The 72,089-nt window shown below is 38.2% G+C and overlaps 1 protein-coding gene, 1 long non-coding RNA gene and 3 pseudogenes across 2 annotated transcripts; all 5 read left to right on the forward strand.

Annotated features, from left to right (window-relative positions):
* The window catches only part of LOC133799960 (probable zinc metalloprotease EGY1, chloroplastic), a 3,451-nt pseudogene extending 378 nt beyond the window's left edge, over window positions 1–3,073 (forward strand).
* Window positions 3,074–3,153: 80 nt separating this feature from the next.
* Window positions 3,154–4,704, forward strand: LOC133801805 (uncharacterized). The gene is made up of 3 exons (XR_009876988.1): window positions 3,154–3,221; window positions 3,505–3,568; window positions 4,396–4,704. It is a non-coding gene; the product is annotated as an uncharacterized LOC133801805 (long non-coding RNA).
* A 6,476-nt stretch (window positions 4,705–11,180) lies between these two features.
* Window positions 11,181–12,583, forward strand: LOC133800786 (flavonol synthase/flavanone 3-hydroxylase-like; annotated as a pseudogene).
* A 4,690-nt stretch (window positions 12,584–17,273) lies between these two features.
* Window positions 17,274–22,108, forward strand: LOC133799961 (probable UDP-N-acetylglucosamine--peptide N-acetylglucosaminyltransferase SEC; annotated as a pseudogene).
* Window positions 22,109–25,991: 3,883 nt separating this feature from the next.
* Window positions 25,992–41,352, forward strand: LOC133799962 (uncharacterized). The gene is made up of 4 exons (XM_062237945.1): window positions 25,992–26,115; window positions 26,345–26,450; window positions 27,020–27,086; window positions 41,163–41,352. The coding sequence occupies exons 1-4, from the start codon at window positions 26,038–26,040 to the stop codon at window positions 41,350–41,352; spliced, it is 441 nt and encodes a 146-aa protein (XP_062093929.1). The 5' UTR covers window positions 25,992–26,037.
* The last annotated feature ends 30,737 nt before the right edge of the window (window positions 41,353–72,089 follow it).

Here is a 72,089-nt window from a genome sequence, read left to right on the forward strand (position 1 = left end):
TGTTTTTTTTTTGGGAATTTAAGGGGGAACAGAGAAGAAGTGTTTGCCAAACTCCAAAGTCAGCTGGTTGAGGTCACTGGGGACAAGTACAACCTTTTTATGGTGGAAGAACCTAACTCAGAAGGTCCAGACCCACATGGAGTGCCACGTGTTAGCTTTGGCCTACTGCAGAAAGAAGTCTCAGAACCAGGGCCAACAACACTTTGGCAATATGTAATAGCTCTCTTGTTATTCCTTATTACAATTGGCGCTTCTGTGGAATTAGGAATTGCATCTCAGGTATAACGATATTTTATAGACTTTCTGATATTTCTACATATTACCATTGGTATCTTTCCTTATCATATAAATGGTTCATTGAAATGGATATCATTTTACTAATTATTCTCAATAACATACCTTTTTGTTAAACAGATCAATAGTCTTCCACCAGAGGTGGTGAAATATTTCACAGATCCAAATGCAGTTGAGGCACCAGATATGGAGCTGTTATTCCCATTTGTTGATTCTGCTTTGCCCTTAGCATATGGTGTGTTGGGGGTTCTACTATTCCATGTGAGTAGGATTTCATTTTCTTAAAAATAACTATAGAAAGGAAAAACACAAGTCTCATTCAATCTAGCTGACCATGGGCATAATAATATGTAAATTATTTTCATCTCTCTGATTCTGTTCTACATGCTATTCTAAAAAAAATGTGTTCAGTTGTATATGAGTAAGGGGTCTAGGGTTCAAACCCAAGTTGAAACTATGGATAATTACTTCTTATCTAGAAAATTAACCAGCCCACGAACCCTACATTAATAGCAACTGAGGTGATGAAACTAAATAAACTGACTGCTATTTTAGTAAAATTTGACTTTATTTCTTTAGAGTTTAATACCCTATAATTAATAATTTGTTTAATTATTAATTCTTTTGTACTAATTAAATTCATACAGGTCATCTAAAAGAGTCACATAGTCAACATTGGTATTCTCTAAATTCACCATTTTGATATATTACCAACATTATTTGTAAACTTGAGATAACAAACAAGATTTGTATCTCTACAACACAGAAATAAGACAAAAACACTGCTGGAATTTTGATACAATAACTTTACAAGTTTAGAAAATAATGCATATCAGTTTATGCTCCACCTGTCTAATATTTCAATCAAATATCTTATATTTTCAAGTAATAGAGAATATCATAGAAAGGTTACTCTACAAAAATCATGAGTAACTTGGTGACTAACCTTTTGCTTAATATTGTTCATGTGCGAACCTTTTTGGGTTATGACTTAGTCCTATATTTCAATTGTTTGACATATTATCAATTGAGTGCAGGAAGTTGGGCAGTTTCTGGCTGTATTTCCCAAAAAAGTAACACTTAGCATTCCTTACTTCATTCCTAATATCACCCTCGGAAGTTTTGGTGCTATCACTCAGGTGCGTAAATGATGTAATTGTTTCTTCATTTCCTTTGTGTCTTGTTCTTCAAATAGTTTTAAATATATGTGTTTACTTTCTTTACTTCAGTAGGTAGGATCATTTATAATTTTTTTAATGTTCTTTTTGTTCCTTTTTTGAGGATATGCTCTTGCTGCTCTTCTCTTATTACTTTGTGTGTGTTTCAATCATAAAAGTATTGTTTTGTCTTTGAAAAAACTAGTATAAATGAAAGGAGACAAAAACGAAGTTGTTTGAAATTTCTTTTTGTTTGAGAATTTTTTTATCAACTGTAAAAGTGTTCTAATTTGAATCATGTCTCATTAAATTTTCATTATGTATCCTTATTATTCAGTTTATGGTTTTTACTTAATCAGAAGCCTATTCATTTAGGTTCAATTGCATTCAAACTACTAGCTTAGTCATATCAAAGCAAAGATCTAAATTAATTAGGATAATAATATTATAAGAACGATATATGATTAAGAATCATGTCTTTACTACATTGGCACATGAGAGGCGTGCAATAACATCTTCACTCATGTTTTACCTTCTGATTTTTGACATTGTCCCTGTTGTAAGTATAACTTTACTTCTTTGGTACATAGTGACATTGTAAAGGGACTTGACCTCCAATGCTTTATATTGTTGAGCTGGCGTATTATTTTTTAAAGTTCAAACGGCTACCTCCGTGAGCAAACTGGACTATTAATATGTTATTTATCATCAGTGAAGAAGCTTTAAATATCTGGGTCTGTCTTCTGTTCTGGTACTTCTGTTTCACAAGCTCAAGAAATTTTCTTGCTCCTTTTAGTAAAATTTGTGTGTTTCATGGTTCCATTTTATGCCTGAATTCTTATTTATAGTAAATGATTTAGGTTGGGGTGCCATGGGTTCAATTTTGTTGTTGTTTTTTTATTTTATTTTTCTGTTGTTTAGTTGTTTAATGGTGGCTTCACCAAACCCTGGTTATGCTATCTATCAAAGCTAGAATAATTAATTCACAGTTTGATGTTGGGACAGCCTAACACTCTATTTTTTAATTTTATTTTTAATCTTTATTGCAGGTATATATCATAGACTATGGTCTTGCAAAAAAAAGTATAGCGATCTTCAGACGCACAAGCACATTCTGTACAGGTAACATATATTTGAGAAATATTATGGTCTTAAGTAAAGTGGAAGGTGTTTATATCATGTGTAATGATTATCACTGTGCTGAGTTTTAACTTATAAATGTTAATATTAAATAACAAGTTTTTAGATTGGTTTGGGCAAACATTAGGGTGATACTTATGTGTTTCTCATTATCAATTTTGTGTTCTTGGATCCAAATTTGCTTGAACCTTCAAATTTCTGATCATTATGTTAATTTATTGCTTCAGGGAAAACAAGAATCTCACAGGAACAACTTGTTATGCAAGTGTTAACACTCACCTTGGAGTTGGCGAGCCATTAATAATTCCTAATTAGAGAATATGTTATTTGTTTCTCCCTGTAATGCTTGAGACTTTTGGGCTTTATCTAATTGTGAATGTAATCTTTATGCAGAGCAAAGCAGAAGAGATGATTTGGAGTCTCTTGGTTATGTGCTTATGTATTTTTTGAGGGGAAGGTTGGATACTTATGTGATATTCTGAAATCCATTTTCCTTTGTTTCATTGCTCTGTTTCACCATATTATTTAATTATTTTCTTTACTAGTCTTCCTTGACAGGGATTAAAAGCAGGTACGAAAAAATAGAAATACAACAAGAACAGTGAAAAGAAGATGCTTACTCCCATAGAGGTATGATCTTAAGCTCTTGCAAGTAGTGTAGGGTGAAGTTAGCATTTATAACTCTCATATGAGTATGGTATTATTAGCTCATTACAGATGGTTGGTGGTGAATTTTTCAGCTCACTTCCATTGATACCATGTACTGTTATTTTTTAAAGTAAAGGCATGGGAGATACTGATATGCCTACTACTTTGACAGGTTCTTTGTTTAATCTGTATACTCTCTCTTATTCATGTTTATTCTGTATACTCTCTCTTATTCATGTTTATTCTGTTTTTCCCCCTTTTGTAGCAACCAAGTGGGAAACTGGTTCTAAATCCTGGGCCATCTGCAGAGAGAATAGAGAGACCTTCAGGTTTGTTCTTTTTTTTTCTTGGAAACATCCACCCTCGCTGCCCTAATGGACATTGTTTGCACATGTTTAGAAACTCTATTATGTGGTCAGGGAATTTTTGAGCCTTTTTCTCCTTATTTAATGTTGAAGTTAAACTAATTGCTCATTGTTTTATGTTGGAAGTTAAACTATGCTGAGCCTTTTACATATTTTATTTATGCATATTCTATAGTATGATTTTATCAGGCTTTTATTCATGTGAAAATATATAATATTGATTGTATGGGTTTTGATCATTAATAATGAGATTGTTGTTTGGTGCTGTCATATTGCAATCACATGATAATTAATCTTAAAGAAATTTTATTTGCTTAATTGGTTGACCATTAGACTTGTTCAACACAGCTGTAGGCCATCTTTTTCATGATTTTTGTTGAAGTATCTAATTTGCTATATGGTTTGAGCAATTCTTATAAAAATAAGCATAAACATATCTGGAGACAAATCGAACATTACAAGAAGCACAACATCAGTAGTTTTAGGTCATGTTTGGAATGTGAAATTGGATTGGATTAAAAAATATAAGGTAAAAAAAATTACTGACTAGTTCAGAAGAGAATTTGGGTTTAGTTTTACACTAATGAACATGACTATTTCATATATATTTCATATCTTGCAAAGCTGCTTTGTTATGGTTTATACTGTACATATTTTTGTTTAATCTAACATTACTTACTTAAGTAATGTTGGGTTTCATTGCTTTTTGCTTTTCATATATGTTTCATTGCAGAGTTAAATTGTTTAACAATAAGAAGAGATTAACAGTTGTAGGCTTTAAAAAATTTCAGAGCAACATCATGAGGAGGTTTGCCTTGGAAACCTGAGGAGATTTCAATTTAGAGAGCTTCAGATGGCAACAAACAACTTCAGCAGCAAGTACTTGGTTGGATGATGAATTGAAGGATGGAGCAAGTTTCATGCATGATTTACTTTTGTGTATCTTGTAATGTTTCTGTTTTTCATTTTTAAAGTAAAAAATGTTCAAGATTATAAAACTTTATTATGTTATGCTTTCAAATTTAAGTTAGAACTAAGATCTCATGAAGTAGACATATTCATGGTTTGAATTAGTTATTGTTTAATGTAATACTTGTGGTTTATCAATCAATTGAGAATTACATTTTATGATTAATTTTGATTTTTTTTTATCAAAATACAATAATGAAAATCTTTTAATTAAAAAAAAACCTTATAAGTATACTTATCAAAATAAAATTTAAAATATATTATCCACACTAAAGTAACAAAATTTTATTACTAGACTTTTAATATGTTATGATTTAGAGATATATTATAAGCATAACAAATCGTTATGATTTATATAATATAACAAACTAAAATTGCTATCAAAATAATCAAATGTAACAGTGGAAAAGTATTATGCATAAAGTATAAGATTAAACTCTAAATTTATAATCAAATACTCTAACTAAATGTTATTATTTGAATATTATAGCAACTAAAAAGGTGTTGTTGAATAATTTAAGATAACATCGAACATAACATTCGAATACTGTTATAGAAAAGACAGGACTTTTAATAATAGGGGCTATGTTAGCATTTTCAGAAGCGTTATCAATACTCCCGGTTAGCAGTTTTTAAGTGTTATGAATACTGTTTTTTCTTGTAGTGTGGATCTCCCTATGCGGCGACATTCCTGGTAAATCCTCTAAAAACACATCCAAAATCTCGCGTACCAATCTGGTCTCTCTCGGCCCCACTGGCATAACTCTGGTGGTACCCACCACACTAGCTAGAAAACCTATACAACCTCCCTGTAATAGGTCCCTAGCCCTCAATGCTGATATCATGGGTATGCGGGGTCCATGCACAAGACCCACGAAAATAAAGGGATCCTCACCCTCAGGCTTAGAGGTCTCCATCTTCTTCTTGCAATCTATAGTAGCTCCATATCTAACCAGCCAACCCATCCCTAGAATCATATCAAAATCATACATACTTAACTTGAACAAATCTACAGATAATTCCCTACTATCTACCATCACTGGCAGTACTCTAACCCATCTCCTAGATACTACCAGTTTCCCTGTAGGAAGTATAGTCCCAAACCCTGCAGTACAATACTCACTAGGTCTACACTATCTATCAAATATCTTACTAGAAACAAATGAATGTGTAGCACCAGATTCAATCAATACAGTATATGAAGAGCCAGTGCTCAAAAGCTGACCTGTCACTACCGAGGGATTAGCCTCGGCCTCTGCATGCGTCAAGGTGAACACTCGAGCTGGAGTCAAGCTATCCACCTTCCCTGGTTCCTCCTTCTTTGGTGTTGGGCAATCCTTCTTGAGGTGTCCCACCACCCCGCACAGATAACATAGCATTTGCCTGACATTCGCCCAAATGGCGTTTTTTGCATCTCGTGTATTCTGGATAACTTCTCCATGTCTCACCTCCTCTCTGGTGGCCACCCTGAGCACCCCGACCCCTCCTATCAGAACCAGCAATGGTCAAAGTGTCAGGGGTCTTCCTCTTCAAATCACTGGGGCCTCTGCCCCTACCAGACCCTATAAATGGAGGCACCGCCCTACGAACATCCCACCTCGTAGTGTTCTCTCTCTAGATCTTATTCTCTGCCTCTTCAGCGCTAAGAGCATTCTCAACAGCCTCGGCATAAGTTTTCTGCCCATCCCGGGCTATCATAGCATTAAGCCCTCGAACGAACCTGTTCTGCCTGGTCGCATCTGTAGGCACTAAGTCTGATACAAACTTCACCAACCTATTGAACTTCAGGGCATACTCTGTAACTGTCATGCTGCCCTGTACCAGCCTTGTGAATTCGTTCACCTTCGCTACCCTGATGGCAATGTTGTAATACTTCTGGTTAAACAAATCTCTGAACCCATCCCAACTCAAAGTGGAAATATCTCGAGTATGTGATGCCACCTCCCACCAAATACGGGCATCCTCTCTAAGCATATAGGTGGCACAGGCCACCATGTCATTATCTCCCACCCTCATAAAGTCTAGGATGGAGGTGATCATACTCGTCCACTATTTAGCCTTAAGTGGATCTAGTCCTCCCTCAAAGATTCGAGGATGCTGTCTCCTGAATCGCTGATAAAGTGGCTCCCACCTGTTCCCAACCTCAGGTGACTGTACAACTGGTGTCACAATAGGTGGCACAATAGGTGCAGCACTCCCTGACGGAGCCTGTTGTCTTAAGAGACGGATCTGCTCTTCTTGACTCTGTAATCGAGCTTGCATATCAGCAAGTATCTACTGCCAGTTCTTAGGGACTGGCAGAGGGTTTTGTCCCTGTTCATTATCTAGCCTCGACCCCTATGTGGACTAATCGTATTGATCGCCTTGCATGCATAGCTATCCAAGTTTATCTGCAATCAACGACTCGGGAGTCAGACAATGATGACAGGTTAACAGTCTTTCCGTAGTTCATCATTGAAACTCTACCAACAACATGCAATCAAGATGCAAGCAAGCATTTAAACATTCATTCACATGCAGTAGCAATGCTAATAAGCATGCCTCATTATAATCACACAGAAGTCAAGGGCTAGGCTCTATCAGTATCTCATGCTCCCTATTAATTATACAAATTAAACATTTACATTTCATTTAGACATTGAAGCATATAATCACATATATACAGTAACCAAACCCTGAGTCGAGCTTGTCTTTAGCGGCAACTGTACATGCCCAGCTAGTCTTTAGGAACCCTTAAACCTAGACCGCTCTGATACCAAGTTGTAACGCCCTGGATAACCAAGACCATTACACTGTGTATTTTAAAATAGTGTAAGACTTGCTGATCAAGTCGTTTGGACAATAATGTGTTCCTAAAGTAACCTATCAGGTTAGAGTTAAATGTTTTTTTTTACCATAAACGGTTAATTTTCATTAAACTCGATGTTTGGTACATGGGATCCCCCCCCCCCCCCCCCCAAATAGGGTATAAGAGATAATTTACAACCCTCGAAAGTTTAAACAATGAAAAACCACTTTAATTGGAAAATACAAGCTTTAGGGCTCTGTCCTTGTACTTTCCCTCGACCGTGGCGGACGAGCAGCTGACTATGTACACTTCGCCCCCAAATCTCTCCAACTCATGGTTGGTCCATCTTCCTTTTGCCTTTACCTGCACCACGTAGCACCCATGAGCCATGGCCCAGCAAGAAAACCATAAATAACAAGCACATATAGCAACAAACCTACTCAATCAATCTTAACTCAATCAGTTCAATTAAATAACATAATACAAGCATCAAACTAACCAATGGTAAACATATAATCTCAAGTTCATATTCTAGCCAGTTACACAAATTTTTAGGGTTGGTACGCTTAGACCGAGCCCTCTGTTTATCTACTGACCCCGGCTCGCTTTGGCCGAGCTGCGTTTAGTATGCATATCATCAGCCCCGGCACCCTTCGGCTGTTCATTCTCATATATCATAACAATCGTACAATCACATAGTACACGTATTTAGTTATTGGGAACCTCAGCCCCATTCACAACCATAAGGGTGCACTTTTCTTACCTCGAATCCCGAGCGAAGAATATAAAACTGTCCCAAGCACGGTCCTCAGTTTTGAGCCTTGGCGATAACCCTAGTCATAGTGTCAATGGGTAACCATCAATTTATAATCCAAATAAATACTTAGGGAACAAATATTAGTCTTCGGGAGCTCGAATTCTACTTAACCGGGTAGTAGAATTCATCCCGAGCGCCTAGGATTGAATTCCCGAGCCTCCTTGAGCCTTAAACCTTATTTTCCCATAATTCCCCATTTATGGCCGTGACTTTCCCTTGAGGTCGCGACTCGCCCTTTGGACAGAGGCTCAATCCTCCCTGATAGAGGGCACAGGCTGCTACTTGCACTCCTCCGAGTCGCAGCTCGCCAGGCGAACAGAGGCTCCCAGCCTCCAAAACTCACGCGGGGCGCGATGCCTGAAAAACATGGCCACGACCCGAGCCCCTAAACCCAGAAAAACCACCATTTCTCAGTGTTTCTTCACAAGCCTAACCTCAAATTCACACCCTAAACCAACAGCCAAACCTGGATTTAAGCCTAGAATACCCATCCTTTTGGTCTAAACATTATATATAGCTCATAATAAATTTTTACTCTTATTAAATACTCAAATTCAACCAAAAACATCTAACAAACTAAGACTCATGCAAAACCAAAACCAGCTAACAAACTAAGACTCATGCAAACTCAAACCTTTAACATGGTTTCAATAGAGTTTTAGAGAAACTAACTTAACTTCTTACCTCAGATTGCAGCCTAATTCCTCAGCAAGGGCTTTGGATGATCCCAGCTTGATCCCCTAGATTCCTAGCTTGCTCCCTTGAGTTTCTCCTTGAAAATTCTATGATTTCCCCTTAGTTCTAGAGTGAAGAAAGATTTTTTTTTTTTTTTAAAGATTGAGGGATTTCTAGTGTTTTCTATTACACTCCCAAGATCCTTCTGTGTATATCCTAACCCAACAAATGATCATTTTTCCGTTTAAGCTTATTTAGCCCTCAAAGGGTTCTAAGGGTAAAATGATCATTTTCTCCTGGTTCCTAGTAGTTCCTCAAGTGTTTCTACCATTTACCGATTAACCTCGTCACGTCCTACAAATTGCCAAATATTTATTTGTTACCCAATAAACCACAAAATATTATCTAAATTCCCAAAATACCCCCAATCTTCCCCCGAGTCGGGTATTTAAACCCCGCTATGACTATTTCGCTAATCTGCTCGCCAGGACCGTCTCGAGCCATATACTGCGAATATATCCACATAATAATTTGGTCCCAACCATTTATCACATGTAACCACATTTATGCCCTTAATGGGCCAAAATTATATATATGCCCTTATGAACAGTAAAGGGCGCACATGCATATTTAACACTCATAAGCATGCATATAATATATTCATATAATCATATTAACTATGCATGCCACATAGTCACGCATTTAACCAACTAAACATACATATATCCAATTATTCCATCTTGCATGCTAATCAAGGCACTAAGCCATATTAGCAATTTGGATCGTTACAGATTGAATACCTTGAAACTTGAATTATTGATTATTACTCACTTGAGTAATTGAGAGCCAAGTTCTGATGCCAAATAAATTCTTAATCAAATTAATATTATGTGTATAGATATTGATATTTTTAATTGTTAAGATATTTTGGTTTAGAATTTTAAATTTTTTATGATTTAATAGTTCTTTAAATAATTTTTTAATCAAATAAATATTTTGTGTACATATATTAATGTGTAGATATATTGATATTTTTAATTGCTAAGATATTTTGGTTTGGAATTGAATTTTTTTTTTACCTTTTTGTTTTCTAATTTTTTAAAAAGTTAGATATTTAATTATTAATTAATAGCTCTTTACGTTTATTTATCTATAGATAAATGTTATTTTTAAACTACATTTTTAAAACACATATATTTAAAATAAAACAACATTTTCGTAAAAGTCATTACTACATTAATTTATACTATATATTTTTTGAATGTCTTAATTTATATATAGGTGTAGTTAGTAGTTAAGTTTATTTTTTTATTTTTTATTATTACTATATTTTTTTAACGTGTAAAATAGATAGAGTAAATAATAATATCTTGTAAATATCTTATTTAAATTTAAAAAACATGTAACTACATATTTTTCCTTACGTGTATGGTATATTTTTTTAAATTACTACATTATTATAATCTATAAAATGAATAAAAAAAATTAGATTAAATGTGAAAATAAATAAAGTGCTTTGGAGTAATTTTAGTTTTTTAAACGTATAAAATAGATAGAGTAAATAATAATATTTTATTAAAATTTAAAAAACATGTAACTACTTATATTTTTTTTAAATTACTATATTATTATAATCCATAAAATGAATGAAAAATTAGATTAAAGGAGAAAATAGATAAAGTGCTTTGAAGCAATTTTAGTTTTTTTAAATATCTTATTGTAATTTAAAAAATATGTAATTACTTACATTTATTTTAAACTACTATATTATTATAATTCATAAAATGAATAAAAAAAATTAGATTAAAGAAAAAAATAAATAAAGTGCTTTAGATAATGAAAGATTAGGAGTATATTGTATAACACGTGTTCTCTCTTTAAAAATGTTCTATTTTCTAAATTTTTGTTTTTTTAATAAATATAACCGGTTTTTGAAGTTTCCTATCCATTTTTTATCATCATATACACTTACGAGCAGCCTGCATGCATCACTAAAAAGTAAAGACTCATGTAGTTACACAATTCACAATGCTGAAAAAAGAATCATGGCCGCACAACCTTTAATTTAATATAAACGGTCACAATAAATGGCTTACGATTTATCTGCGATACTTGTTCCGCCTCGTATACTGGGCGGGACATCATCCAAGTCCATAATATCAAAAAAAAAATCTCCTGAATCCTCTTCATGTCCCACGTCCCACCAATTAGTTTAAACACTTTATTTATTTATTTAATATATATTGATCGAAGCCATTAATATATATATCAAAGTTGTCATGAGGTGCATTTATAACTTAGATTATTGAATCAACTTTATATAAATGAATATATATATATATATATATGATCACTTTGATAGTTTCATTATAGGGACAAAAATTCTTGTTGATCACTTTGTTTTTTCTTTAATACAGAAAAATTAATAAGAGACCAGAATAATGGAGGTAGAGAGAGTCCAAGCTTTATCATCCTTTGGGCTAATGGAGCTACCGGAGAAGTTCATTCGGCCGGTGAACGAACGGCCGGAGAGTAGCAAGGCGGTGGAGGGTGTGACAGTGCCCGTTGTGTCTCTCTCTCAGCCGCATGAGGTGGTCGTTAAGGAGGTTGCCGTAGCTGCTGCTGAGTGGGGCTTCTTTCTGATCACCGATCATGGGATACTGGCGGCGTTGATCCAACGGCTGAAAGAGGTTGGTGAGATGTTTTTCATGCTGCCTCAGGAGGAGAAGGAGTCCTACGCTAATGATCCAACGGTTGGGAAGTTTGAAGGTTATGGAACTAAGATGACTAAGAACAATGAAGAAAAGTTAGAGTGGATTGAATACGTTTTTCATGTCATGGCTCCTTTGTCTAAAGTTCATCATGAGTTTTGGCCATAAAACCCACCTTCTTATAGGTAAATATTCATTTATTTAATTTTTTTTTTAAATATGGTATTTCTCTCATGCCTTAATCGTGAATATATAGGGAAGTGACTGAAGAATACAACAAAGAAATGTTGAGGATAACAGATGTGGTTCTTCAACTACTGTCAGAAGGTCTTGGATTAGAAGAAGGAAAGGGTTTAAAGAGCAGTTTGGGAGAAGAGGAAATAGAGTTAGAAATGAAGATAAACATGTATCCACCATGCCCACAACCAGAGCTGGCCCTTGGAGTTGAAGCTCACACAGACATGTCTGCCATCACCATACTTGTGCCCAATGAAGTTGCTGGTCTTCAAGTCTGGAAAGACAACCAATGGGTCGCCGTTGATTACTTGCCAAATGCACTCTTCATTCACATTGGTGATCAAATTGAGGTACATATACGTACTTAATTACTTATATCACATTTTCTTCTTCATTAACATTATTATATTAATTTTTCTATTTGTGGAACTTGTATAAAGGTACTAAGTAATGGGAAGTACAAGAGTGTTCTTCATAGGAGCTTGGTGAACAAGGAAAAGACTCGAATGTCATGGGCGGTGTTTTGCGTGCCTCTCCATGAAACAATGATCGGACCTATTCCAAAGCTGGTTGGCGACCACAACTTGCCCAAGTTTTCCACCAAAACATATGCAGAGTATCGCCATCGCAAGTTCAACAAGCTTCCACAGTAAAAAAAATAAGAATGAATGTTAAAGGCACACATATCATGGCATGTTGGTCCTGCCTTTCAAGTTTCAGAATAAATTAAAATAGCTTTATTTACTTTGTAAAATAAATAATTAAATCTCATGTGTAAGACACTTAATCATCTCTAGCTTTAGCTCTAGATGATATTCTATTTAAATTTATATAATCTTCCCATTTTGAATTAAAATGTATTCAGTTGCACTCTTCATGTTGGTGATCAAATTAAGGTACTTACATACTTGCATATCATTTCTTCTTCATTAGCATAATTTATTATTAGTTTAATACTAACAATATATCCTTGTCTCTATATATATTTATATATGGGCACAACGGTGGACCCAAGATTTTGTTTCAGTAAGGAGAAAAATTAAACAATTGTATTAATAGTACAAATCTAAATATCGGAGTTAATGTCACATTCTTAAATGTTTTCCAAACTATTTTATTAACTTTCTCATTTTTTTAGTTTTTTTATTCTACATTTTCTAATATATGGTAATTAATAAATAATAATAATTATAATTGATATCTGAAATTTCGTTTTTTATGATTACCACTTCATTATTCAAATTAAATAATTAATTGTTGAACTGTTACAGAAATGTTTAAACAGACACAAAGACTGTTTGAACAGAAACTAGATATGTTTAAACAGTTTGTGACCAGAAGATAAAAAACGAATATAAAGTAAAGAACACACGAATTTTTACGTGGTATCAACAATCTTTGCAGATTGCTACTAGTCCACGAGGCCACGCCCAGAGAATGAAATTTATTAGAAGAATATCTAAACGATTACAAAACCAAATTGACTTATACAAATAAAGACTCCCTCTTGAATTTGTCGCAACTGTTGTAATCTAAACTCCTAATCAAATTTCTGAAGTGCTAAGATCTTGAACTCCCTTCAAATCATAACACTTGCACTTTTCCTCCCGAAAAGTGACTCACGAACAAGACTTCTCCCGAAGCTTGATGACCAATGTCCAAGTGTGTTCAACCTGCACAATTAACACAAAGAAAACAATATAGAAGTACACTGTAATAAACCACTAAGAACTTGTTGGACTCAAGTTCTTCACATAATAAAAAGTCTCTCTAAAACTTGAAAAATATTTGGAAAATAATACACCAAGAGAGATGATCAAAAACCAGCGACCTAAGGATGATTATATACTTTTTAGAATCCCTTTAGGTCGTGGAAAACAAATGAGAAACCAATCAGCCAATAAATGAAAAATCATCAAAAACAGGAAAGTCAGAATCTGTTCAAACAGACTGGCAATCCGTTCAAACAGATTCATTGAACCTGGACAGATTTTAAACCCAGTTTCCCTAAATAAATAAGGAAACAATATTTTATTTATCTCTGCAAGCTGTACACGATTTATGGACAAATAAATCAGATCAAAAAATAAAATAAATACCAAAAATTTCCATTTCAAGAAAAGATATTCTTTTATAGGAAATTATATATTTATTTTATTAACATATAAAGAATAATCTGATTATAGAAAGACGCATTTCAACAAAACAGGAAACTACCCATTTTCGAAATTTACCACTCAATATTACAAAACAGGAAACTACCCATTTCGAAAATACTCATTTAATTAATTTTGTCAATATTGTCAAATATGCCAATAAATGATTTTACAATATCAATTTACAATATCTATAATAATAATCAATAAATTAATTAAAATCTATAATCATAATTACAGCAAGATTCTTCTAGAATAATTTATATAATATTGGGAAATATGTGGCAAACACTACTATAAAAACATGCTTTTATTAGGATACTTTTTTAGGGTACTCAACTAAATACAAGCTCTGAAAATAGCTCCTGAACTTTTTAAATTAGAAAAGAAAAAGAAACACTCAGGCCATCTCTCTCTCTCTCTCTCTCTCTCTCTCTTCCTTGGATTCCCTCTCTCTTCCCCAATTTCTCTCTCTCTCAACTTGCTGCCAGCCACGAACGGGGGCTCTCCGGCCACCCCCCGCCTACACGAGCCTTCCTCGCCCCCCGAAACCCTCAGCCTCGTGAGCCTCTATCTGGACGCGCCCCTATACCTCTCGACGGAGCTTCCAAAGTTCGGCGACTATGTGAGTTTCCAAAACTTTTTGGGCATTTTTCAACAACCTCAAGCCACCCTGAGTCAAATAACCATCACCACTGCATTCCTTGTGCTTTGGGCTTCAAAACCCACTAAATGATTGGACCGAACCACCATTGTGGGGTGGTGGCGCCACCGTCATCGTCGAAGCTTCGACGGGAGCTTTGGCTACCAATTAATTTTTTAAAAAATAATTAAAAATAAAACTTTAACAAGACTCACAATGTGAGCCCTAAAAACATTCTTTTAAGGCTCTCAAATAGAGGGCTCACTTCTTTTTTGCAGCAGTGAAAAATCAGTAAATAGTCTAAAATGATGCACTTAAGTCACTAAGTAGTTTTTTTTTTTTTTGCGGCAAAAATCAATATAAGTAGTCTAAGAGGTTCCACTTAAGTCACTAAAAAAATTTTTTGGCAGTAAAAATCAGTAAGTAATCTGACATGTTACACTTAAATCACTAATTAGTTTTTTGATTTACGCCAATTTTGTCTTAATTTTAATTAATTAATAAAAACAAAGAACAAGTAATTCTAATATTGAAAAATTATTTAAAAGCTATTTTAAAAATAAAAATAATTTAAAAGTTTTAACATGAAAATATAATTTTAATTAAACTAAGTTTAAATAATTCTTTCATGTTACAAATTTTAAATTATTTTATATTTTTATCGAAATAATCTATTTTTATATAATTTTTAAAAAATTTACACAATCCACCTCATTAGGCTAAAAAATTTAAAATATATTTCTCCTAAAAATATTTACAAAAATACGTACATCATCTTCCTCCCCCTTCTATCTCTTCATCTTCTACAAAAATCACTACAACAAAATATGCATTTAATGGCTATATGGGGGAGACATTGTAGACATTTAATGTCTCCCTCTATGAGGGACATTGTTGAAGGAGCCATCTTAAGTGGCCCTACGATGACTCCCATGGGGAGACTTTGTAGACATTCAACGTCTCCCCCTGGGAGTCATCATAGGAACCTACGATGACTCTGATAAATACCGAATTTGTCTATTTTTAATTCATTATTCTTCTATTATTATGCACTTGATTATTTATTTATATATGTTTAATTAGTTTATTTTGTGTTTTTAGGATTTTCAAAACATTTGGGTGAAAGTGAATGAATTTGAGATGTTTTACAAGCAATGGTTAAGCTCGAAATTACAAGTTTGAAACTTCACACTTGATTTTGATAATTTTCCAATACTCTTTTGGAAATATACCTATAAATACAAGTTTTAGATCGTTTTCTTAGCTTTCTATATCTTTTCGAATCGTCCAATTCTGAGTTATATCGAGGAAGTTATGCTTAAAACACTTTCGGTCACTTTAGTAGAAGAAAACCAAAAAAACGGGAAAACTTGCTATGGCTGCGGCCAGCCTTATTCCAGGCCGCGGCCTAGGGGACAGAACATAGTGGCCGCGGCCAGCAATGTCCCAGGCTGCGGCCAGAGCCCAATTTTTTGAAAAATATGTTTTTCTAGAGGCCGCGGCCACCAAAAATCACTGGTCGCGACCGTGCAACAAAACTTTCCTTAAAATTCAAATTTTAAATGTAATTTTTCATGGGCTATAAAAAGGATTAGGGTTAACTTTTATTATAACTTTGGGATTGCGATTTTTAGAGGCTAGAGCAGCAGAGGAGGAGGAAAAAACATCATCATCTATATTCTTCAATCTAGTTTTTCTTTCTTCTCTAAACTCTTTTATTTTCATTGAATATTTATGTTTATGAATATGAATATGATTATGGAGTAGTTTTCTTTATAGTTAAGGGTTATTTCAAAACCCTAGACATGAGATCTTGAATGCATTGATGAATTTTATTCATTTTATTCCCTTATATTAAATTGCTTCTATTTTTCTATTTGAATGTCATGGATCTTGTAAAATCTTGTTTAGATAGCCACTAATTAAGGTTTTGCATTGTTATACTATCATCTTAGGATTTCTCTTCACCTAATAGCTTAGGATTCTAAGTAAAGTGATAAATTGCAATTAAGGTATTGTGACGGGTATTTTAATTGTGATGAGAAATAGAACCTAGGTTAAATGAATTGCATGCTTAATGAATTTGTTGCCTAGATTAACCTGTTTCCACAAAGTGTAATGCTTTTACTAGGTTAAATATATTGCATGCTCAATGGATTTATTGCTGGGTAAAAATGGTTAATTAAGAGCGCTTAACTTTAATTAATTATATTAGGAAAATTGGGATAATTGACTGCTTAAGTGTTATCTGCGGGGTTAATAGTTTAATTGGGAATAGGGAATATTATTCATCATTGTTAATAGATTGATTGTTGAAGGTGGAGAGTAATTCTTGACTATTTCTTTAATATTGTTATATCCTTAGTTATTCAATAGTTGAAATTTATTTCATTTTATGTTTTTAGATATTAACACTAAAACCCCTTTCTAATTTTAGTTTAGTTAGTATTTTGAATAATAATTTGATCATAGTCCTCGTGGGTTCGACCCTTATATACCGCTATACTGAAGTAGTTGGTGTAAGTGAATACAAAAAATATATTTAAATTTGTTACGCATACGACACGCATCAAATTTTTGGCGCCGTTTCCAGGGACTATTGTAAGTCATTTTTATTATTCAGTTTAATTAACTACATACTCACTAGTTTAAATTTATTGATTGTAGGTGTATATGTCTGATGACGATACTCAAGAAAGACTACAAGCCATAAAGCAATATGTTGAACCATCGTCGTCCCGCTCTTCAAGGACTATCACTGACAATCCACTCTTTCAACCTTCAAAGAGAGTCAATCCAGTACAAATACCATTACCATCTGACGACGATTCTGACTCTGAAACATCAGTTAAGTCTCAGATGGCACAAGAAAGGACGTTGAAAGAGTTGGCAGCGCTGAATCTAGACCATCAACCTCTGTGTATTCAATATCCGGCGTTGGATGTTAACTTTGAACTCAAATCGGGCCTCATACATTTATTACCATCTTTCCATGGGCTACCAGGAGAGGACCCAAATAAGCATCTGACTGAATTTGACATAGTCTGCTCTAGTACGAAACCAGCTTTAGTAACGGAATAGCAGATTAAATTAAGAGCATTTCCATTTTCTTTGAAGGATGGTGCAAAGGAATGGCTCTATTACCTTCCTCCTGGAACTGTTAATACCTGGAATGAAATGAAGACATTGTTCTTGGAGCGTTACTTCCCATCATCTAAGGTTGGTAGTATAAGGAAGGAAATCTGTGGCATTCGCCAACAGACTGGGGAGTCATTATACACTACACCAAATACCCCTTTCCATAACACATGAATATAATACTAATAAAAAAGTATTATGCTAGAGTACTATGTTGGGGCCACTTTATGAAAAAAGGGCGGTAATAATTACACCATCTCGCCACTTAGCATTTTCTTTCATTTGTGAGACCTGAAAATTTGTGAGACCCATGAGACCCAATTCCTTTCCTTCAATTCCTTCTCCTTTTTCCTCATCATTCTCTATCCTCTCTCTCGGATCTCTTTCTCCCACCATACCTCTCTCCTTCACTCTTTCTCTCTCACCTTTGTCTTTGTGGAGACCGACTGCTACCTTCCCCTACATGCGCCGGCTAGGGATCTTCAGAGGCCGTCGAAGCTTCGACCACGCGGGCCCAAGCCCTCACACGACACCAGAGGCGAACGACGACACCGGAGGCCAGCTCTTCTTCTCCTCTTCCCTGTGTGCGGCCAAGCCTTCTTCTTCCCTGCATGAGACCAGCTAGCTTTGTCCGGTTCAGCAACGACCAATTTATCCGTAATTTTGTTGGGGAATATCTGTATATTGCATTAGTTTGTACAATATCCATAAATTTTGCCCAATTTGATGGGAAGGTTTTGGTTGTTATATCAGCTAATATCACTCCTAGACCTAGTACTAGGAATATTACACCCAGTTGCGGAGCCAAATTTGTTTTTTCGCGGGGGAATGATCATCAAGAGAAAAAATATATATTCTTTCTTTGAATTATTTTTTCCATATTATACTGATTATTTTATTTTGCAGCTCCGACCAAATTTTGCTGATGCATGGTCAAATTTAGCAAGTGTATATATGCGTAAAGGGCAGTTTAACGAGGCAGCTCAATGTTGTCGCCAGGCTCTTGCACTGAATCCACGTTTGGTAGAATTTTTTTCTGACTCTTGACACTTGTATATTCAATGATTTAACAAAATATTTGAATAGAATGTAATATTTCTTCTTAATGTTACAGGTTGATGCACACAGTAATCTTGGGAATTTGATGAAAGCTCAAGGATTAGTTCAAGAGGTGAGGAATCTATGGTCCTTTTTTTCTTTCTTAATATACCTGATATTAGGTGTACATGGTTAAATCTACAAGATGCCAAAATTAGTATTACAAAGTGTTCTGATGCCAATAGAGATAGATAATTCACAATATGTGTAGTTGGTTAAATTTATTGACTCACATAAGTTTGAAAAGACTTTGAGTTATGATTTTCTTTGTAGTTCTTGCATGTTGGTTTGTTCTCACGCTCATTATTGTTCAATTTTGTATGGAACATCTTAAGATGCTTTCCTGAATGGTCAAGGTTGTAATGTATGTTTTCAGGTCTTTCACTTCTCTAATGTTTTTTTTTTGTAGGCTTACAGTTGCTATGTTGAGGCTCTTCATATACAGCCAAATTTTGCAATTGCATGGTCCAATCTTGCTGGCCTTTTTATGGAGGCTAGTGATCTTAACAGAGCTCTTCAATATTACAAGGTCTTTACCTGGATACTTTGCTTGTACATGTCTTAATGAGCGAAGGGGTGTAGGTGTTTACAGTTGAATATTCTTGTTACAAAATTGCATTGACTTGCATGACTAAGTTATAAAGGTGGAGCCCTTTATAATATATATAATATATATTTTCGAATAGAAATGAAACTTTGTATTAATCAATGGAATACAAAAGTAAAGTGAACATGCTAATCTTATAGAAATGAGAACATGAACCTGAAATCAGCCGAAAGACATACATTAATACAATAAAAAGAAAACAGTAACATTATGAAAAAAAATTGGCCCACTCTTAAATCTAGAATAGAGAGTCACTCAAAACCTTTAGCTTTGTAGATCCAAGTTGCCGCCTAGAACTTTATCTGAAGTATGCTGTAGTTTTCTGTAAAAGTAATTTTGTATGCTGTAATTTTCTTAAGTATCTTGTGATGGATTACAAAATCTAATTTTGTGAATCTTTAATGGATGTTTTCTATAATCTAATTTTGACTAACTGCCTTTTTCAGGAAGCTGTAAAGCTTAAACCAACATTTTTCGATGCCTATCTAAACCTTGGAAATGTTTACAAGGTGAGCTGTTGTAGATTATGTGAAGATGGGGTATATAAAAGTGCCGGGCATTATATCTGAAGAAGAAATTTAGTACTTCTTTCTGCTTTTTTCAGGCTCTAGAAATGCGTCAAGAGGCAATAGTATGCTTCCAGCATGCTCTTCAAGTGCGACCAGATTTTTCCATGGCCTATGGTGAGACTATCCATTTGTATGTAGTACACTTAGTGACTACCTTTCAATTGTGTTGGCTTTCCTTTTCATTTGATGTGGCTGAAGGATCTTAAAATGTGGAGATTTTCAAGTATGGCGTCCAATTTGTTCTAGGGGAAAGATGCATATATATATTTTACTTGTGGCTGATTTCTTTTTCCCTTGTTGGAGAAGTAGTCTGCATGTACATAAAAGGATCAATTAGTTTCTGAAGAGCTTGTTGAAATTTACTCTAGTATGTCTTGCAAAAACAAAAATTAAAAATCCCTCTAGTATATCTAGCTGTTCATTTCCAACTTGACTGATCTATGGATCTTAATTTCTTCAGTGGCATACAGATGGTACAATGACAATCTTCTATGTAAGATACCTTCAACTTTAGTCTGATTATAAATACAAATCAATTTTTTTTGCAGGCAATTTGGCAAGTACTTATTATGAGCAAGGCAACCTAGAAATGGCAATTTTCAATTATAAGCGAGCAATTGCATTTGATTCTAGATTCTTGGAGGCATTTAACAATTTGGTTGGTTCTCTTTCGTATCTTAGTTGTGCTAGATTGTTTGTTAATCAATTGATGATATGAATAAGTTATATAAGTCTTTTATGTTACCTAGCATAATAAGTTATTAGTGCTCTAAAAGTCGGGAATGCAACTGAAGTTTCATTGCATCTTTTGTTTCATATAGAATATGTATATGGCACATGGGTAGGGGCCTTGTAGATTATTGTTTTTCTAGGTCTTCTAGTTTAGCCTCATATACAGTATTAGTGTGCAGAGTATGATCTAATCATTATGTTTTTTGCGAAATTAAAGGCCTCATTTGTGGTGAAACGGCCATTCCTTTTTGCTGTTTGGAAAAGGCACTTTTAATTCAATGGTGTACATTTTTACACATTATTGACTTAGCCTATAGTTTCTATGCTGTACTCTTATGTTGCTATGTGAAACTTTGTCTGGATTTTATAACTATTCACTGTTGGTTTATCTAATCTGATATTTGCATTTGTGCTACTCTCCAGTGTGTTTGTGACTGGGATGATCGTGAAAATAAGTTTATTGAAGTTGAACGAATTCTGAGAAGACAGATAAAGGTAAAGTGTTGTTTAGTTTGATGCTAATTACCACTTTACTAGTCAGGTTCCACTCTAAATCACTCAATCTTTGCTATTAGATGTCTCTTATTCCTAGTGTGCAACCTTTCCATGCAATAACCTATCCAATTGATCCAATGCTTGCACTGGAGATAAGGCAAGTATTCTATTGCCTATATATTGCATTAGTCTGTTCTCTTTATTTACTATCTTTTTGGTCTTGTAGTAGTCTGTTCACTTTATTTACTGTCTTTTTGGTCTTGTAGTCGTAAATACGATGCACACTGCTCTGTCATTGCATCTCGTTTTTCTCTTCCTTCCTTCAATTATCCAGCAGCCTTTCCCATAAAGAGCGAAGGTGGCAGTAAAAGGCTAAGGGTCGGGTAAGTTTGAGATATATATTCTCTCTTCCTTTGTATGTACATACTGCCTATGCCTGTTTTCATTCGCTGTTACTGGTTTTGAATTCAGATATGTTAGCAGCGACTTTGGTAACCATCCTTTGTCTCATCTAATGGGTTCTGTCTTTGGCTGCATATCCAATCAGAAGTGGAGCATTTTATAGATGTCTCATCCATGTCATCTGATATGATTGCCAGGATGATTAACGAGGATAAAATACAGATCCTTGTCAATCTTAATGGTTATACTAAGGTATAGTATAGCTTCAGTTAGCTAGTGAGTGACATTGGGTCAAAGAACCTTGAAACATAATTATTAAGATTTAGTATGAATTTGCTCTTTTTTTTCTTGATGCGTCAATTTAGTTTGTTTCAGAATTGATGTTCTGTGTTGTGCAGGGGGCAAAAAATGAAATATTTGCCATGCAGCCGACCCCTATACAAATTTCTTATATTTTCATCACATAAAATAACTTCGCGAAATAAATAAATTATTATTACGTTGTTTTTTTAAAAAAGATCTTAAGACATATTTGTCTTAAGAATAATAACTAATAAATTTGAAAATATTTGGATAATAATCTTCACGTAAATCTTATAAAAAAACAATTTATTTTGAAATAGAATAATAAAACTTTGTTATTTTATACATTTTTAGTTGTAAATTTTCTCTTATTCGAACAACCCATTTTTACGTTTTATTTTCTAATTTTGGTATTCTCATATCAATTATTAATTTTTTTATTCGTTAATGTACATAAATTATATTATTGCTCAGAATCCATGGTCTTTTTTTTCTTTCTTGATAGGTCTGATATTAGGTGTACATGGTTACAACTACAAGATGACAAAAATTAGTATTACAAAGTGTTATGATGCCAATAGATATAGATGATTCACAATATGTGTAGTTGGTTAAATTTATTGACTCACATAAGTTTGAAAAGGTTTTTAGTTGTGATTTTCTTTGTAGTTCTTGCATGTTGGCTTGTTCTCATGCTCATTATTGTTCAATTTCGTATGGATCACCTTAAGATGCTTTCCTGAATGGATAACTTTATGATTTTTATGGATGAATAAAAAACTCAAACCACTGAGTTTACTTGAGACTAAAGAATGCTCCTCCTTCTTCCTAATAGATTCAAGATGGCTATGTATATTTGTTTCAATACAATGTCTTATGTGTTAGTGCAATAAAGGTTAGTTCTTGTTAAGATTATTAAGGAATGTTGTAGAAAATTTTGTATTATTGATATATTACTATCACTTTTTACACACAACATTATTAATATTTCACTTTGATTGTGAATTAAATCTATGTTTTTTTAATGGTCCATCATTTCAGGTTGGAATTGAAATTTTAGTGAAAAAGTAAATAATAAAACTAAAGAAAAAACAATATAAAAATCAGTTTGACATACTTTATTTTGTTTTTTTTATGATGAGAACATAGTTTATTGTTTGTTGGGATTTGATTCTGATGGGACACACTACAACAAATATAAGTTTTCATAATGCATGATTGTGTGATTTGAGTGCAAGAACTAAAATTTTTTGAGCATGGCAACTTTTCACTATTTTGTAGTTTTATGTGCATATGAAGGAATCAGAATGTTAATACACATATACCAATTCTCATTTATAGTATAGTTGATAAAATTCTGTTCTTCTAGATTGGTGTAGAATTGAAAGGCTTGCCTACTATATAGTGGTAATTTGTAATTTGTTATTTAAAAAAATCCATGATGGTCTTGCCTACATATACCAACCTGCAAGATTTAGTCTTGTGAAACTTGCTTGCATAAGATTAGGTGAAGAGCCTAGTTAATAAAAGGGTATTATTTATAACTGTTGAATATGCTACAATCTTTTATGATTTTCGAATACCCTTCAGTCTCATGTATATATATAAGTTCTAATTTTGCGTATTGGACAGTCCATAATTTTGTCTATAACTTGCTTTGTTTTTGGGTATGTTTCATTCGTTTGCGTTGAAACTCTTTGATAAATTTACTGAAAGAAACATTTTTGGGTGATATTTCTACTAAAGACCATAAGAATGGAAACTCGTGGTGTAAACATAATTGAACTATCCGTGAAGTAACTATAAGTATGCATGATTTAGAAATAGTTTTAAACAAGTTTTTGTGTCCGTATTTTGAGATTTCCTTGTCATTTGGTGCAATTTGACAGTTTTTTATTTTTTTCTTTAACATCTTTGGTGCATTTTTCTACTGGTTCAATGGCATAGAATATGTATTTTGTTATTGGCTTTGGTGTATTTTGCTACTGGTTCATTTGGGACATGTTACTTTCTGATTCTTTTGAGATCTTCGCGTACAAGCCTCAACTTATCTGTTTGCATACATTTGTTGAAAACATCAGGTTCTGGCCTTCCGGTACTGTGTGACTTCAGGCCATCCACTTCAGAGGTTAACATAACAATACAGCTTTTCATTGTGTTGCTTTGCAACTATAAGGGCTCTATAACCCATGCCTGCAAACTGGAAGAGACATCAGGGAAATAGTGTTTGAAGTGTTTGTTGATAAGGAAGTTTTATACTGTATTTCAGATGAACTGAATCTACTTTTCATGAGGCTTTTCTTAGTCGTCTTACGGAAACTGGTGCAACAGAAAGTTCATCTTTATGTCACCTTCCTAAACAGATGGAAGGTGATCAAGAGAGAGCCTCTGAACAGACTAAGAACATCTTAAGTAATTTAGTTGCTACTGTTGACAATTTGTGGTATCTAAAAGATGGAATACATACTGTAGTCTTGAAAAAACTTTCAGAAAATGTTAAGAGCAATGTGGGTTTTACAGTTTTATTTTTGTATGATACTTCGAGCACTGATCTGTAGACTTATCTCAGTTTTTGGTGGATCCTACTCCATTTTCTAGGATCTTGCTGGCAAAGGATACCAAGTGAATTAGATAGAGAGGGTAAGAACTTGAGGGTGGCATTTACTGACCTGTTTTTGAAGCATAACACTTTCAAAGAAACTACAAAGCCGTTGAGATATTGATGCAAAGAATAAAGCCGGGCTTAGAATATTAAGAGGTAACTCCACTCTTTTTTTTGGTATAATCAATAAATAATGATACACATTCCATACAAATAAATAAGTATATAAATTAACAAGGTTTTTATTTTTATTTTTATCATTTTTCTAGTAAATCGGTCTTTAGTGTTTTTGATTCCCATCTTTTCAGTATAATGAAAAAAAATAAGTTGGGGTAGCACCCACTTGTGTTGGTTGGTCAATCTATGAGAAGCAATTTGGTATTTGTAACTTGGTCTAAAAATGAAGTGCCAGATTAGTATATTATCTTTTTCTTTTTAATGAATATGCATCATATTGGTACTCATAGGAACCTCAACTTTTTCAAATCCTTCATGTATTACATTAGAACTTTCCATCTCCTTGGACATGGTATGACCTAAATGTTGACCTTTTGGATGTTCACGCAAACAATAGCACATTTCATCGTTTTGACAAGTTTAATCTCAAATACAATCCATGTGGCCAAAGTTGGCTCATGGAGATTTTTCCTAAAGCAAGACAATCTTATTCAAGGTATGATCTTTATGTTTACTTTATAAAAAATGATAAGCCTGATAAACTAGTTCCCCTTCTCTTTCTATTGGTTCTATGTTGAAATTACTTTCTTACCAAGAGCAAGAGGAATAGGACTACATAACAGTGTTTTTTTTATTCCTTCAATCATTGTTTCATTTTGATAATACAGTTTGTTGTAGTACTTGCTTCTACTCATTTTCTTTCTGTTCCCCATTTTTTTGGGATGTTCTTGCTTCCCGTAATAAAATTTGATCTTTCATCTTTTATATTCTTCTGATAATTGTTAGCACTTTAATTTTTATATGCTCATAGTATAGTATACATCAAAGGAAAGGCTTTACACAAATTTAGGCCTTGACTTGCATTTTCTGTTGCTAGTTTGCATACTGAGCTAATTAGTAGGAGACACAATCTTAAGTAGAGCTACCTTAGTTTCTTTTATTTTTGTTAGTCTATGTAATATGATCTTGTGTGGCACCACAATTTTTACTATAAGGGAAAGAAAATCAATATAATCTGTGATGTGGGAGAGTTGAATTGATAACTTTTTTCATGTTGTTTTTTGTTGAAGTAGTTTTTATGGATACTAATAGTTCTGTTAATACGTTATTCAGTTTTGGCCTCTTCTCTTTATGATAAGCCTATTCAAGTATACTAGTAATATCTATTATTGAGTGGCAATCATAATCTCTTAAAAAAAATGTTATTTTCCCCCTAAATTCCTTTACAACAGATGGCATGTCCATACTAATAAGACTTTACTGTCTTGTTTGGGCATTTCGAGAGAAAAACTTGAAGCTTTCTTAATTCATGCAATGGAAGTTGGCTTGGTTTCTGATGGTGCTCTAGCACAAGACATTAACCAAGCATTATTGTTTTGGCGTTTACGTGAGGTATCATTTTTCCTTCAGCTTATGAATAGTGATTATAATATGGGTTGATCATTGCCTTGTTTTTAACATCTGTTTAGTTAGATAGAAAGTATTAGTTCCAATAGCCATGATACATTCTCAATTACACAGAAATTTGGAAAAAAAATGTTCTATTGATTTTTCATCTTTACTTTGCATTTAAAATACAGAGAAACAATAAAGAAAAACGTCTTATGCTATATTGATGCAGGGTTTAGCAGAAGCATTGCAAAAATCAGGGGCAGTTTACAAATATGATTTGTCTATACCTGTTGAAAAGATGTATGATCTTGTAGAGGAGATGCGAACAAGACTTGGTAAGCAAACTTTATGGTGTTACTTTCAATAGCATGAATGACAGACTTGACAAAATGTACCCTCTTTACAATAGAAGGATGGGGGCTACTGTACAGGTGCAAGATTGCAGGATGTTCCTTTGAGATACCAGTTTTGCTTTTATTTAATGATAGCTTGGTTCTGCCTTATTCTTCTTTTTTGAAAATCAGATTGAAAATTAAAATGATGTTGAAGGAAGCAACTCAATGGGTTTCTTCAACTGTACATGAGAGTTCTTGCCTTAGCTTTGTATTTAAAATAAATTTGGGCATCTCTATTATTTGGACCATATTTGTAATTTATTTACATACTAGAGCAAATTAATTTTTTGGACCATATTTGGGTTGTATTGAAAGTGTAAATTTGGAAATTGTAATCTCAATAAGTTTCTTTATAATGTGGGTAAGATATTTTGGAGAATGAGTCCCAGATGAGTTACTATGCTAGTATATTTATTCTATTTATATTGAGTATTTTTTGGTCTTCTTTTTAGTCAATACTATATGGGTTAGTTTTAATTTGTTGGTTGTTTCATTGCATTGACTATCAGATGAAGTCCATGGCTGGCACCCAAGCTTAGCCTTGGCCCCAGAAGTTGAAGAAGAAAGCTTAGAACTGTTATACCCAGATTTCGAGCCATGTTAATTATGACCTCGAAAGTTGGATTCGCAAATGAGTGGACTCATAAGGTTGGAAGCAAGCTCCAGGATCATATGCCGAGCTTGTAGGATATGGACGATCTCGAGTATGGTGACCCCGAAGAGTTCATGAACTCGAAAGATAGCTCCGGGAACACATTCATCTTCGGAGACAACTTCGAAGATGGGTTCCCGAGCTCAGCGCGCGTACGATCTCGAACAGGTTGAGTGACCTAGGAAGATGTCTTCAGCTCGAAAGGTGACAGGAAACTTGGGAAACTAAAGCCTTAGAGATACGTGATAACCACCTTGGATATCTACAAGTATTATAAATATGAGATGTAATCCTCATTTATTGATGTAAATCCCCAAGAATCGTGGGATATTATTTGGTCAGTTATGCGTTTCCTGGTCTTCAGGGGCATTTCCTTTTATATCTGATTATAGGCATTTAAATCCATTTATTTTATTCACAAAAGAGTAACTACCCAAAATATGTGGGATAGTATTCTGCATCCTTCTCTATAAATAGAGAAGCCATGCACCATTGTAACGGACCGAAATTCTGATCCTTGAGAGAAAACTCTGCAGAATTCATGCTAAAGAATTTTCAGAGATAATCTTAAGATTAATAACAGAGACTCGTGGACTTGGCAGATTTAACTGCTGAACCACGTAAAAATCGCGTGTTTGATTTGTTTTATTTCATTTAGCCATTGTCATTCATTGTTTACGTGCTCCTCTTTCACTGTTTGATGAAAAACGGCGTCAACAGTTTGATGCTTTCATTGAGAGCCTTAAGCATTCATCCCTGAAAAGCCATGGCCACAAACAATCAGAACACGCCTGAAGAAAATTACCCAAGGCGTCCCGGAAAACAACCAATGGAGAACCCGGATGTTGATGAGAGAAGTGGGTCCTCTGATTCCCGGGGACCACCTTCACAACCAAGGGATGAGGACATGTACTACCATCCAGAGCGTTATGTTCCTATTGTAGAACTGGAAAACCGGCAATTGAAACAGCTGTTGGCAGAAGCCAACAAACGAAATGAGGAGTTGACTAGGATGGCCGCAGAGGCGTAGGTGGCTTAGCCCCCGCCTCCGCGCAATAACCAAGTCCCTCCTCCAAGGGACGTGCATGTTCCTCCCCGGAGGCCCTGTGGACGTCCACGAAAAGATGCTGCCACAAGGAGGTCGACTCAACCTCTGGCACCAGCAGAGCCATCTGCTCCTCCTAGGCCCCAGAGGAGTACCCGAGCTCGGGTCCCGCCTAATCCACCTGTGGAAGTGCCTGCAGGAACTGAGAATAACTGAACTCCTGCCGAGGCTCGGACTCAGGTTCCTGGTAGTGCACCGAACGCGACTGACCCATCTCGGGAAAATTCTGGACCCTCTAGGCCGAGGCAAGGGCGGCAGCCACCATCGCCTATACGGTTCCCTCCGTCTCCCATAACATATCCTTCACCTCCCCGCAGAAATGCTCAACCTGTTCGGGATCAGGATCAAGGGCGTACGAGGGATAGACAAGGACACAGGGAGACTTTCCAGGAGCGAAGAGGCGCACAATCTGAGAAAAGTCAGACGTCCCGGTCTCGCACTGCAGAGATGAGGCGACACGGGAAGAACCCATCGCGAAATGACCGATCAATGAGTTTCACCAGTGACGAGTCCGGAGAGACCAGGTCCATCAGTAAACATGACCGAGGTCGTAAAAATACTGGAAGCCGCAAGAATCGTCCTGACCTGCGAAATCATCTGAATCAGAGTAGGGGGAAGGGAGATCAGACAAATCCGGACCTAAGGAATCACCTGAATGGGCATAGAGATCCCTCACGGAGATGCGAGCCTGGAATCATGATCAATGACTGTCAATTCCAGACAACACCACCTACGGACCCAGTCCAAGAAAGGATCGATCAGCTCGAAAAAGCCTTTAGGCTTTCGAAGAATGAACGAGGGAATGAACGAGGGAATGGACTCTGACGAGGAGCTCGAGCCGTTTGCTCCGCATATTTCTAACACTCAATTTCCTCAAGGGTTCCGGATTCCTCACGTCCCAGCGTTTGAAGGAAAAACCGACCCATGCAGTCACCTGAGTACATTCAACACTATTATGACAGCTAGTAATGTGGGTTACGAGCTCAGGTGCATGTTGTTTCCAACATCATTGGCCGGACCTGCCAAGAGTTGGTTCGAAAAGTACAAGAGGCACTCGATAACTTCATGGGATCAGTTGTCTAGAGACTTCAAGAAGCAGTTCCGAGCTATGATGGGAGTCAGACCAGAGGCATCCACTTTGACCAACGTCCGGCAACAGCCAGGCGAAACACTGAAAAGCTATCTGACAAGATTTAATCTGGAGGTCGCCCGAGCTCGAGATGTGGATGACAGTGGGCACCTGATGGCTATCCGAGCTGGTGTTTTACCCGGAAGTGCCCTTTGGGATGACATGCAAGGGAAACCGGTGAGGTCAATAACCGAGTTTAACAGACGAGCGCAGAGATTTGTCAATGTAGAGGAGGCGAGGTCAACGCTCAAGGTGACCTCACAGACCGAAACTACAACGATAAACATCAACTCCGCCTCAACCTTGGCTGACCCAGCAGCTCCACAGCCTACCTCGGAGAATCCCTCCAAGAGGAAAAAGAGCGAGGGAAATAACCCCAAGGCTGAAGGAGGAAAGAAAAAGAAAGGAGAAAGGTATTTCTCCGTATATAAAGTGCACACTGAGCTCAACGAGTCTCGGGAAAACATATACCTGGCTAATGAAAACCAGGTCCCCTTCAGGCGTCCGGACCCAATGAGAAATCAAAAATCCAAGAGGGATTCCAGTAAGTATTGCCGATTCCATAGAGACACCGGACATACAACTGATGAATGTCGACAGCTGAAGGATGAGATCGAAGGGTTGATCTCGAGAGGTTATTTCCGGCAGTATGTCAAAAACCAGAGTACTGGACAGACTACTGCGAGCCAGAGAGTAGCTGCGCCTTCGACGGCACAAAATAATAACTCCCGATCTCGGGAAGAAGACAGGCCTCCGCCGATAGATGGAGAGGACGTAATAACCATCTCGGGAGGGCCTCATCTCGCAGGAGGGGGCAGAAATGCTCAAAAGAGATACGTTAACGAGCTGAAGACAGGGGACGGGTCTCCTTATGAACCCGAACCTAGGGCACCAAAAAGCCAAAGGGTTGAAACACAACCGATAACCTTCACTGAGGAGGACGCTTCCCATGTTCAGTTCCCTCATCATGATCCATTGGTTATTACTCTTCAGCTTGCCAACAAGAGAGTCCGCCGAGTTCTCATAGACAATGGGAGCTCAGTCAACATTCTTTATAAAGTGACCCTCGAGAAAATGGGACTCTCCCTTCGCGACCTGAAGGCATGTGCAACTACTTTGTACGGCTTTTTAGGAGAAGGGACGGCCTGTATGGGATCCATTGAACTCCCTGTGACCTTGGGAGACTATCCAGTCTCGGTGACCAAGATAATGGAGTTCGTGGTGGTAGATTTACCATCTGCCTACAATGTACTGCTCGGGAGACCCGCCCTGGTCGGGCTGGGGGCAGTGTCATCTGTGAGGCACCTGGCCCTTAAGTTCCCAACCCCAAGCGGGGTCGGGACATTAAAAGGAGATCAATTGGCAGGAAGGGAGTGCTATAGCATTTCTTTGAGGGGAAAGAAACAAACGAGCGCTCAAGCACTCGTTATCATACAAAATAAAGATGGAACGGTTTTAGAAATTGATGAGGAAATCGATCCAAGGATTGAGGAGAAAGTTGACCTCAAACCATTGGAAGAGCTCGAAGAAGTTCAGCTCGACGAAGCTGATCCCTCGAAGAAGGTGAAGGTCGGAAAACACCTCCAAGACGAAGCAAAATAACAATTAATTTGCTTTCTGAAGAAAAACCAGGATGTCTTCGCATGGTCACACTCAGACATGGTGGGGATAAGCCCGAATGTTGCGAGCCACGCATTAAACATAGACAAAAGCTTTCCCCCGAAGCAACAAAAGCGAAGACAGCTGGACGAGGACAGAAAGAAAGCATTAAAGGAGGAAGTTGACAGGTTAAAAGCAAACCATTTCATTAGGGATGCCTTTTACCCTGACTAGGTAGCCAATCCAGTGTTGGTCCCAAAGCCCAATGGGACGTGGAGAACCTGTATTGACTACTCGGATCTCAACAAAGCTTGCCCAAAAGATTGTTTTCCGCTGCCAAGAATTGATCAGCTCGTGGATGCCACGGCAGGGCATGGCTTGATGTCATTCATGGATGCATATTCTGGATATAACCAGATTCCCATGCATGCCCCCAACCAAGAACATACGAGCTTCATCACAGATAAAGGGCTATCCTGTTATAATGTTATGCCGTTTGGGCTCAAGAACGCTGGAGCTACATATCAGCGGCTCGTAAACATGATGTTTTCAGAGCAAATAGGGAACAACATGGAAGTTTATGTTGATGACATGCTTGTAAAGTCTCAACTTAACAAGAACCATGTTGATGACCTCGAAGAGTGCTTTGGCGTGCTCAGAAAATACAACATGAAGCTAAATCCTCAGAAGTGCACTTTTGGGGTATCTTCGGGAAAATTTATGGGTTTCATTGTCAACTCTCGTGGAATCGAGGCTAATCCCGACAAAATAAAGGCCCTGATTGATATGCCTTCACCTCGGAAGCATAAAGATGTCCAAAGCTTGACTGGCAGGATGGCCGCCCTGAGCAGATTCATCTCGAAGTCAACGGATCGTGGCCTTCCATTCTTCAACTTATTGAGAGGAAGTAAGAAGTTTGAATGGACAGAAGAGTGCGAGCTAGCCTTTCAGGAGCTCAAAAGACACCTCGCTGAACCACCCATCCTGTCAAAACCCGAAACGGGAGAAGTATTGTACCTTTACCTCTCAACCACCGAACACGCGATAAGCGCGGTGCTCATTCGAGAGGAAGAGAGGGTGCAGAAACCCGTCTATTACATCAGTAAGAGATTACTGGGGGTAGAGTCAAGATATCCATTGATGGAGAAACTCGCCCTCAGTTTAATCCACTCATCTCGCAAGCTCCGCCCCTACTTTCAGGCACATCCCATCCATGTACTGACAGATCAACCACTTAGGCAAGTCCTGTCTAAACCAGAGGCGTCAGGTCGACTCCTTAAATGGGTTGTTGAGCTCGGACAGTTCGAGATCACCTACCATCCAAGAACGACCATTAAGGCACAAGCCTTGGCAGACTTTATAGTGGAGTGCACTGGTATAGCCGACGACGAGGTAATAACCACGGCCCACGAGCTGTGGAAACTTTACGTCGACGGCTCGTCAAATGAAAATGGAGCGGGGGCAGGAGTTATTCAGATCACTCCTGCAGGGAGCAAATTTCACTCTGCTTTAAGATTTGTCTTTAAAGCATCTAATAATGAAGCTGAGTACAAGGCTCTACTCGCGGGACTACGAATAGCAAAAGAGCTCAAGGCCAAAGCTATACATTGCTACAGCGACTCCCAGCTCGTGGTTAATCAAATCTTGGGAGAGTACCAGGTTCGTGGCACAAGAATGACAGCTTATCTGGAGAAGGAAAAATCCGCATTGGAGTATTTCGAGTTTTATGCAATCGAACAGGTTCCCCGAGAACAAAACTCAAATGCAGATGCCTTAGCTCGACTCGCCACTTCCGCCGAAAATGAAGAGCTGAATGTTGTACCCATAGAACACCTATCAGCATCCAGCATTACTGAGCCAGACGAGGAAGATGTGTGTATGATTGAAACAGAATCGACCTGGATGAGTCCAATAGTTGATTATCTCGAAAATGGAATTCTTCCAAAAGATCGAAACCAGGCTCGAAAATTGATGTATCAACTTCCTCATTACACCATTTTGGATGGAAAGCTATACAGAAGAGGATATTCCATGCCGCTGTTTAGGTGTGTAACCCCTCCCGAAGCAAAGAAGATCATTGAAGAAATTCATGAAGGGTTCTGCGGAAACCACACCGGGGGGCATAGCCTGTCCAAGAAGATCATACGTCAAGGATATTTCTGGCCAACCATTAGAACAGACTCTTTTGAGTATGTGAAGAAATGCGACAAATGCCAGAGATTCGCCATGATACCCCGAGCTCCACCATCCGAACTGACCATGTTGACATCCCCATGGCCTTTCGCAGCATGGGGCATCGACCTCATAGGCTCTCTCCCAACTGGAAAAGGCGGAGTGAAATATGCTGTAGTCGCCGTTGATTACTTCACTAAATGGACGGAGGCTGAACCATTGGCAACTATAACTTCGAAAAAGATCCTTGATTTCGTGGTAAGGAACATCATATGCCGATACGGAGTACCGAGAAAGATTGTATCTGATAACGGAACCCAGTTCGATTGCGACTTATTCACCAACTTTTGTGAGAAGAATGGCATAATAAAGAGTTTTTCATCAGTGGCTCACCCTCAAGCGAATGGTCAGGTCGAAGCCGTTAACAAAACTCTCAAGAGCTCTCTAAAGAAAAAGTTGGAGGAGGCAAAGGGAAGATGGCCCGAGGAATTGCCTCAAGTCCTTTGGGGATATAGGACCACAGCTCGAACATCAACAGGACATACTCCGTTCTCTCTAGCATACGGCTGCGAGGAAATGTTGCCCATCGAGGTCGAAATCCCGACGATCTGAACTCAGATTTACGATCAAAGTTCCAATCACACTCAGCTCAAAGAAACCCTAGATTTGATTGATGAAAAGAGAAGAGGCTCAGCTGAGAAATGCTGCTTACCAGCAACGAACTACACGATATTTCAATAAGAGGGTTCGAGATCGAAAGTTCGGAATGGGAGATCTGGTATTAAGACGCGTATTCTTGGCAACCCGAGATCCAGCAGCTGGAGTGCTCGGGCCGAACTGGGAAGGACCATACCAGATAGAGTCAGTCATCCGACCTGGTGTGTACAAACTTGCAAGATTGGATGGGAGCCTGATACCGCGAGCATGGAATGGAGAACACCATAGACCTTACTATCAATAGTGTAGGAAGTGTTGCCTGTAACCATGAATTTCTATCTGTACTAGTTTGTTTTTGAATTTCATCAAATAAAAGGTCTATTTTGTTCCATATGTAATTTCTTTTTATTTTTGCAATCTCTCTTAATTTAATAACCTATGGTCACACTCATAGGATATTAAGGGGGCATCATGGGTATATATACCGTCAGATTAAAAAATAAAAGATATATATTTATATGAAGTATTTGGAGATAACCAAGTACGCGAGCTTAGATAGTTCGGACATAACCGACTTATCAAAAAGATAAAAGTATTTGGAGAAAACCAAGTACGCGAGCCTAGATAACTGAGTTATAAAAAATATATGAAGTATTTGGATATAACCAAATACGCGAGCTTAGATAGTTCGGACAAAACCGAACTACCAAAAACCTAAAACGTTTGGAGTTAACCAGATGTTCAAACTTAATAGGTCTGGAACAAACCAGCCAAAAAATCAATCGATGATAAGTAGGAGCCTAAACCTATCACGAGACAAGTCGAGATCGAGGCTGGAATATCTTAAGAGAAAAATAGTTTCAAACTCTTAACCTCGGAACAAAAACTGAGGATGAGGAAAAGTGACTAAACAAAAAAAGATATAACCAGATCATTCACATTACATACCATATAAGTACTTTTGAGTTCATGGTTAAAGTAATGTTCGACCTTGATAAGTAACGAGGTCGGAAGCGGATAATTCGAATAAACTATGCATGAATGCATCGAATTTCGAGCCTAAATCCAAACTATGTTTGTACGAATAAATAAACATAACCGGTTCATCAATATAAAAATATGCAAAATATTTCGAGCCAAGAAATGTAAAGCATATAAAATAATGGTAAAAGAAATTGTATCAGCCCCGTGGGCATATATTAAAATAATTACAGAAATAAGGGGACGCAGCCCCGATAACTGATCTCCCCGAGGTCAGATTCAAGGAAGAGGAGTCTCCTTGGCCTTCTCAGCATCAGTGGCATCGGACCCCCCAGGACGACTAGCATGACTATCCTCCGGAGCTTCCTCCGAAACGGTGCCCGGAGCAGCCTTCTCCTTCTCGAGCTGCTCAGCCTTCTCCTTCTCAAGTTGTTCAGCCTCTTCCTTCTCGAGCCGAGCATTCCATCGTTCAAGAAGCGGTGCCTCGTGGGGACCTAAGAAGCTGGTGTCCAGCTCTTCGTTATAAGCCCACATCCGGTACATGGCTGAGTCGACCGCCTTTTCCTTCTTTTCTTTGTACTCGGCAAGAAGGCGGGTTTTGGCATCCTCTATGATGTTGAAGGTGGCGGCCTTGTCCTCTTCAAGCTTCTTATTGGTCTCCCAAAGCTGGGTGTTATATTTTTTTTGCTCCTCGAGTTCAGCTCTCAGCTTTCCGAGCTCCTTGGCCATGTCCTCACGCTCCTTAGCCACTGCCTCGAGCTTAGCATTCGCCGCCTTCAGATCGTCGTTCGCTCTAAGGTGGAGGTCCTTCGCCTCTTGAGCATGAGTCCTGCTCGAATGGATCTCGTTGTTCAGCTCGTAATTGAGCTGGGCAGTGAAGGCAAGAGCCTGAAAAAAGGAAGAAACCACCATTAGCCTCAGGTCAGTATGAATGTAAGCAAAAGGAACATAGAAGAATACTTACCGCAGCAGTGTGCTCGATACTCTTCTCGTAAAGAACAGTGCGGTCTCGGGTGCCGGTTAAGCACTGCCACTGGGGAGCTTCGAAACTGCCATAGCTTTGGCCAATCCGGGACATGACATCCGAGATCAGCGTAGATCCGTGAGGTCCAGCAGCGTTGTCCACCACATATGAGTCCATATGGATGGAGATTGTTAGCTTCTGAACTCGAGAAGCAGAAGGTCTTCTGGAAAGTTGAGCAGAAGACGTTTTGCCCACCACAGGAGGTTGGGACTCAACAATGGCAGGGTCACCAACCAGCGAAATCGGTGCAACCGCGGAGACGACAGCCTGCGAGGATGGCATTGTCGTGGAGGCGCTGGCCTGGACAGTCGACGCAGCAACAGAGCTCGAAACCGGCAGGGCAAGGGGAAGTGTCTTCTTGGATCTCTTGGAGCCTTTGCCCGGCTGGCCGGTCTTCAGTGACCCCGCCCTAGGGCATTTGCTCCTCTTGGCGCCTGCATTGTCGATAAGGGTGTCAAGGTCGGAGTCCATCTCGCCTGCACAAGTCACAACACAGTGGGTCAGTAAAAGAGAAGTGTACACCAAGTTATTTCAGTATCACAGACATATAGAGTGATGATAAAAGAAACCTAACTGGAACTCTCCCCCGAGCTCGAGCTTGGGGACCATGAAATTCCCCCGTCTTCAGAGGAGGCGGGGGGAGTGCCTTCCCTATAAGTAGGTGATAACCTCGAGAGGTCCCTATAATCATTGGTCCCGTACTGCACAGCTATCCCATTCCACACCTCGTCTGTGGTGTACATGGTGTCGTATTTCCTGAGCCCACTATCAAACCTATGGACACAGTCATCTACCCAACTCCATATGTAGAAGTGGTATCTATCCTGTGGGCACGAGACTAACCTATTGGGCCTGTGTTTTAGTAAAGTGGGGGACCACATTCGCGAAGTAGGAAGGGTTTTACCTTCATCTGAGTCCGAGCTCGAGGCTTCATCGTTGGCTTCATTCCCAGAACGCAGACTTCTCAAGCGAACTGGGAGTGATGTTTTCCTTTCTCTCCTCGGAGGGAGGGCGCCTGTGGGCAGTGGCACCTCCTCCCAGTGTTCATATTTTTTACTGGACCAGTCAGAGGTTGACTGGCCCTCTCCTAACAACCCGAAAGCTTGGAGCTTGTCCTCGTGTAATAGATACGAGAGAGATCTCCTGCCATAAGGGAGTCGGAGCAAGGCTTCTCTGTGCCTCGTCATCGCTTCAGTAGGGGTGGGACGCTTAAAATTAGCTGAAAAGCGAAGCACATTTCAACTAAATATGGATTTAAGAACTAAAGTCTCGAGCTCAGGAATAAAAGTAACGAGAATACTTACGAATCCGCCTAAATGAATAATGTCGAGACGGGTACAGACCATCTGTCCAAAAGAAGGCTCTCTTGAAATCAGGTGGGTCGTTGGGAAGGTCCCCAAAAACCTTCATCTCCTTGGGGTAGCTCGAGAGGTAGTAAAAGCCATCCCCTCCCCGAGCTCGGGAGGGGTTACTTTTTAAACAAAAGAGATATAAAATCTCTTGAGGTGAAGGTCCTTCCCACCCCAGCTCGTGGTACAAGGACCTCAGGGCAGACAGCACCCTGTACGAATTGGTGTTGAGTTGGAACGGTGCCAACCCTACGAAATCAGTAAAGTCTTTGAAAAAAGACTTCAAGGGCAGCAAAGCTCCTGCCCTCATGTGCTCCTGGCTCCATGTCGCGTATCTCACTGTGGCATCGCGGCCGCCAGGAGCGAAACAGCTCCGTTCATGGCTGGTCGGAACTCGACACTTAAAGGCGTCTGACGAGCTAAGGCCATGGAAGGCCAAGATTTCAGATACTTGGCTGGTTGTGGTAACCGTGCTCTAGTAGAGCTCGGCCTCGAACATCTCCTTCCTCGGCTGCGAAGATGAAGTTTCCCCCATTAATGAAAACTGGAGTTCCCCTGGATGATACGCAACAGTGACTTTTAGCGCAGAGTCGAGGGGAATAGGCCTAGGTCCTGAATTGGGCTCCGGATAGATGGCCTCCTGAAGAACTCTTCTCTTCCCCTCGATGACTTTGTCTATCTGGTGGCGGTAGTGAGCTCGAATGTCTTCTTGCTCTCGTGCAAGCTCGTATTCTCTTATCCGACGTTGGTTCCGGGCAAAGAGCGATTCCGGGCTCGGAGATTTCGGCTCGTAAGGGACTGCCAGCAATGACCCCCACTGTCTTTCCAGATTCTGTGACATCTAGCGAGAAAGAAAAAATGGTGAGGGCCATGCATGCAAGAGTCACGAGCTCGATGGAATGAGCTCGGAGATTTAGGAACGAGACTAAATACTAAGACCCTTATTGAGGAGTCAGGGGCGTGTATTCCACGAAAAAGAAAAGGAGTGGATAATTTTTTGAAAATCCTGAAATTCAAGGGAAAGAAGAGTGACGGTTAGCCAGGAAAAGTGTTTTTGGGTTTCGTGCATTTGTCAAAGCCCATGTTTTTATCCGAAAACTTAATGTACAAGAAACGCTGCCTAAGAGTTTCAAAACCCAGAAAATGGGAACCACACTCAAACGTCAAAACTGGGTATAAACCAGAGACGAACATCCAGAATGAAAGTCTAGAAAGCATAAAAACCTATCGGATCAAAACCTCCTATCGTATCATGCTAAGAACGTAAACTAGCACACACAGCAAGAACATTTTAAATGGAGAACAAAAATGGCATACTTACACAGTAATGGCGATTGCAGAGAGATCGTCGATTGAAGAAGAGGTTGCAGGAAAGAACTCACTGACTCGAACAGACCAGGATTCCTTTGCTTCTTTGGTCGAGAAAACATGCACAGAATAGGAACTTTGCAAAGAGGTCTCTGAGTTTGTTTTTCTTTTTTGCTTATGGCGAATGAAGGTAAAAGTGAAGAAGAAGATGAAGAGTGGGGTCTTGTATATATAAGTGGGGAAAAATAATTAATCAGGAGCGTCGAATGAAATCCTCACTAGATCGAACGGATGGGGATCAATGACAAGAAGGTGCCGAAAAGTTGTCAGACAGACAATCGTGGGCGTGTTTCCAAGGCACTCAAGTACCAAAAGTGAGCAATACCCAGCTGACGCGTGTCCATTTTCAAAGGTGTGACGGTACAGTTCTCAAGAAAAGTAGTTCAAAAGTTTCCTTCTCTTAGGATTCGAACAAATACTTTTGAGGGGGCAAAATGTTATACTCAGATTTCGAGCCATGTTAATTATGACCTCGAAAGTTGGATTCGCAAATGAGTGGACTCATAAGGTTGGAAGCAAGCTCCAGGATCATATGTTGAGCTTGTAGGATATGGACGATCTCGAGTATGGTGACCCCGAAGAGTTCATGAACTCGAAAGATAGCTCCGGGAACACATTCATCTTCGGAGACAACTTCGAAGATGGGTTCCCGAGCTCAGCGCGCGTACAATCTCGAACAGGTTGAGTGACCTCGGAAGATGTCTTCAGCTCGAAAGGTGACAGGAAACCTGGGAAACTAAAGCCTTAGAGATACGTGATAACCACCTTGGATATCTACAAGTATTATAAATATGAGATGTAATCCTCATTTATTGATGTAAATCCCCAAGAATCGTGGGATATTATTTGGTCAGTTATGCATTTCCTGGTCTTCAGGGGCGTTTCCTTTTATATCTGATTATAGGCATTTAAAGCCATTTATTTTATTCACAAAAGAGTAACTACCCAAAATATGTGGGATAGTATTCTGCATCCTTCTCTATAAATAGAGAAGCCATGCACCATTGTAACGGACCGAAATTCTGATCCTTGAGAGAAAACTCTGCAGAATTCATGCTAAAGAATTTTTAGAGATAATCTTAAGATTAATAACAGAGACTCGTGGACTAGGCAGATTTAACTGCTGAACCACGTAAAAATCGCGTGTTTGATTTGTTTTATTTCATTTAGCCATTGTCATTCATTGTTTACGTGCTCTTCTTTCACTGTTTGACGAAAAACGGCGTCAACAAGAACTTTTTGTTCATTTCAAGTAAGTAAATAAGCTTCTTTTCCAAACTCTTTTCCTTTAGAACTCAAATTTTGTATATAATATGGATTTAGCATTTGCCTATGTTTTTGTCTTAGTTCTAAGTTTTATGTTTTTGGATGATGATAGAAAATTGGCTGAGAATTCAGAACTTTCCATTTGCTATAGAACTCACTTTTTGTATATATATTTATATATTGGCTGAGATTTCTAAACATTCCATTTACTTTTGGTTCGAGTCATAGATCTATAATAAATAAAGTTATAAAGGGCCATCGATTGTAAGAACAAATCTGAGTTTATAACCATTTCTTATATATAGATGATTATATATCTAGGTAGGTCATGTGTTAATTAGTTTTCCAGTAAATAAATGCAGGACTTGATTCTTCTTCTAGTAGTTTGGAACATTGTATGCGGTGTCCTCTCTTGGAAATAATTTCCATAACATTTTTCTTGAAGTAATTTGTGATGCTAGATAATAACAATAAAATATTTCTTTGTTTATTTTGCAGATGTGATAGGCGAAATAGAAAAGGATACTTAATTTTGAAGGCTTTGTGTTGGGCAGCTATAGAATATTTTGTGCTGAAAGTAGTAACTTTTCAATATGTTGAATATTTAAGACTACTTGAATACTTAAAGAACATTTTGTTGTTGATGACAATGTTGAATGTTTTAAACTAATTTGTGGATTGTTAATACAATGTTGAATGTTTTTACTTTTTGTTATTTGAAAATCAAGTTCATTTGATGATACTAGTATATATTAGAAAGCTAATTTTAATTATATAAATAAAAAATAAAAAAATAATAGAATAAATTAGTGTTATATAAATGAATATATAATGAGAATTTAAACTTATCTAAATATTAAAATAATACGAAAAATGTGTTATAATATCTATTACAATAACACTTTTTATAAGTAAAGAATTTTGTTATGCAAACTTCATTATATAACACAAAAAATGTGTTATACTAAAGTGTAGTATAACACAAATTTATAAGTATTGAAATCTGTTTTATAATCGACTATAAATAATATAATTAAACACTTATCTATTTATTAAAATAACACAGAAGGTGTGTTATCGTTGACAGTATAATAACACATCTGTATAACAATGATAAATTGTTATGTAAAGTACCCTGACCTACGATAACATAGTCGGTCTTAACACATCAAAAAGTGTTATGGTATGTTTGGATAACACATTTTTGGTGTTATTAAAAGCATTTTTTTCTTGTAGTGTATATGAGTATTGGGAGAGATTTAAGAGGCTATGTGCTAGTTGCCCCCACCACCAAATAAGTGAACAACTCTTAATCCAATACTTTTATGAAGGACTATTTCCATTGGATAGGAGCATGATTGATGCAGCAAGTGGGGGAGCACTGGTGGACAAGACTCCTGCTGCAGCTAGGAGCTTAATTTCTAATATGGAAGCTAATTCTCAACAGTTTGGAGTTCGTCAAGAAGTTTCAGTTAAGGGATTAAATGAGACAAACTCTAATGTAGAACAACAGCTGGCACAATTAACTAGTATGGTTTAACAAATGGCTTTAGGTCATCAAGTGAGACCTTGTGGCATATGTCAGTTGGTGGGGCATCCTACTGATGCATGTCCCACACTTCAAGAGGATACCAATGAGCATGTAAATGCAATGGGGGGATTCCCAGGGCAACCTAGGCAAAGGTATGACCCTTATGCTATAACTTATAACAAAGGATGGAAGGAACATCCTAATCTTCGATATGGGAACCAACAACAAATGGTTCCTACCAGACCATGAGGGTTTAATTCTCAACAAAGGCCTCAACAAGCCTATGTACCTTGTCATCAACAACCTCCTACTAGAGTCCCACAAGATCAGGAACCATCAATGTCAGACATGCTTACAACTTTGGTAGCTTCCAATATACAAACTCAAGTAATTCTTTAGAGTACTCAAGTGTCTCTCAAGAATTTGGAGAACACAATATGAAAGATTGCTACATCTCTGAGCAAGCTTGAAACTCAAAATTCTGAACGGTTACCTCCCCAACTAGAGAGGAACCCAAGAGCAAATGTAAGTGTGATAACACTACAAAGTGGTATACAATATGAGCCACCCACACAACCTTTATCGACAGCTCCCGTGCAAAAGCGAGTAGTAGACAACTCCATACATGATGAACCATCAACACAAAAATACATCACATAAACCAACTATGCCAACTTATGTCCCTCGTCCGCCTTTTCCAAGCAGATTGAAAAAGTTTAAGAAAGAGGAAGTTGACAATGAAATTCTTGAGACTTTTCGAAAAGTTGAGGCAAACATTCCATTACTTGATGCTATTAAAAAAGTGCCACGTTATGCTAAATTTTTTAAGGAGTTGTGCACGAATAAGAAGAAATTGAAGGGTGATGAGAAGATAAGTGTGGGGGAGAACGTCTCTGTCGTTCTCCAAAAGAAGCTACCACCAAAATGCAAGGATCCTGGAACCTTTACGATTCCTTGTATGATTGGGAATAAAAGGATTGAGAGGTGTATGATAGATTTGGGAGCATCAATTAATGTCATGTCATATTCAACATATGCTTCTTTAAATCTTGGACCACTAAAGGAGACAAGAGTTATTATTCAACTGGCTGATCGCACTAATGCTTATCCTTTAGGGGTAGTTGAAGATGTGCTGGTGAAGGTTGACAGTCTTGTCTTTCCAGTAGATTTCTATATACTTGAAATGGGGGATGCATCAATACCCAATCTGACATGGTTTTATTTGGGAGGCCATTCTTGATGACAACAAATACAAAGCTGGATGTTAGAGCTAGAACACAGACAATGGAATTTGAGGGCAACATTATCAAATTCAATGTGTTTGATTCTCCTGGTAAGATCAAGGGGAAGGAGACTTCATTGAAATACCCAACATAAAGATCTTGACCACATCATTCAGTCGAGCTAACGACATTAAACAAAGCAAACATGCGGGAGTTTTTCTTACATTTATCTTTTTATTTTGCATTGATTTTTTATTTAGTATATGCCTTGAGGACAATGCATAAATTAACTGTGGGGGAAGGGAAACTTGTCTGTTTAATTTTTATTTGTCATTTCTTTAGTTGTTATTTGTGTTTGTGTTGTTTAGTTGTTTTTTGTTGTTTAGTTGTTTATAGTGTCATTTTTTAGGTTTTTATAAGCATGGTTTTGTTGAAAGTTTTCTATCAATGATAAAAATTATGATTGAGATCAGAATATGTTTAGGAAATTGATGAATTTTGCATGAATTGTGTGCTTAACTCTTATCTAGTTGTTACTTAAGCTTGATCTTTAATTTTTAAACATAATGTGTTCAATTAGATTGACTTTTTCACTATTGTTTGGAGATATTTATGCATGCTATCATCTAAATATATATATAGTCTCGATCACTCTAGAAACCATTGATTAATTGTTTGAGGCGAAATCCTAAGTATACATGATTAGGAAAGTGATTAAGGCATGTTCTTTGGATCGTTTGAGCCTTTCAAGCTTACCTATGAAATTGAATATCCTAGTTTCCCATTTTTGGGCCGTAATGACTAATCTTTTTCTTTTATAAGCAAATATCTAAACCTTTTGTAGCTTAAAATTTTTATCCTTTTTGTGGCCCATTACACCATAGTTTTGTATGATTGTTTGGTTTGGTGGGTTGGATTATGGATTGTAAGAATGGGAAGTTGTATTGGTTTGTTGGATTATAATGTGAAAGTATATGGTTTACTATTTCTTCCAATGAGTTGAATTGAAAAGAAAAAAAAAACAAAAAAAAACCTGCATTAAGAAATATGAAAAAAAAATAGTGCAAAAGTATAAGTGTGGGGGAAGTAGTAAGATCAATGTGAAAAGAAAAAAAAAAGGAAAGATTATGTATTTTCTTGAATTGTATGAGAAATTTGTGGGAAGATCTAGAGAATTGAAAAAAATAAAATTATAGGCTATGGTGTGATTTAAGCTTAAATATTCATTTTTCATCTACCTCTAACGTTAGCCTTACATTACAAGCTTTTAAAGACCTTATGATTCTTGATTATGTGTGTTTACATTAGTGGATAACAATTGGTTAATATCTATGGAGTGGATGTTTTTCATCAAAATATTATTATAGAAGAGACTTTAAAACATATTATGGCATGTATAAATTGATTCAAATGATTGTGTTTTGGTAGGTTTAATTGTGCATAATCATAAATAGATCGAGTTTAAGTGGTGACTAGACATTGATTTGAAATTCTGAGGAATGTGGAATTCGAATTTTTCTTATAACGTACTTGGTTGATTAATCTTTGAGACAACTAACGCTTTTGACAAAACCATTGTTTATGTTTTTATTTGCTTAGGTGTTTAGATTTTATTTTGTTTGCTCGAGGACGAGCAAATGTCAAGTGTGGAGGAATTTGATAAGTACCGAATTTGTCTATTTTGAATTCATTATTCTTCTATTATTATGCACTTGATTATTTATTTATATATGCTAATTAATTTATTTTGTCTTTTTTAGGATTTTCAAGACATTTGGGTGAAAGTGAATGAATTTGGGATGTTTTACAAGCAATGGTTAAGCTCGAAATTACAAGTTTGAAACTTCACACTTGATTTTGATAATTTTCCAATACTCTTTTGGAAATATACCTAGAAATACAAGTTTTAGATAGTTTTCTTAGATTTCTATATCTTTTTTAATCGTCCAATTCCGAGTTATATCGAGGAAGTTATTCTTAAAACACTTTCCGTCACTGCAGCAGAAGAAAACCGAAAAACGGGAAAACTTGCTACAGCTGGGGCTTGGGGGACAGAACGTAGTGGCTGGGCCAGCAATGTCCCAGGTCGCGGTCAGAGCCTGATTTTCTGAAAAATACAATTTTCTAGAGGCCGCGGCCACCAAGAATCACTTGCCGCGGCCGTGCAACAAAATTTTCCTTAAAATTCAAATTTTAAATGTAATTTTTCATGGGCTATAAAAGGGATTAGGGTTAACTTTTATTGTAACTTTGGGATTGCGATTTTTAGAGGCTAGAGCAGCAGAGGAGGAGGAAAAAACATCATCATCTATATTCTTCAATCTAGTTTTTCGTTTTTCTCAAAACTCTTTTATTTTCATTGAATATTTATGTTTATGAATATGAATATGATTATGGAGTAGTTTTCTTTATAGTTAAGGGTTATTTCAAAACCCTAGACATGAGATCTTGAATACATTAATGAATTTTATTCCTTTTATTCCCTTATATTAAATTGCTTCTATTTTTCTATTTGAATGTCATGGATCTTGTAAAATCTTGTTTAGATGGCCACTAATTAAGGTTTTGCATTGTTCTACTATCATCTTAGGATTTCTATTCACCTTATAGTTTAGGATTCTAAGTAAAGTGATAAATTGAAATTGGTATTGTGATGGTTATTTTAATTGTGATTAGAAGTAGAACCTAGGTTAAATGAATTGCATGCTTAATGAATTTGTTTCCTAAATTAACCTGTTTCCACAAAGTGTAATGCTTTTACTAGGTTAAATAGATTGCATGCTCAATGGGTTTATTGCTGGGTAAAAAGGGTTAATTAGGAGCGCTTAACTTTAATTAATTATATTAGGAAAATTGGGATAATTGACTGCTTAAGTGTTATCTGCGGGGTTAATAGTTTAATTGGGAATAGGGAATATTATTCATCATTGTTGATAGATTGATTGTTGAAGGTGGAGAGTAATTCTTGACTATTTCTTTAATATCGTTATATCCTTAGTTATTCAATAGTTGATATTTATTTCATTTTATGTTTTCAAATATTAAAACTAAAGCCCCTTTCTAATTTTAGTTTAGTTAGTATTTTGAATAATAATTTGATCATAGTCCTCGTGGGTTCGACCCTTATATACCGCTATACTGAAGTAGTTGGTGTAAGTGAATACAAAAAATATATTTTAATTTGATATGGCATACGACACGCATCAGACTCCCATGGGGAGACTTTGTAGACTTTCAACGTCTCCCCTTGGAAGTCATCATTGATTTTTGTATTTAAAAAAAAAAAATTTAATTAAATAGTTATTGTCAGATTATTTAATGATATATATATTGAAATTAAATTAAATATATTAATTAAAAAACCGAAATGTGTATATAATATGTTTTAGCTAGCTAAAAATACAAAAAATTAATATTTGTTGTTACACATACAAAATCAACAAATATTACACTAGCTAGCTAAACAGATAGTAAGATAGAAAAAGTAAACAATAAACACCTATTTTTTGGGACGATGACTTTGAACTATCGATACCATATCGTTCGCCCACTGTTGTCGCATTTCATTAATCTGTGCTGGTGTATATGGCGAATTGTTTAGCTACAAAAAATATAAAGTACAATATATTATTTAATTATTATTATTTGATTATATATACTTTAATAATAAATAAACCGTAAACTTTTTATAAATTTATATATAGAATAAATAGTATTTTTGCCCCCCGAACTATGCACGTTACTGAAATATTGGACTTCTGTTAGACTTCGTCCTAGGTGGTTAACAGATTAATGATGTAGCATTTTGTCTCTTGATGTGGCAGTGTCATGTGTAGAATTATTAGAAATTTTGCCCCCCGAACTTTGACCACTACCAAATTGTGCCATTTTTATTAAGACTAATTTAATTTAAAAAAAAAAGATAATTAAATCATTAAAAAAATCATTTTTAAAGATTAATAAAATAATCAATACTAAAAGTTTCAAACTAATTCAATAAAATTCAAATACTTAAAAAATAGAAATCTAATTAATAGCAAATAACTTTTTTTACTTTTTCTTTTCTTTTACAATATAAAATAAATATATTTTAATATAAAAATTAAAAAATAAATCCTAAAACAAAGTTTTTTCCACTTTGTCATCCTCTTAAATTAATTATTTTTTTATTTGTTTAAGTATTTCGTCCACCTCTTTAATTAAAAAGTTTTTTCTTTGTTTTCGTATTTATTTTAAATATTCATTCTAAAATAGTTTTAATTAATATTGTAAAAGAAAAAGTAAAAAAGAGTTATTTGTTGATAATTAAATTTTTTTATTTATTAAGGATTTAATTATTAGTTTTAAGAAAAAACATATATATATTTTTTATGAAAGTGGTATAATTTGGTAGTGGTCAAAGTTCGGGGGGCAAAATTGATAATTATTCTACATATGTCACTACCACATCAACAGACAATATGCTACGTTATCAATCTGTTAGCCACATAAGACGAAATCTAACAGAAGTCCCATATTTTAGTAACGTGTATAGTTCGGGGGGAATTTTTAACATCGCGAATCGTCCAGGGGGCATGATCATACAATGGTCATAGTTCGGGGGGCAAAAATGCTATTTATTCTTATATATATATACATACCTCTTTCTTCAAGTAACGTTCAGATCTATCCATATCCTTTCCTATGTCTATGAAAAATTAAACAAAAAAAAAAACTAAATAAGCATATGAAAAATTGGGCAGCATTTCCCTTATATTAGTAACCTAACCATCTGTCGATCTAATCAAATCTAATCAAATAAGCACAACACAATACAAATATAATAATAGAATACATAATTCTAGACAAAATCGAGCAACATTTCCCCTATAATAGTGATCTAACCATCTGTGAACAACAAGCCAAACAAATCAAACAATACACAATAAGTTTCTTCCTTATAGCTCCGCAGCACACAAACAAATTTTCCAGAACGTACTTCACTAAAACACACAGTTCTCAACCTTCTGTTATCACTGCAACACACAATTTTAGTATCAGAACCTACTTCACTATGGATGAATATTTAAGATATTCGAACTCCTCTAACAAAAGTTTAATAATACTAAAACAAGAAATAAGATAATGTAATTACCTCTTCAACTAATAGTCCTTGCTAGCAAATTTACTTCACTTTTGCAATGCGCGCACTATACTATTAATTAAAACTTTAAATTAATTAAATAATAAAATATTAGTAAATCAATAAAAAAAATACAACTATATATAAATAACATATTTAAATGTTAATAAAGATTACAAATATATATATATATAATTTTCAAATTAAATAATAATATAAATTAAAAAAATCTATAAACATATTAACTTGAATTAATATTTAGTATGTAAAATTAAAATTAAATTATTTTTCTTATTTTAGACAAAGTTATTAAATACATTTTAGCAAAACATATTTACATATATATACTTAACAAACATTAAAAATTAATTAAAAAATATATAATTTTCGAAATAAATAGTAAATAAAAATTTAAAAATAGTAAACAATGTGGTATCATGTTAAAATTAAACAATGTAATATCTCAAATATACATAGAAATTATTTTTCATACTTTAAACTAATATTTCTAACAAAACCCACAAAAACTATAAAAAATAAGCACAAAAATATATTTTTTTCTACCATTATAACTATAATACATTGTTTAATCTTGAAATCCTACCTCAAATATGCTTCAAATCCACTTTGATGAGCCAAAAATCACCCAAAACCGCAACTATCATAAACCCTAAAATCTCAATATCAATCCCTTAATATTTAGAGAAAATATGCATAAAAATTATCCTAACTATTATACAATACTTATAAATGATAAAAACATACCTCAAATGGAATTTTATGGCCTAAAATTGGCCAAAATCGTCAAAGAAAACCCCCAAAATCACCTAAAAACGCCTCCTCTCCGCCTCTCTGTTTCGTGAGTATGCTCTCAGAGAAGAAGAAGAAAAATGGCTAAGTAATATAGTAGGGGAGACCTTTAACGTCTCCCTTGGGAAGACGTGACTGGGGAGACGTCCCATGTGGCACGTCTTCCCACAGGAGACGTTAGAGGCTAGGCACGTCTCCCAAGGGAGATGTTAGAAGTCTTCCCTTATATATATTGGGCCCAATTTCTGATATTTAAAAAAAATAAAAAATTATATCATATTTATAAGTATAACGTCTCCCACCACTTTTGATGACTTACCTATTTAGACATCAACAAAAAAATTTAATGACTTACACGTCTAGACTTTAAATATCACTGAATACTTTTAATGACTTACACCATTGTGTAAGTCATTATAGAGAGTCATTAAATGTAAATTTTGTTGTAGTGAATGTTGGCTTGAAAAATATATTTTTTTGTAACGAAATTAGTTTTGTAAATTTTTATAACAAACATGTATTTTTTAGTTACAAATTAGTGTATAATTTTTCTTGTCACAATAGACTGTAATACTATTTAGAAAAAATGTACAATTAGGTGGAATGAAAACTTCCAACCTAAAAAGCCTACTGTCTAGCCTAAGGATATTCTAATCCAATCCATGGGCTACATGGTAAAAAAATATGACCCACATGAGAAAGAGATGCTCTTGAAAAATTAGACAAAATAAAGCTTATTGAAAAAGAATCTGGAAGTCCGCAGCCTCCCAACACTCCCACTAGCAGGTGAAATCCTTTGGTTAGAGACTACTTTTAATAATTTACAACTGTGGGGTCCAAAAAGACAATAATAACATATTAATATATGCGTTAATAATAAAATAATATTCAAAATCTTGAATACTCTTATGAAAACATGATTAAGATAAAAAATTGAGAGCTGAAAAGATATAAAACCCCACCAAAATAAGGATAGTTATGAAGGAAATTAATTTAATAAAATGATACTATAGTAAAATTCTTTTAACAAATACTTAATGAGAAAAAAAATAACCTTTTTTATTCTAAGTACTTGCCAATTAAACTTAAGTTACAAACCTCTCTAACAAAAATGCAATCAATATATATAATAGCATAACAAAAACATTACTTTTACAAATATAAATGTAACGACCCAAAAATGCTAATAGGGTTTAGCGTGCCGGGAGGGAATAATTGAATAATGTGTGATTAATTGATTAAATACGTGACTATGTGGCATGCATGATATATATGATGATATGAATATATTTATATGCATTTTATGAGTAGTAAATATGCATGTAGGCCCGTTCTTGTTTATAAGGGCATATCTGTAATTTTGGCCCGTTAAGGGCACAAATATAATTATATGTGTTAAATATTTGAGACCACATTATTATGTGAATATATTTGTGGTATATGGCTTGAGGCAATCCTAGTGAGCGGATTAGCGCAACAGTCACATCGGGGTTTAATACTCGGCTCGGGGTGAGCCTAGGGGTATTTTGGGAAACTTAACATATATTTGAGATTTATCGAGTAATGGTAAGTATTTGGTAATTCGTTGGACATGGAGGGATTAATTTGGAATTGGTAGGATGACTAGAGGAATTAGCAGGAATCGAGAAAATGATCATTATGCCCTTAAGGGAAAATAGGAGGCTGAGTTGATTTCAAGGGCATTTTGGTTAAGGGTTATACTTAGTGGAAACTCTAGGAATAGTTAGAACTCACCAGAAACCACTCAAGACTCTCAGCACGCTCTTTCCCTATGTAGAGTCCAAGAACTTTACTTAGCTAGTTAGATAGTAGTATTATAGTATTTATAGCATTATCTTTATAACTGTGGATTTTTGGTTCAGACCGGGAATTATTTGGACACTCATAGTAGTACTTGTAGATTTTCTAAGTTTACCCTATAGTTTAAGAATATTAATGTTAACCTAAGGTTTGATTAATGTAACTGATATTAAGGATAATATTAATTATACTATAAGGTTTAGTATGGATTTTAAGCACATGTTATGTATGGATGATTAAGGATTAAGTATTTTGAGGATTTAATATAATAAGGGTAAAGTTTGAATGCTTTAAGGTCAGTCAGTAGCTTTGAATACGTTGAGGGCTTAGTCAAGGCTGTTTACTCCATTCAAATTTAGCTAAAAATGTGTAATTTCGTGTTTAAATAATCAGCGTGTGCCGATATATCGCAGCTATAGGGGGCGATATATCGCAGCACGTAGATACGGAAAACACGAGACGATGAACGACTGCCTCGGGCATACTGGCCCAGGTGATATATCGCCTACAGGGGGCGATATATCGCCTCCTTCAGCTTATTTTGAAACATTTTGAAATCATTTTCCATTCAGCCCTTCAACCTCTTGATAAGTCCAACACCTTTTTGAACGAGTCTTCAGCCTCTGCTGAACGATAATTCAAATTATTTTCACCTAAAAAGCTATTATTTTTATTCAAGTAAAATTAAGATCCTTTCATTCCTAAACTCTATAAATAGGACCTAGTACCCAACCATTATTCATCTTTTGCTCTAAGTTCAGAGGCTGCAAGTGCTAGGTGAGTGTGAGAGTGTAAACACCTGGGTTGGGGAATCATAAGCTTATCAAACACTTGGGGAAGTAAGGTTTTATAGTATTTCGGTTTGAGGTGTAGATTGGTCTTACAAGTCTTCAAGGTAACCCAAAACTCTAGTTCAATTCTGTACTTTTCTTTCAAGTTCTCATAGTCTTCTACTCAGCCTCTAACCTTAATTTTTATTTTGGTTAGGAAATCTAAGTTCTTGAGCAAAAAGGTTTTGGTAAGTATGTTTCTCAAAGGTTTAGTCCTTCCATTCCTTTCATTTCTTTTTCTTCAAATCTACTCACCCTGTTATATATGGTTTTAGGAGTGTTCCAAAAGTCCCAACTCTGTCCTCACATCCCGGTAACTTTGGTAAGGAAAATAGGATAGAATCTATATGTTATATGCTTATGTTATCTTATGTTTTATGCTATGAAATATGTTATAAAATATGTTATGAAATATGTATGTTTGTAGGCTTGGGCATATGACCCATTTGACTAACAAGCCCCAAATAGATTATGGGCATATGACCTCCTTAGCTAGTAGGACCCCACTAATCTCATGGGCATATGACTTGTTTAGTCTATGGGACCCCAAGTAATAATGGCCATTATAGTATGTGCATGATATAAGTGTTATGTTAAGTTTTTATGTTTCTTATGAAATTTATGTATATGAACTATGTGTTAGATTTTTCCTTGCTGGGTATTAGGCTCATTCCTTTTTGTTTATATGTGCAGGAAAATAGCTATGGTGGCGGCAAGGTTCGTGGATGCTTGGGGAATGTGTATCGGTGGTGAATGGATTCAAGGAGTCGAGAGTTCGATTTTCGAGGATATAGTCTTGTTTTTATGGTCTTTATATGTATTTTCCGCACTTATTATGTAATCCCTTTTTATTATAAATCATGTTATGTTTTGTTTTTCAAACAATGGGATCCCATATCCTTCTTGATATTTTTGTAAGTAACTCTTATTTTTACAAGTTTCCTAATAAAATTATGGTATTTTCGCAATGTAAGCTTTATTAAGGATTTGTATGTATAGTTACGTTAATGGTCCAAAAGTCTAGAGTAGTTGGGTCATTACACCCTATCACTCACGTTCTCTCTCTCCCTTTCTTGTGCCTAAGAGAGTTTTGAGGTTTTGGAGGAGAAAACTTAAGGAATTCAGCTGGAAAGTTTGGAAAATTGAGGCTAGAAGTTGACAAGAAACAACTTGGGGAATTAAGCTACAAACTAAGGTAAGAATCTTGTTTTGTTTCAGCTAGGAATTTAGATTGTTAGGATGAATTTGACTAGGTTTTTGGGTAATGATTTATTGTTGATTTGGGATAGTAATTTCAGTAGGATTTTGAGTGTTTTTATGCCTAAGCTATGTGGTTAAGAGTCCTAGACTCGGTTCTTGGTTTGGTTGGAGGTAGCAAGGGATTCTTAGTTGAATTGAGATTGGAAAAGGTCGAGGAAACCTAGGGATTTCTGGGTTCGTGGGGGCGCGTCATGTCACAGGCTGACATTTTGACAGTGGAAATTCCCGTGCGGCACCTTGACTCCTCTGAGCCAAGGTCAGCCTTCCAACCATTCGAATGACAATGGGCACATTTTTCGCGCGACCGTGTGCCTCTGCACACTTCAGTCTCTCGAACAACTCTCGCTGAGTCATGCTCTTCAGCATCTATGAGTGTAATCATGCATCAAGGCTATCTAGTCGAGACACTCACACTGACCATAGGTTCTCACTATGGCAAGGCAAATCCCAACACCGATGCTCACCCAGACATTCGCAAGTCGAGGTAGCATGTGTGGCTAAGAGCCAACACCAAGTTGACGTGCCAATACCTCCTATCATGTCCCATTCGATACTATCCGATTAGCTCACGTCATAGACGAAGGACTCCCATACGTCCATGGTCCAATCCTCAAGGCACCATACCATCGTGTATGTTGGCAGGCCCTCGAGATTGGCTGCCAGACTAGTAGCACACACTGGACCTATGTCCTACTCAAGCATAGTGCACCCTCTAATGCTTGCATGCTAACAAGTCCCACAAATGACTTCCCGTGTCATCTCGTGTTGAGATTCATGGCCATGGCACACCATGACATCTCTCAAAGGTTTGGGCCACGTTCCATGCAAGCGGCATCCCGGCAAGCCAAGGGAACCGTACCCTTAAACCTCTGGTAGCACACTTCGACGCACTACCGGGGCGGCCCGGTAATGTCCATGAGTACTCCTACTCATGGAGACATATGAGTCCCCTCGTGGTCCTCATATGCCCGCCCTACTAGTCCTCCCAACTAGTAGTAGCTCACTTGATACACCTGCGCCAGGGGGTGGTGGAGAGCTGACACCAGGTGCTCCCCCTACAAAGAGCCTTTTGAGCTTTTAGCCTTCTACATGGAACATATATGATTTTTGCTTGGGAGACATATTTGGCTTCCAGCTCGCCAATTCTCTGAATCTCCCAAATTCGATCATACCATTGAGTTCATTGACCCTTCAATATGGAACCTACCAAGTCCCGTCCATTTTCGGGAAATATTGAAGATATTTACGAAAATGCCACTGTCGTACAAACTAGGCATCAGCATGCTCACCAGCCTGCACCCTCGCGGTAAGAAAAATGCACCCAAGTGGTTATGAATGGGACTGAGATTTCTTGTAACTGAACATATGTGTTATGTGAATTATTTATCTGTTATGTGTAATGTGAAAGTACGACCTAAGCGAGCCGAGGCTTATGATAAGTGTATTGAACGCAACTCGGCCTAAACGAGTCAGGATCAGCTAAATAACTAGAGGGCTTGGCCTAAGGGTGCCGACACCTAAATATTTGTATTATAGATTGAGTTATATGTTTGAAAGTATATGTTTATCGCTGCCTAGATTAATACTTGTATTCTGCTGATTAATTGAACTGCTTGGATTGAAGTTTGTTATATGCTCTTGTTCCTGTCTATGGTTGTTGATTATGGTTTTCTTGTTGAGCCTTGGCTTACGGGTGCTACATGGTGTAGGTAAAGGCAAAGGAAATCTATACCAACCATGAGTTGGAGTGCTTTGGGGGCAGAGTGTACATTGACAGCTGCTCGGCCGCCATGGTCGAGGGAATTATAGGAACTAGAGCTCAAACTTGTATTTTTCCATCTAGACTGGCTACTTCTATATTCATTTTTTTTAGAGTTGTTTCCGCCATGTAAATCTTATTTTTTTGGGATCCCATGTACTGAACTCTTATTTGAATGAAAAACAATCATTTTATGATCAAACCTTTTAACCCTAACCTATCAGATGATTTTAGAGACACATTTATGCTCAAACGACCTGATTAGAAAGTTGTTTACCAAAAAAAGACTTACTTGTTGACATGGAAAAATTAGTACACACGCAGGTTTCACGTGACTATTTAAGTGGTTACATTCAGGTTGACCATCGACTAGCGGTGGTCGATGCTTAACCGTACGACAGAAGACGTGCTTCATATGCGACCAGGCTGGTCGTAACATATCAGATATTTCTAAAGATATTTTATTCTATTTTTATGTAAAGATTGTAATTTATATTATTATTTAAATATGTTTGTATCAAAATATACACGGCCCATCGGCCTGTAAAGAGGGCCTTGAACCTATAAATAGGACTCAAGGGACTCTTTGGAGGGGGGGGGATTTTTTTTGTAATCAAGAGAGAGAAATATAATGTTTTTATCCACGGAATTTGTACTCACCTCCAAGCTTGTGAAACTTGTGAACCCTAGTTCACTGATTGAAGGTTTTGGAGTTCTTCTAAAATAATAAGAGCACGAAGTGGATGTAAGTCACTACCATTATTTGGGGCTGAACCACTATAAACTTTAGTGTCATTTATCTTCTTGGGTTTAATTGATCTTATTTCTATCATTTTTATTGACTCCGTGTCATTGAATAAATCGAGGGTCAACATTTTGGTGCTTTCATTGAGAGTTGAACTCAAGACTTTCAAGAATATCAAATGGAAAAAACAAGCAGGAGAATGGGGCAAGCCTCTAGGAATTTGAAAAATCAATCTCCTCCACAAGGTGTAGCAGAAGATGAGCCACAGGTGGAGTTGGAAGAGGAGGAGATGGATTTTTAAACCTTGCGGATGACTTTGATTGTATTGCAAGAGGAATTAGCTAATTTGAGGGCTAATCAAGAGAGTGTAGCTGAGACATTGGTGTTGCAGCAAAGGGAGATTGACCGGCAACGCCAAGAATTGAATGAGCGGAAGGCTAACATAGACTGCCGACAGAGGGATGCCACTGTAGCCTTAGAAGAGGCCATTCAATTGGCACGAGGACAACCTGTACCTGCCTCCCAATTGGATCATCCATCCAACACTCACCCTCAGCAAAATCCACATTCAAAGCATCCTCAGTATCACCATAATCCACCACAACCAAGCAATCCTCAAAGACCAGAGCGACCTCCTCCTGCTCAATAGGAGAGGCCAATCCAAGCTCCTGAGCAGCGATCACCCTCTCGTGCTGGTCGAGATAATGCACAGAAACGAAGGTAGAATAGGGATGAGCAGCATCCCAGAATCCCTAGACGCTAGACAGCTGAGGAGCAAAACCCTCATAGTAGGGGACAATGTCCCTCGGGAAGAAGAAGAAGACAGATGGATTCAGGCTCTGTGATCAGAGGTCCCCCATGACATAGTAATGTCAGAGGACCTACCGACCAACGTAGGCCTCCCCCTGTTTATCGAGACATACCAGCAGGGAGAGAGGGAAACATTGCGAACAACAGGTCACACCCCCATAGGTCACAATTTAGAGATGGCCATGATTATAATGAGGCAGATTTTGGCAGGAGGAACGCTGGTCGATGGCAGGAAGAGAGAGGCAAATGAAAAAATCCTCCGCGCGGCCTATAAGCCAAATCGCTGGGGGGCAGCCCAAACAGCTCAATGTCTTCGACTGACTAGGAGCAAGCGAGCAAAAGCGAAAGGATGAAGACCTGAGGGATGTACTCAATAATCGAAGGGAAAGGCAAGATGAGTACTTCCCCGCAGACCTGGGCACTCCAGCAATACCAGATATTTTACAGGCCCAAATACATGCCTTAAATCAATTTGTGTAGTAATTAGTTAGGAACAAGGCATCCCATATAGAATTTGATCGGAGGAAGGGAACCCCATTCATTCATAAAATTGTTGTGGCAGAGACTCCAAGAAAATTTAAGATGCCTACTTTACCCAACTTTACAAGAGGAGAAGATCCTGTATCTCACGTTAACAAGTTTGAGATACAGAGATGGACATCCAAAAGGTTTCAGATTATGCTCGATGCAGGATTTTTCCTGCCACATTATCCGAATATGCTCAGGAGTGGTATTTCAAGTTCCCTCTGGCCAGCATAGTTTCCTGGGAAATGTTTGTAAAAAAGTTTAACGGATAGTTCTATGCTGGTCGAATACACCCAACAGAGGCCAATTAGTTGGTCAAAATTCGGCAAAAGGAAGAAGAAACCCTAAAAGGGTATATCCAACGATTTATGCAAACTGCTGCTCTGGCCAAAAATGTTTGAGATGAGGGAAAGATGATGGCGCTCACAGCTGGAGTACAACTCCATTCTCCCCTCTGGAGTAGTTTACAAAAGAATGGAGTCAAGAGCACTCAGGAATTCCTGGATCGAGCAGACAAGTATATCAAGCTCGAGGAGGCTATCGCTAATGAAGGGAAGTCTCTCATGGACGACCAGGACAAGAAGGAAGACCCCACCAAAGCCACCAATGGAACTGGTAAACCCAACGACAACGACAAAAGTAACCAAAAAAATGGGGGGGGGGGGGGGAGGGTGAACAACGAGCCAGCAACATCTGATATCAAGCGCCCCAAGCAAAATAGATACGAGCCAAGGTTCACCAATTACACTGCCCTGGTCGATAGCCGAGCTGAAGTATATCAGGCCAGTCATAGCACTGTTCCTTTTAGGCAGCCAACACCGATTAGAAAAGATATCTCCAAAAGGGACACGACCAAGTTTTGTTGTTTTCACAACGACTATGGCCATGACACTAACGAGTGTAACCAACTCAAAGACGAGATCAAGTTCCTTATCCAACAAGAAAATTTAAGGAGGTATGTATGAGCTGGTGAAGGTTCTCAATAGGAGGCTCACGGAGGCAACGAGCAGGTGCCCCAACACTCGCCTCCTTTACAGCCAGCTCCGGTCACTGGTACATTGTTGACCATCTGCAAAGGAGCACACATAGTAGGTGATAGTGGTAAGGAAAGGCAAAGATATGCCAGAAACCTATGCCACGATCAGGATATCGAAATGCTGAATGTTGAGGAGCGAACTCCCAAAAAAGCTTGAACAGAAGAAGAGTTGATAACTTTCTCTGAGCTAGATGCTCAGCATGTTCGATTTCCCCACTTAGATCCTCTAGTTGTAGATGTTCAGATCACCAACATGATGGTAAAACGTGTGCTGGTGGATACAGGAAGCTCGATCAATATTTGTTATAAATCTTCACTGGAAAGAATGAAATTATCAGTGCAAAATTTATAACCATGCAACCAAACCATCTATGGTTTTTCTAGCGAAGAGCTCACACCAACAGGGTCGATCAGACTACCAGTCACAGCAGGAGTTGCACCTAAGAACATGACATTACTCGCTACTTTCATAATAGTTTATTGTCCTTCTGCATATAATGTCATTATTGGGAGACCTATACTCGTCGATCTGTGAGCCATAACCTCAGTCTGACATTTAGCCATGAAGTTTCCAATTGACGCACGAGTTGGGTGCGTATTGGGAAACCAGAATGTTACAATTCCTCGATCACAAATGCAAAAAGAGGTGGATCGGGGGATAGAGCTGAAAAAAGGTTGCTGGTAATAAATGAAACATATGCCCAATCAGGTGAACATGTCACCAAATAGGGTGTTGCCCAAAGTGAGGATAGGGACTTAGATCCTTGCTTTGGGGATTTTGAAGAAAAATTGGACCCGTGGAGGACCTCGAGGAGGTCCAAATAGAAGAAACAGATCCGACCAGGGTTGTGAAAGTTGGTAAAAACTTGGAAACAACAACGAAACACAAGCTAGTGGAATTTTTGAAGAAGCACCAGGAGGTCTTTGCCTGGTTGCATAAAGATATTGTTGGAATAGACCCAACAGTGATCAGCCATGTCTTGAATATAGACAAAAACGTTCCACCTGTACAACAAAAAAGAAGGCTGCTCGACAAAGATAGATCTAAGGCCTTAAAAGAAGAAGTTGAGAAGCTGAAGGAAAGTGGATTCATTAGGATGACATTTTATCCATCTTGGGTCTCAAATCCCGTACTAGTTCCCAAGCCAAATGGCAAGTGGAGGACGTGCGTAGATTTCACAGACCTTAATAAAGCCTGTATGAAGGATTGTTTCCCACATCCAAGAATTGACCAGTTGGTCGATGCTACATCAGGACATGAAATTTTGTCGTTCATGGATGCTTACTCTGGTTATAATCAAATTAGTATGCATCCGCCTGATGAAGATCACACTAGCTTTTGAACAGCTACTGGACTTTACTGCTATTAAGTAATGCCCTTCAGTTTGAAAAACGCTGGTGCGACTTACCAGAGACAAGTTAAACATATGTTCAAAGAGCTGATCGGCATTAACATGGAAGTCTATGTCGACGATATGCTGGTCAAGTCGAAAAAAGCCAAAGAACACATCAAGGACCTACAAGAATGCTTCAACATCTTGAAGAAATATCAGATGAAGTTGAACCCTCTTAAGTGTTCCTTTGGTGTTGGATCATGGAAATTTTTGGGATTCATAGTAAACTCACGAGGAATCAAAGCTAATCCCGAAAAAATTCAGGCACTGATTGAGATCAGTCTCCTGCCAAAATTAAAGATGCCCAACGCCTAACCAGAAGAATTGTGGCCCTTAGTAGATTCATATTTAAATCAACGGACAAATCTGTACCATTTTTTAATCTACTCAAAGGTAACAAAAAGTTTGAATGGACAAAGGAGTGCGAACAGGCCTTTCAAGTTCTAAAATCCCACATGTCGCAACCACCAATCTTGTCCACACCGGTCGAAGGAGAAACTTTGTTCATCTACCTAGAAATCACAGAGTACGCTGCTAGTGCTGTTTTAATCAAAGAATAAGACAACATCCAAAAGGCAATATACTATGTAAGTAAAAGGCTAGTGGGAGCAGAATTACGATATCCGCCCAGAGAAAAATTGGCTTATTGCTTGATTCTGGCCTCTAGGAAGCTGCAACCCTACTTTCAGGCTCACCCCATCATAGTACTCACCGACCAGCCACTACAGCATATCTTACAAAAACCAGAAGTCGCTAGTCGGTTATTAAAAGGGGCAGTCGAACTAGGGCAGTTTGAAATTCCTTATTCACCACGAGCAACAATGAAAGGACAAGCCATAGCAGATTTCTTTGTGGAATTCACTGGACTCCCTGTCAGCGATCCGATGGTATAAACCAATGGTCAAAATTGTATCCCCTACCTGGAAGTTGTTTGTAGACAGCTCTTCCAACGAGCACAACGCAGGGGCAGGTTTGATTTTAATCACACCCGAGGGACATCAGTTTCACTTTGTGATCAGATTCAACTTCACAGCTTCCAACAATGAAGCCGAGTACGAGGCTCTGCTCGCAGGACTAAGACTAGCAAAGGATATGGATATAAAGTCGCTAGATATATATAGTGATTCGCAGCTAGTAGTTAATCAAATTTTAGGAGAATATCAGGCTAGAGGTCTCAAGATGGAGGCATATTTGAACAAATCAAAGGACTTTCTGGCACGGTTTGGGAAGTGTACTCTCCAGCAAGTACCTCGCAATCAGAATTCAAATGCTGACGCCTTAGCCAAGTTGGCAAGCGCTAAAGATGCTGACGCCTTTAGCATAGTACCGGTCAAACATTTGTTGGCACTGAGCATTCAAGTGGAAGAATCCTCGCTAGTGATACAAGCGTCAGACACGTGGATGATGCCTATAACGCCCTACTGCCTTCGAGCCGTTACTAAGTGAGTTTAAAATGTGCAATTAACTCGCTAATCGAGGTTGAAGAAAAAAGTGTAATTAAACCATAATCAGAGTCATAAACTTTAAAAATAAACAATTTATTGAAAATTGTAAAGCGTTTAACATTTGGGATCCCAAAAATATTGTTTAGAAATATTTACAATTCAAAAATATAACCAGAGTCGTCTAAACGAAAAAATTTAAGTTTAGTATATTCATCTCCCAAAAGTATTCCTGGCCGTGGCAGCCAGGCAGACCAGACATGTACGCGCCGCTCATCATGCTCACCATACTCAAGATTGGTCGACTTTCCCCTTGTCTTTTACCTACACCATAGAGCACATGTGAGTCAAAGCCCAGCAAGAAAACCCCCACAAGCAGATAATATATGCAGATCAAACACTTAACATATAAACAAGCCATCATCAGACTATACACATACGGCCATGCCATCCCAGGCGCTTTATCAGGCCCTGGGTTCGTGGTCCACATCGTGAGGATATCCCAGGTATCCTTTAGGGTCTCGCCATGGCAACTCACACTCCGCATGCTAAACGCTGCTCCTGGCCCTTTGCCGTTCTCGGCCTTCGCCGTTCCCGACCTTCGCCATTCGCGGTTGTCGCCGTTCATTCATTTATATGTACACATAATATTACTAAATAGATACTAAAATGCATATACATTCAACCAAAGGGCTACGCCCTACAACACAGTCATATAGGGCCGAGCCCTGCAACTCTATCATATAGGGTCGTGCCCTGCAACCCAAGCCCTATGGGAACAGAAGTTTTCTTAGCTGTGTCCTGAGCTTTCCAAGTACCGATGTCCCGAGCATAGTCCCCTAGTCCGAGTCTCACCAAAATCCTACTCACAACGCATTAACAATATCCACCCATCACGTTCTAATCCATTGAATAGCTTTGGGTCATCGTACTAGTCTCCGGGACATTGAATTCTATCAATCTGGGTGATAAAATCCATCCAGAACCTTAACTACAAAATTCCTGAGCCTAAACCCTCTTAAAAACCCAAAAATGCACTAAGCGACGCGGCCCTAGGAACTCATGTCGCGGCCCCCATCTCAACCCGAGGCCCAGCCTCAAATCAGCCTACACGTGGCGCGACTCTTCCTGAAGGGCGCCGCAGTGCGCTTCCATTTCCAGATGCCCCAAAGTTCTAAGGGCCCACGGTTCAGCAAGAATAATGTCACACCCCAACCCCTCAACCTAGAAAAACCCACCATTTTCTCTACCAAAATCAAGCCAATTACCCCCAAAATCATTCTAACAACTTAAATCAATTATCCAAGAAGTTCCACTATGATTCCAGCAGCAAAACCTAAAAAATTCTAGCTTCGAAGCTCATCAACCCAAAATTCAATCTCAAACTTTAAAACGTCAAGAAAACCAGAAACTCAGCCAAATAATCACAGAATTCAATGGTTTAAATCACAATTAAAGATTTACCTTAGCCTCTGTTTGAATCCCCAAAGTGATGCTGAGTTAATCCCCAAGTCAAGAGCTCAAGTCCTTGCTTAATTCCCAGCTTTTCCTTTGGTTTGGCTTAGAGAAGATAATGAGAGAGAGAGAGTGTCATTGGGTCGGTTTCTACAAGTTTCTGAGTGCTCCTTTGTTTTTTTTTTTTTTACTTACTTAGCCTCTAAGGCTACCTCAAGGCTCGGGGTACAAAAAAAGTCCCCGTGGGCAAAATGGTAAATTTCCCAAATATTCCCTCCTAAACATTCTAACCTCAAATACATCTCCAAATATTTATTTCCATAACCCAATAACCCCATAAAAATGTCTAATACCCGAATTACCCCTCGACTCGCCCCGAGTCGGATTTTCGATCTCGTTGTGACTTTCTAGCTAACCGCTCCCTAGGACTGTCTCAAATCGTGCAACACAGATATATCACAAGTATATCACAATTATTACATTTATGCCCTCGACGGGAAAAAATTGCAAACATGCCCCTAATAACCAGATGGGGCCCACATGCATATTTAATTCACCTAAACATGCATCTCTAGTCACATATTCACACAAATCCACATATTATAACAATAAATCACTTATTGCCCTCCAGGCACACTAATCAAGGCCCTAAGCCTTATTAGAAAATTTGGGTCACTACAACTATCCCCTCCTTACAGAAATTTCATCCTTGAAATTACCTGAACAACTCAGGATACCGCTCCCGCATCTCAGATTCAAGTTCCCACGTCGCATCCTCGACCTTGTTGTTCCTCCACAGCACTTTCACCAAAGCGATGGTCTTGCTCCGCAAGACCTTGTCCTTCCAGTCGAGAATTTGAACTGGCTTCTCCTCATAAGACAAATCCTGATCCAGCTCCAAATTCTCATAACTTAGAACATGCGTCGAATCAGACACATACTTCCGAAGCAAGGACACATGAAACACATCATGAACTCCTGATAAGGCTGGAGGCATCGCCATTCTGTAAGCTACCTCTCCAACCTGTTCCAGAATCTCGAAGGGGCCAACAAATCTAGGGCCCAGCTTGCCGCGAACACCAAACTGTTTCACTCCCCTCAAAGGTGAAACTCTAAGGAACACATGGTCACCAACCTGAAATTCCACACTCCTGCATTTCAGGTCTGAGTAACTCTTCTGGCGACTCTGGGAGGCGAGCATTCGAGTTCTATTCTTCTCAACCGCCTCATTGGTCCTCTGAACTATCTCATGAGCTATGTACCTCCTCTCACCTATCTCATCCCAGTGGATAGGTAATCTGCACTTTCTCCCATAAAGCATCTCATACGGAGCCACTCCAATAGTCGCTTGATAACTGTTGTCGTACAAGAACTCAATCAAAGGAAGATACTTACTCCAAAATCCCCCAAAATCCAGCACACAGGCTCATAACATGTCCTACAATATCTGAATCATCCTCTCAGTCTGACCATCTGTCTGAGGATGATAAGTGGTACTAAACCGTAACTGTGTGCCCATAGCCTTCTGCAGACTCTCCCAGAACATGGAGGTGAAGGTGGGGTCCCTGTCGGATACTATCGACCTTGGAGCTCCATGTAGTCAAACAATTTCCTTCACATATAACTCAGCATACTGTTCCACAGTATAAGTCGTCCTAACCGGTAAAAAGTGGGCGGACTTGGTGTACCTATCCACAATCACCCACACCGAGTCATGCTGTCCCACGGTCTTTGGCAAACCAACCATGAAGTCCATGGCGATATCTTCCCACTTCAACTCCGTAATCCCTAGAGGCTGCAACAACCCTGTTGACCTCTGATGTTTAGCCTTGACCTATTGAAAAGTTAAGCACTTGGCCACATAATCAACTACATCCCTTTTCATGCCTGACCACCAATACAAAGCTCTCAGATACTGGTACATCTTCGTCGTACCCGGATGTAAGGAATAGGGAGTGGTATGTAGTTCATCTAAGATCTCCCGCAGGATATCTGAATCCATCGGAACACAGATCCGACCCTTATACTTCAGTAACCCCATCTCCGAGATAGAGAAGTCCTTAGCCGCTCCGACTAAGACGTTCTCCCTGTAACCCTTCAGCTGGGAATCATTCCCTTGTGCCTCCTTGATCCTCTCAAGGAGCGTAGACTGAAGAGTGATATTGGCTAACCGACCAACCACCAACTCTATACCCTCTCTAGTCATCTCTTTCGCTAGCTTATCGAATATATGTCTCGAACTAAACAACTGTCCTGGGCCTTTTTTGCTCAATGCATCAGCAACTACATTAGCCTTCCCAGGATGGTATAGGATGTTACAATTGTAATCCTTAACCAACTCTAGCCACAGTCTCTGGCGCATATTCAGATCCTTATGAGTAAAGAAGTACTTCAAACTCTTATGGTCGGTGTATATCTCGCACTTCTCACCATATAGGTAATGTCTCCAAATCTTAAGTGCGAATACCACCGCTGTCAATTCTAGATCATGCGTGGGATATCTATGTTCATACTCCTTTAACTGTCTCGACGCATAGGCTATCACCTTCCCAGATTGCATCAGCACACACCCCAAACCCTGTCTGGAAACATCACAATAAACCACGAATTTCTCATTGTCTGTCGGCAAACTCAACACTAGCACGGTGATCAGTCGCCGCTTGAAATTGTTCTCACATTTGTCTGTCCATACATACTTTGTCTTCTCCCTTGTCAATTCTGTCAATGGTGTAGCTATCCTGGAGAACCCCTCAACAAACCGCCGATAATACCCTGCCAATTCCAGAAAACTCCTCACTTCAAGAACACTGCTCTGTCTAGGCTAGTCTCTCACTGCCTCAATCTTACTTGGGTCAACCAGAATCCCCTCCTTACTGACAATATGGCCTAGAAATGTAACTTGCGGTAGCCAGAACTCGCACTTGTTGAACTTAGCATATAACTTATGCTCCCTTAATCACTGCAGTACCAAACGTAGATGTTGTTCATGCTCTTTCTCTGACTGGGAGTACACCAGAATGCCGTCGATGAACACGATGACAAACTTGTCCAAGTAGTCCTTGAAAGCCCTATTCATCATGTCCATAAAAGCTGCTGGGGCATTAATTAATCCAAAGGACATAACCAGGAATTCATAGTGTCCATACCTCGTGCGAAAAGCAGTCTTTGGTATTTCCTCCTCTTTAATCCTTAATTGATGGTAACCTGATCGAAGATCAATCTTGGAAAACACTATTCTTCCCTGAAGCTAGTCAAACAAATCATCAATCCTAGGAAGTGGATACTTATTCTTAATGGTCAACTTGTTCAGTTCCTTGTAGTCAATACACATCTTAAGTGATCCACCCTTCTTCTTTACAAGCAACACTGGAGCACCCCATGGCGAGAAACTTGGTCTGATGAACCCCAAATCCTGTAACTCCTGCAACTGAATCTTCAACTCCACCGGAGCCATTCTGTAAGGTGTCCTAGATACTGGCTCCGCTCTTGGTACCAACTCTATAACAAAATCAATCTCCCGCTGCGGTGACAGCCCTGGCAGATCTGCTAGAAATAAATCTGGAAACTCACATACCAATCTGGTCTCCCCCGGTCCAACCGACACAACCCTAGAGGTATCCACAACATTCGCTAGGAACCCTATGCAACCTCCCTGCATCAGGTCTCTAGCCTTCAGTGCTGAAATCATAGGTACCCGCGGTCCACTAGCTGTTCCCACAAAGAAAAAGGGTACCTCCCCTTCCGGTTCAAAGGTCACCATCCTACGCTTGCAGTCAATCGTTGCCCCATACTTTGATAGCCAATCCATCCCTAGGATCACATCAAAGTCATCCATCGCAAGCTAAATTAGATCAGTAAACAATTCCATACCATCTACTTCTACTGGTAAAGCTCTAATCCACCTCCTAGAGACTACTAGTTCCCCAGTCGACAACAAAGTCTGAAAACCCCTAGCATACAAAACACTGGGTCTACAAAGTTGTTCTATCACTCTAGCAGATACAAACGAATGAGTAGCTCTCGTATCAAAAAATGCAGTATAAGAAGAACCAGCACTAGAAATCTGACCTGTCACAACTGAGGGGATAGCCTCCACCTGGCTTGTGGACAGTCTTTCTTCAGATGATTGGCACTCCCACAGACAAAGCAGGCCCTAATCCTGCACTCACCCTGATGTCGTCATTTGCACTGAGGACACACTGGAAAACTCCTCCAATTGTCACTTCCGCCCTAACGGCCACTAGAACCACCCCGTTCCCTCCTATCCGAACTGGGAGGAACAAAAGAATCTGGGGCCTTCCTCTTCTGCTCACTGAAGCCACTACCCCGACTGGATCCAATAAAAGGAGGCACTGTCCTCCTAGCATTGCGGCTAACAGAGCTCTCTCTCCAAATCTGGTCCAGCCTCAAAGGTGGGAGGATGCTGCTTTCTAAAGCTCTCATATAAAGGTTCTCACTTGTTCTCCACAATAGGTTGAACCGACACTGGCACCACAACCTACTGAATTGGCAACCCAGTGACTTGTGAAGGGGCCTGTTGCCTCAACTGTCGAAGCTCCTCCTCTGTTCTCTGCAATCTTGCTTCCATTTCGGCAAACATCTGTTGCCAATTATGTGGGGAAGGTGGAGGGTCCTGACCCTGGTTGTCATCCTCAGCCCTACTGCTGTGGAGTCTCGATGATTGTCGAGGCATCTCAACAAATATGCCTGCAATTAACGACGCTGCTCATCAGGCATGATAACAACATCCAAAACCACCTCCCAATCACATCAGTCAACCACAAACAACAATCCACATAACATACCAATAGCATTTAACACTCAACGGGCCATGCCCTGACATCATGCATATATTAACTCATTCATCATGCTCTATATGAAATAAATAGGCAAACAAGGCATTTAGTCACATATTCAAACATATAAGTGAATTATTACCAGCCAACCCTGAGTCGAGCTTGACACTGACGGCGAGCGTACATGTTCGGTCATTCTCCAGAAACCATAAACCTTGGCTCGCTCTGATACCAAGTTCAAGTTGTAACGCCTTACTGCCTTAAAGTCGTTACTAAGTGAGTTTAAAACGTGCAATTAACTCGCTAATCAAGGTTTTACGACAAAAGTGTAATTAAACCATAATCAGAGTCGTAAAATTTGAAAATAAACCATTCATTGAAAATTGTAAAGCGTTTAAAATTTGGGATCCCAAAAATATTGTTTAGAAATATTTACAATTCAAAAATATAACCAGAGTCGGCTAAACGACAAAATTTAAGTCTAGTACATTCATCTCCCAAAACTATGCCTGGCCGTGGCAGCCAGGCAGACCAGACATGTACGCGCCGCTCATCACGCTCACCATACTCAAGATTGGTCGACTTTCCCCTTGCCTTTACCTGCACCATAGAGCACTTGTGAGCCGAAGCCCAGCAAGAAAACCCCCACAAGCAGATAATATATGCATATCAAACACTTAACTTATAAACAAGCCATCATCAGACTATACACATACGACCATGCCGTCTTAGGCGCTTTACCAAGCTCTGGGTTCGCGGTCCACACCGTAAGGATATCCCAGGTATCCTTTAGGGCCTTGCCCTAGCAACTCACACTCCGCATGCTAAACCCTGCTCCCGGCCCCTTGCCGTTCTCAGCCTTCGTCGTTCCCGGCCATCACCATTCATTCATTTATATGTACACATAATATTACTAAATAGATATTAAAACACATATAAATTCAACCAAAGGGCAACGCCCTGCAACACAGCCATATAGGGTCGAGCCCTGCAACTCTATCATATAGGGTCGTGCCCTACAACTCAAACTCTATGGGAATAGTAGTTTTCTTAACTGTCCTGAGCTTTCCAAGCACCGATGTCCTGAGCACAGTCCCCTAGTCTGAGCCTCGCTGAAACCCTAGTCACAACGCATTAACAATATCCACCCATTAAGTTCTAATCCATTGAATAGCTTTGGGTCATAATTCTAGTCTCCGGGACATTGAATTCTTTCAATCCGGGTGATAAAATCCATCCCGAACCTTAACTACTGAATTCCCGAGCCTAAAACCTCTTAAAAACACAAAGATGCACTAAGCATCGCAGCCCTAGGAACTCATGTCGCGGCCCCCAGCTCAACCTGAGGCCCTGCCTCAAATCAGCCTACACGTGTTGCGGCCCTTCCTGAAGGGCACCGCGGCGCGCCTCCATATCTAGATGCCCCAAAGTTCTAAGGGGCTGTAGCTCAGCATGAACCATGTCACAGCCCAACCCCTCGAACCCAGAAAAAACCACCATTTTCTCTACCAAAATCAAGCCAATTACCCCCAAAATCATTCTAACAACTTAAATCAATTATCCCAGAAGTTCCACTATGATTCCAGCAGCAAAACCTAAAAAATTCTAGCTTCAAAGCTCATCAACCCAAAATTCAATCTCAAACTTTAAAACGTCAAGAAAAACAGAAACTCAGCCAAATAATCACAAAATTCAATGGTTTAAATGACAATTAAAGATTTACCTTAGCCTCTGTTTGAATCCCCAAAGTGATGCTGAGTTAATCCCCAAGTCAAGAGCTCAAATCCTTGCTTAATTCCCAGCTTTTCCTTTGGTTTAGCTTAGAGAAAATAATGAGAGAGAGATAATGTCTCTTTAGGTCGGTGTCTACAAGTTTCTGAGTGCTCCTTTGGTTTTTTTTGTTTTATTTACTTAGCCTCTAAGGTTACCTCAAGGCTTGGGGTACCAAAAACATTCCAGAGGGAAAAATGGTAAATTTCCCCAATATTCTCTCCTAAACATTTATGCCCTCGACGGGCAAAAATTGCAAACATGCCCCTAATAACCAGATGGGGCCCACATGCAAATTTAATTCACCTAAACATGCATCTCTAGTCACATATTCACACAAATCCACATATTATAACAATAAATCACTTATTGCCCTCCAGGCACACTAATCAAGGCCCTAAGCCTTATTAGCAAATTTGAGTTATTAAAACACCCATCATCAAATATCTCGAACAAGGAGTATTACCAGCAGAAAGGAACAAGGCGAGGACGCTTCAAAGACACTCAACCCGATTTATTTTAGTCAACAGAATCTTGTATAAATGAGGATACTCCATGCCTTTATTACGGTGTGTTTCTAAGGAGAAGGCTAAGGAATTGATGCGAGAAGTACATGAAGGTTTCTGTGGAGATCACGCTAGAGGGCAAAGTATGTCAAAAAAGATTCTCCGGCAAGAATATTTCTGGCCTTCCATGATCGAGGACTCTTTGGAATTAGTTAAAAAATGTGACAAGTGCCAAAGATTCTCCAAGATACCACGAGCAGCCCCAAATGAGTTCAAAGAGATGCAAAGCCCGTGGCCATTCGCAGTTTGGGGGATTGATCTGATCGGATCTTTGCATGTAGGTCAAGGGAATGTCAAGTATGCAGTAGTTGTTGTTGACTACTTTACGAAGTGGGCCGAAGCTGAGCCACTCGCAACAATAACAACCAAGAAAGTATTGGATTTCGTCATTAAAAACATCATATGTCGGTATAGGTTACTAAGAAAAATTGTCTCAGACAATGGCACACAATTTGACAACGATCTTTTCACTGATTTCTGTGAAAGGCATGGTAATACAAAGAGTTTTTCATCATTTGCTCATCCACAGGCAAACGGAAAAGTTGAGGCCGTTAACAAAACTATAAAGGACACACTGAAGAAAAGGCTTGAAGAAGAAAAGGGGGTGTGGCCAGAGTAATTGCCAGAAGTACTCTTGTTGTATACAACATCTTACCGAACAACAACGGGCATTACACCATTTTCTTTGGCCTATGGGTATGAAGCCATGTTGCCTGTTGAGCTAAATCCACCATCGCATAGAAGGCTAACATACGACTAGAGCATGAATAAACAGTTATTAATGGAGTCTTTGGACTTGGCCAACGAAAGGCACGACCAGGCTCAACTTCGAGTAGCAGCATACCAACAAAAGGTCGCTCAATATTTTAATTCTAAAGTACGTGAAAGAAAGTTTAACGTGGGAGATTTAGTACTTAGAAGAGTTTTTCTCAACCAGAATGTTGGAGTACTTGGCCCAAACTGGGAAGGTCCCTATCAAATCGAAGAAATCCTTCACCCAAGCACATATAAACTTGCTCACTAAAATGGAGATCTCGTTCCTCGCTATTGGAATGGAGAACGTCTACGCAAGTATTATAAAAAAGAATTGTCTTGTATTAATTTTACTTTTTACAAGTTTATGAACAAGGGCTAGTAAATTAAATGACTGGTCGCTTATATGTGTAAGATCAATTCTCGATAACTCGTACAGACACGATTTTGTCCATTTCATTACGAGAAATAAAGGAATTGTGCGCAACAAGTTATTCTTGCCAATTATTGTATTTATTACAAGTACTTGCTAATTACGTGTGTTGTTTTGCTATATTACCATTAATTGTTTATAAGTATGCGAGCAGTAATGTTCGAACAGGACTTGGTCATGGCAAGTAACCGAGAACCTTAAGCTCCTCGATCACTTGGGGTGCATATAAGATACTAAGCGAGCAAAGCATATCAATAGGCATATGTAAACACACAAGAAAAATAAGGGAAAGCATATTACGACAATTAGAATATTTTGCAGAATTTTAGTTAGTTTTGTGAAATATCAATAAAGTGTTATGCTAGGTTCGGTCATACGAACAAATGCTATAATAACAGTAAATATATTATAATATTATAACGAAATGTCTTTACACCGCGAGCAATTGCTGCTCGGATGTAATTAAAATATTAAAAAGGAAAAGCTGCCTTATGCAGAAAAATTGTCTCAACATCACGAATAGTTGTTCGTATGTTTTAATTACAAAATTACAAAATTAAAAATTATTGTGCAGCTGGAGGAGGGTCTTGCTGAGACTGTTGGTCAACTGTTGTTCCAGCATCTTCTTCAGCACCATCGATGCCTGTCGCCAGGGAAATTTCAGGAGAGTCTGAGGCATTCTGGGCATTCATTTCTTCTTCTTGGTGAGCAGCACACTTTGCAAGTTCAACTTGCCTCATTCGCCTCTGGGTTATTCTTCCAAAACAAGTAAAAACAGTTGTTTGGAATTTTTTTTCCTCGAGCAGCTTGACCCGCTCCTCTAGCCCAGTAGCCTACTTCATGCTTGCCACCAAATCCTCCTGAGGTTATGATGCTTCGTTGAAGTTGTTCTTCTAAGCTTCCTTGAATTTCTCCTTGGAAGCAATGGTCTTGGGCAGTTCTTCCTGGGTCCTCTTTAGCTCCTCAGTTAAACTGGCAATTTTTCCTTCAGTTTCCTTGTTCTCCTCAGCGTGTATGGCCTCAATCTCCTCATCACGACGCCAGCCATTGCTCATAGTCAGGATATCCTGTGAACAAAGAAAAATTTAAATTGTTAGAGGCAATTAGAGAAAATTTTGTTCGACTAAAACGCAATATAAAAAAAGAAACGTACACTGAGGACTTCTCGTAATCCCGCAACAAAGGACCTGGCTGTGCTTCAGTGGGGTAAGATAGGCAAAGGCTTCCTGGTTGAGTCGGTGCTTGGAAAATTTTTGCAGCTTTTCGTAGGTAGAATTAAAAGTGTTGTTCAGCAGGTTAGCAGCTGAGGATCTCTCTACCTGCTCGGAGGAAGGGGCACCATGAGGAGGAGGAGGAGGCGTTATAGTTCTGGATAGAGTAGGATTAGAAGGGTCATCTGGTTGAGCCTTTTTTTTGGAAGGCTCATTACTACTCTCCCCAAGATGCTTTCTGCTCGGTTTCTTCTTGCTGGAAGGAGCTTCAGTGGAGGCATACATGTCAAAAGCGCCTTCAGATGGCATGACTACAAAACAAAAACAAACGAGCAGATATGTTAAGAAGTAGTTTGGAGTGATAAGGGAATAATGTAAAGAGAAATTATAAGTAGTATACCCGAACTATTATTACTGGTCGTTATATTATTTAAAGAACTACAACTACACTCACTACTTGCCTCGAAGAAGTCCATGCTAAAATTGTTGGTTGTAAATTTAAAGTTGCCATCCCTATCAAATAAATGACAAGGGATGGGCAAGTTATCTAAAAGTGAGAAGTCTATACCGTTCTCATCTAAGGACTCAAGTATAGGACTGGTATATTCTAGTAGTTTTTGTTTTCCCCTCCCATGATGGGCAGGGGCAGCGACAGTTCGAGGGTTGCTGGATGGCTCTCGGATGGCCACTCCCCTTGGTCATCGCCTCTGGGGTTGTGACACATCTTGCTGCTGCTCGGGGATTTCCTGTCCTTTGGTGCCCTCTCCAGTGGCACTCCCCGTAGTGGATTCCCTCACTTCTTGACGAGGTTCCAAAAGGCTGACCAGCCTTAAATTACTCTCTGTGACCAGCTCCTTGACACTCTTTTCTATGTTCGCCATGCTGGCTAGAGTTGTGGCTCTTATCTCCGTCTCTGGAGTGGGGTCTGGTCAGTGCCATGGACCTAAGCACAACACTAAAAATGAACGACTAGAAGTTCCAACTA

Source organism: Humulus lupulus, chromosome 9, assembly GCF_963169125.1.
Source record: "Humulus lupulus chromosome 9, drHumLupu1.1, whole genome shotgun sequence".
NCBI classification, from domain to species: Eukaryota; Viridiplantae; Streptophyta; class Magnoliopsida; order Rosales; family Cannabaceae; genus Humulus; species Humulus lupulus.

Excerpts from the sequence above, each read along its gene's own strand:
- LOC133799962 (XM_062237945.1), top strand. The coding sequence starts at position 26,038 with ATGGAAGTTGGCTTGGTTTCTGATGGTGCTCTAGCACAAGACATTAAC. Across the intron at positions 26,451-27,019 it reads GGAGATGCGAACAAGACTTG|ATGAAGTCCATGGCTGGCAC; the intron begins GTAAGCAAACTT and ends ATTGACTATCAG. Across the intron at positions 27,087-41,162 it reads GAAGAAGAAAGCTTAGAACT|GAGCATGATTGATGCAGCAA; the intron begins GTTATACCCAGA and ends TCCATTGGATAG.